Source organism: Gymnodraco acuticeps, unplaced genomic scaffold (genome assembly GCF_902827175.1).
Source record: "Gymnodraco acuticeps unplaced genomic scaffold, fGymAcu1.1, whole genome shotgun sequence".
Classification (NCBI taxonomy): Eukaryota; Metazoa; Chordata; class Actinopteri; order Perciformes; family Bathydraconidae; genus Gymnodraco; species Gymnodraco acuticeps.
In genome coordinates, this window is record NW_022991484.1 from 6147 (window position 1) to 78235 (window position 72089).

The 72089-nt window shown below is 41.7% G+C and overlaps 1 protein-coding gene across 2 annotated transcripts; it reads left to right on the top strand.

The window, feature by feature from the left end:
• The first annotated feature begins 2877 nt into the window (after positions 1–2877).
• tnfsf11 (TNF superfamily member 11) lies at positions 2878–27354 on the top strand. 2 transcript variants are annotated; one of them, XM_034196719.1, is made up of 5 exons: positions 2878–2969; positions 12302–12502; positions 14778–14813; positions 19740–19866; positions 24510–27354. In XM_034196719.1, the coding sequence occupies exons 2-5, from the start codon at positions 12311–12313 to the stop codon at positions 24932–24934; spliced, it is 780 nt and encodes a 259-aa protein (XP_034052610.1). In that variant the 5' UTR covers positions 2878–2969; positions 12302–12310; the 3' UTR covers positions 24935–27354. The 2 variants fall into 2 exon arrangements, with proteins under 2 accessions (XP_034052610.1, XP_034052611.1); XM_034196720.1 differs by having other exon boundaries at positions 2928–2969; positions 12318–12502.
• The last annotated feature ends 44735 nt before the right edge of the window (positions 27355–72089 follow it).

Consider the following 72089-nt stretch of genomic DNA (forward strand, 5'->3'; position numbering starts at 1 on the left):
CAACACTCTTTCTGCTACTTCAGTACTTTTAAACATTCACTTAGACTTTTATAATAATTCTGCTATTTATATATGCCATACTGTAGATGTGTACTTGTTTCATTTAATTGTATGTAATTGTATTTAATTCAATATTATTTGATTCTATTTATTCATTTCCTTTTTTTCATTTGATTTAATTTGTTTATTTACCTATATTTTATTTGCTTGCAATTTCGTTCAATATGTTACTCTACCCGTTTGTTAATTTACACTTTAACACCTTTCTGTAACAATGTCCATTTCCTCGGGACGACACATTTTTCTGATTAATTAATTTGATGAATACACTTTTCTTAGCAGTCTTGCTTCAGTACTCAATTGAATCTGCACCCCAGAGGGCTTCCTCTTCCTCCCTTTGAAGGCGTGTCATGTGACCCCTCCCATAGTTTGTCTCCACGTGCCGCCGCCGCCGCCGCTCTGTCGGAAACCCAAGAATCAGCATTAATAAGATGAACCATAACAGGCAGATAATTACTTAAATGTCTTGCAGTGAAAGCGACTTTGCTGCTGGTGGTGTCATTGTAATTCATGTCCCCGCACACACACACACACACACACACACACACACACACACACACACACACACACACACACACACACACACACACACACACACACACACACACACACACACACACCATGTATACATCACTTAAGGGGACATTACATTGACTTACATGCATTTCCTGGAGACTTATCCTAACCTTAACCATAACCAACACATGCCTAACCCTTACCAAGTCTTCACCCTAAAATTAATGATTCCCCTCATGGGGACCTCCATTTTGTCCCCATAAGGGAGGCGAGTCCCCACACGTGACTGTGTAAACAGATGTAGGTCCCCACAAGTATAGTAATGCTAGACCACACACACACACACACACACACACACACACACACACACACACACACACACACACACACACACACACACACACACCAGCTGGAATATCCATGTTCACGCTGATCATCATTTCATTTTTATTACCCTATGTTTTCCTTTGCCTTGAATCATAGTTATCTGATTACATTCACTGTCACGCATGGTATTTTGTAGAGTCATAAGTAGTTGATTGCAGGAGGTGCAGCAGTTAGAGTATTCGTGGTATGTCACTTTGATCACTGCAGAATGTTATTTTTGGACTCTTTTATCATTCCTTAAGTAATCCTTTCTGATTTTATGAAGTCTTACTTTTATTCTCTCCCCGAGCTTTGTTTCATCACTGCTTCTTACACACTCTCAGAGATGTCAAAAGTACACACCTCCTTTACTCAAGTAGAAGTACAGATACTCGTGTTTAAAAATACTCTGGTGAAAGTAGAAGTACTGACTAAACTTCTTTACTCAAGTGAAAGTAAAGAGGCTTTGAAATGTACTTCAGTAAAAAGTACCCATAACTAGCAGCTGCTTTAAAGAGTACCTGACCTCCCTTTATATTAATAGAACAATAATTAGACCCTCCAGAAAAACGCGGGCAAAAATCCTTGAATTATGCGGGCTAAAATTGCGGAAAGTTGCGAAATATGCGGAAAATATAATTATTGGGCTGTCTTATTTATTTATTCTCTCTCACACACAACCTGCCACTAACGTTAAACCCCTTTACTATTCAATTAAACACATTCAATGTTTATTTATTGTAAAAGCAATTGGGCTATTTGAATCACACTCTCTCTCTATCACACACACACACACACACACACACACACACACACACACACACACACACACACACACACACACACACACACACACACACACACACACACACACACACACACACACACACACACACACACACACACACACACACACACACACACACACACACACACACACACACACACCATGTATACATCACTTCAGGGGACATTACATTGACTTACATGCATTTCCTGGAGACTTATCCTAACCTTAACCATAACCAACACATGCCTAACCCTTAACCTTACCCTTAACCTTAACCTTAACCTTAACCTTACCCTAATCCTAAACCTAACCAAGTCTTCACCCTAAAATTAATGATCCCCCTCATGGGGACCTCCATTTTGTCCCCATAAGGGAGGCAAGTCCCCACACGTGACTATGTAAACAGATTTAGGTCCCCACAAGTATAGTAATGCTAGACCACACACACACACACACACACACACACACACACACACACACACACACACACACACACACACACACACACACACACACACACACACACACACACCAGCTGGAATACCCATGTTCACGCTGATCATCACTTCAATTTTCTCTTCGAACGCGACGTTTTGATCAAACCACAGGCTGGTGTGATGTGACGGAGGTGAAGAGGAGGAAGAGGAGGAGGAAGAGAGGTGGTAAACATTAGGGTTGCTATGTAGTGTAAGAGCAAGTGTGTGTGTTTGCCTGCAGACTTTGAGTGACCCTCTCACCACAGAGGATGTGGGAGAGAGACAGTTCTCAGAAGCAGCCTCTCCATCAGATAAAAGAGCAACAATAAGCAGTGGAAAGATCCGGGTGTGTTATGTTATACTTTAGATGTCCTCCATGGCATGAGGAATCTGGAGAATTAGTGATTCACTTCATCAGATTCTACAGGAGCACGACTTTGTGCCAGGCAGCAACCATTTCCTCATATTTGGCACATTTATCCATCTCTGCCATTCTGGTTTCCAAACAGGCTGAATCCAGTGGAATCCTGGCTTGGTTTCTTTGAAGCTGAAATAGCAACGGGCAGAACCAAACTGACCGTGACTCGTCTGTCTGTCTGTCTGATCCTCCACCTTTGACCCGACCGACCGATACCTCCGACTAAACTGCTGACGTCAGAGTTTATGTGAGTTCAGCGTCGGGGCGAGTGGTCCGGAATGCTCTTAAAAACCAGAGAGAATCGAATGGTTTTAACGATGCAAGAGCTGCTCACTTGCAAAAGGTAAACACACTGGCTCAAGTTGGATCTTTGCATGCAGTTAAAGAGACACTTTTGCATGTCTCTTTTTACTTTTCTTAGCTTTACTCGTTCTCTCCTGCTTCGCCTCCTTTCTTCCTCTCTCTGCAGCTTCAGGGCTTTTGGCAGTGTGTCATCTTCCGACACAGCATCAGGTTCCACTCCCTGGCGGCACAGAGCAAAACACGAGGGCATGGAGACCGTCTAAAGTTCAGACGGTCTCCACACACGTTTAGACTCTAAACACTCTCTCACTCTCTAATATCTCTGCACCTACATGCACGGTTGAGAGAGGAGTGTGATACATCCTGAACAATCACGTGTTCATCTGAAATATCACCCAAAAACCTGGCCTTCACTCTCTTTCCTGCTGCAGCCGCTGACTCCTTGAGGAAATTGCTGAGGGCACAGGAAACCCACAGCCAAACACAGTTTTCTCATGGTGTATTAGCAACCTTTGAGCACTTCTTCGAACCACATCAAGAGCCGAGGCCAAGACCGCGACACGGCCAGCCAAGTGCACGAGTTCAGAAGGTCACCTGGGGAAGAAACGCTCCAAAACATGGACAGCACAAACTCCTGGCTAAGCATTAACTCTGGTTATAAATCAGAATAATACACCAACAGAGGCAGTTCTATACAAGCGTGGTAAAAACAAGAGTAATAGTAAGGAGGGGAATGTGGTCGTACTACAACATAACCGAAATCATGTGTGTGGCTTTATGAATGCCCATAATGACGGAGTATTAAATGATTGTAGCGCCATGAGGTTTGATGGTTTAAAGGGGGGAGAGGGTACAAATAAAAAGCCAGCTTTCTCCCATGAACTCCTCTGGCAACCAGAAATGTTTTGCTCGGATTTCGCAAAATCACTGACCTACTACAGCCGCCCCCTCCTCTCCATTGTCACTGCTGCTGCCTGAAATATCTGGTGAAGTATGGGCTTTATTTCTGCTAGCAGAGAGGGAAAATGAGAGGTGAGGGGGGTCACTCTGCCATGTTTAGATGCAACAGCCACGATGTGTGACCACTGCACGTCTGTGGGCACTTACTGTAAACCTTGCAATGCACGTTATTTTGTAGGCAAAATATAGATGCGAAGGAATTAATAGCATCATGTTGTGTTGGTTTATTTTAGGGACTTAGCTGAAGCATACAAACACAGAGTTATTTAAAGCTGCATTTAGACATTGTATTCAAAGTTGGATACAATTGTTGTGAAAGGTGAAACTCGATGAGAAGGATCTTCCCATTAAAGGGGCCCTACTCTGCTGATGTTCAGGTGTATCAGTATGTAGTGTCTCTACTTTAAAGAGTCCTCTCCTGCTGATGTTCAGGTGTATATCAGTATGTAGTGTCTCTACTTTAAAGAGTCCTCTCCTGCTGATGTTCAGGTGTATCAGTATGTAGTGTCTCTACTTTAAAGAGTCCTCTCCTGCTGATGTTCAGGTGTATATCAGTATGTAGTGTCTCTACTTTAAAGAGTCCTCTCCTGCTGATGTTCAGGTGTATATCAGTATGCAGTGTCTCTACTTTAAAGAGTCCTCTCCTGCTGATGTTTAGGTGTATATCAGTATGTAGTGTCTCTACTTTAAAGAGTCCTCTCCTGCTGATGTTCAGGTGTATATCAGTATGCAGTGTCTCTACTTTAAAGAGTCCTCTCCTGCTGATGTTCAGGTGTATATCAGTATGCAGTGTCTCTACTTTAAAGAGTCCTCTCCTGCTGATGTTTAGGTGTATATCAGTATGTAGTGTCTCTACTTTAAAGAGTCCTCTCCTGCTGATGTTCAGGTGTATATCAGTATGTAGTGTCTCTACTTTAAAGAGTCCTCTCCTGCTGATGTTCAGGTGTATATCAGTATGTAGTGTCTCTACTTTAAAGAGTCCTCTCCTGCTGATGTTCAGGTGTATATCAGTATGTAGTGTCTCTACTTTAAAGAGTCCTCTCCTGCTGATGTTCAGGTGTATATCAGTATGTAGTGTCTCTACTTTAAAGAGTCCTCTCCTGCTGATGTTCAGGTGTATATCAGTATGTAGTGTCTCTACTTTAAAGAGTCCTCTCCTGCTGATGTTCAGGTGTATATCAGTATTTAGTGTCTCTACTTTAAAGAGTCCTCTCCTGCTGATGTTCAGGTGTATATCAGTATGTAGTGTCTCTACTTTAAAGAGTCCTCTCCTGCTGATGTTCAGGTGTATATCAGTATGTAGTGTCTCTACTTTAAAGAGTCCTCTCCTGCTGATGTTCAGGTGTATATCAGTGTGTAGTGTCTCTACTTTAAAGAGTCCTCTCCTGCTGATGTTCAGGTGTATATCAGTATGTAGTGTCTCTACTTTAAAGAGTCCTCTCCTGCTGATGTTCAGGTGTATATCAGTATGTAGTGTCTCTACTTTAAAGAGTCCTCTCCTGCTGATGTTCAGGTGTATATCAGTGTGTAGTGTCTCTACTTTAAAGAGTCCTCTCCTGCTGATGTTCAGGTGTATATCAGTATTTAGTGTCTCTACTTTAAAGAGTCCTCTCCTGCTGATGTTCAGGTGTATATCAGTATGTAGTGTCTCTACTTTAAAGAGTCCTCTGCTGCTGATGTTCAGGTGTATATCAGTATGTAGTGTCTCTACTTTAAAGAGTCCTCTCCTGCCGATGTTCAGGTGTATATCAGTATGTAGTGTCTCTACTTTAAAGAGTCCTCTCCTGCTGATGTTCAGGTGTATATCAGTATGTAGTGTCTCTACTTTAAAGAGTCCTCTCCTGCTGATGTTCAGGTGTTTATCAGTATGTAGTGTCTCTACTTTAAAGAGTCCTCTCCTGCTGATGTTCAGGTGTATATCAGTATGTAGTGTCTCTACTTTAAAGAGTCCTCTCCTGCTGATGTTCAGGTGTATATCAGTATGTAGTGTCTCTACTTTAAAGAGTCCTCCTGCTGATGTTCAGGTGTATATCAGTATGTAGTGTCTCTACTTTAAAGAGTCCTTTCCTGCTGATGTTCAGGTGTATATCAGTATGTAGTGTCTCTACTTTAAAGAGTCCTCTCCTGCTGATGTTCAGGTGTATATCAGTATGTAGTGTCTCTACTTTAAAGAGTCCTCTCCTGCTGATGTTCAGGTGTATATCAGTATGTAGTGTCTCTACTTTAAAGAGTCCTCTCCTGCTGATGTTCAGGTGTATATCAGTATGTAGTGTCTCTACTTTAAAGAGTCCTCCTGCTGATGTTCAGGTGTATATCAGTATGTAGTGTCTCTACTTTAAAGAGTCCTTTCCTGCTGATGTTCAGGTGTATATCAGTATGTAGTGTCTCTACTTTAAAGAGTCCTCTCCTGCTGATGTTCAGGTGTATATCAGTATGTAGTGTCTCTACTTTAAAGAGTCCTCTCCTGCTGATGTTCAGGTGTATATCAGTATGTAGTGTCTCTACTTTAAAGAGTCCTCTCCTGCTGATGTTCAGGTGTATATCAGTATGTAGTGTCTCTACTTTAAAGAGTCCTCTCCTGCTGATGTTCAGGTGTATATCAGTATTTAGTGTCTCTACTTTAAAGAGTCCTCTCCTGCTGATGTTCAGGTGTATATCAGTATGTAGTGTCTCTACTTTAAAGAGTCCTCTCCTGCTGATGTTCAGGTGTATATCAGTATGTAGTGTCTCTACTTTAAAGAGTCCTCTCCTGCTGATGTTCAGGTGTATATCAGCATGTAGTGTCTCTACTTTAAAGAGTCCTCTCCTGCTGATGTTCAGGTGTATATCAGTATGTAGTGTCTCTACTTTAAAGAGTCCTCTCCTGCTGATGTTCAGGTGTATATCAGTATGTAGTGTCTCTACTTTAAAGAGTCCTCTCCTGCTGATGTTCAGGTGTATATCAGTATGTAGTGTCTCTACTTTAAAGAGTCCTCTCCTGCCGATGTTCAGGTGTATATCAGTATGTAGTGTCTCTACTTTAAAGAGTCCTCTCCTGCTGATGTTCAGGTGTATATCAGTATGTAGTGTTTCTACTTTAAAGAGTCCTCTCCTGCTGATGTTCAGGTGTATATCAGTATGTAGTGTCTCTACTTTAAAGAGTCCTCTCCTGCTGATGTTCAGGTGTATATCAGTATGTAGTGTCTCTACTGTGACATGTCTCCATGCTTTAATGTTCAAAAAGCTCTTTATTTTCCAGTCCGCGCTGATTGGTCAACCGCTTAGAGATGTCCCGCCCCTTAACCTATCACGTACAATGTGTTGGAGCGCTAGCCAATAGAAGCGTGAATGTTAAAACCTTTGAAACACACAGGAATTCTTACTTGTATGTAAAAGCGCTTTGATGGGTCGTATTGACAGGAAAAGAGTTGTAAAAATGTTGGTCAATCTACCATTTACTGAACTGGGTTTTCGATCCCTCTCACACAGATATGTTGACGATGGGAGGATTTTCAGAAGGATTTAGGAATAGTTGAAGTAACAGCTATCTGTAGTAATAAAACTAAATTAAAAAAGGAACCTGGTACCAGAATTAAGTCGAGTTGAGTCTAGTTGAGTTAAACCGAACCAGGCAGGTGAACTGAGGCGTTAGAGTCAGACATTAGTGAGGTAACTGTCTTTTCATTTAACTCCTGGCAAGAAAAGGGTATTTTCTAAAGTGTTGAAGGGTTGCCTTAAAGCAAGAAAAGACTTGTGGCTGCAAACAAGTAAAGATAATTATTCAAGGAGGAAGAAAAAACGATTATTTCCAGATGAACAGATGAGACATAACGACTGATTAATTCATCAAACAAATATGCATCAGGATCATCGTTACAGCTCAGACTGCCATCGTGACAGAAGAAAGTCTCTGTTCATTGTTCACACTGCGGGTAATCTCCGTTGATACTGAATAACGCAATTTAAAGGTGTAACCTCATGAAAACAATGCTCTCATTTGAACTAATGCCATCCTAACACTGTGGTAACACGCAGTTTCAACGCAGGAGAGGATAACTCAAGGTGAGAGGAAGTGACATCATTGTGTTCACGTAGGAAGGCCTGTTTGGTGGTCAGACACACACACACACACACACACACACACACACACACACACACACACACACACACACACACACACACACACACACACACACACACAGAATTGACTCACAATGACGGTCGTGTTTTAAGGCTTTGCGTTAGTTTCTGAGATTGCTGTAATAGTGGAAATCCAGGTTTGTTGTCAGCTGTGTTCAGTGTCTCATACACAACAAGACAACCACAAATTAAGTTATAGCATCTGTTGTTTTGGAATAAAACCAAAGCTATTTCTTGGAGTTTTAGGAAGTTTATGCAAGAGAACAAGTTCAATGTGTCCAATGTGTGTCAGAATCCTTTAGATTGGCTTAAATCTTGTAAAAGGTGATTTCCGCTTTTTAGAGCATCACTGATGTGCAAAGACTGTCGAATAGGACGGTTTCATATTGTCCAAATCCCATCATGTAGATACGTATATCACATTTTTGTTCAGACTTCTTTGGTTTTCCCAATGACTTTTTTTACGTTTCTAAAAACAGTACAAAGACAATTTTATGACATGCCACCAAATCAGTGATCAGACGTTTTGAAGCAGACAATTATCTCTTTGTAGTGCAGACTACTGAAGCCATATTTTAACTTAGGTCAAGTTTTGAATAGATTTTTTGACACTTTGAACGTTGTCCTCCATTCCTTACATTGGAAGATATCAGGAAGGGATAATTCATGGTAAGCATGAACATGAATAGTGATCACAGAAAGCACAAGTTGTATAAATGTTTTATTTATTATTTGTTTGAAGGTCCTTCTCGAGGAGACTGCAGCTCGCTCTACTTCTGCATTTCATTTCTTGTGGAGAAAATGTAAAGTTATGTACGGGTTGTTTTCTCTTTCCTGCCACATTAGATTAAGTAAACACACTGAGGGTCAACTTAAAGGGGACCTATCATGCAAAATGCACTTTTTGATGTATTTTCTACATCAATGTGTCCCCGGTGCGTCGGGGAACTCACGCAGCGTCAGAAAATAAAACCCTATTTTCCTCCGTACCCAAATCTTTTAAAAACAGAGGAACAACGAGCGGATACAGATTTGCTGCCGAAATGACGTCAAATCGGCAGCGGACCCACAGAGAGTTGCTATCAGAAACAATGCCTGACGTGTTTTGGAGCTACTCTCGTCTTTGTTTACATTAGCCTCGCTAACACTCAGAGCTAACCTGTACTGGAGAGCACGTGTTTAAAAAGCAGGAAATAAAGAAAGGAACTCACCTTGTGATAAACCTGCAAGAGAAAAAGCATTTGAGCTCCATACTGTTCCAGAGATAATCCTTGATGTGGTTTAGAACAGGATGGCGTTTTATCACAGCAGAATTTAACTTTCTCTCCGGTAGAATTCTGATCAGGCATTAGCTCCGCCTCCTTTTTTCTCTTTTTTTTTAAGCTAAGGACCCAAAATCCGCGTTTCTCTAACAGGGCTGGAATAGAGGGGTTTGAGCAGAATGAGGCACGGCTACAACGGGGGATCTGTTTGGTATTTTAAGCAAAAAACCTCACAGACATGTTTTGTAGGTATGGCCCTACAATATATGTTTCCAATATAGCATGATAGGTCCACTTTAAATGTCCATTAGACGCAAGAAGGGAAGATTATAAGGTAGCTTTCTTATCGACTGTCAGACTATCCAAGTTTCAGGAGTTTGCTCTACTTTTGCGTATTCTTGCTCTGCTGTTAGTTAGTAGTTGGCTGCTTTTAAAAAACGGTATGAACCCAGTAGTAGAGATGAAATGCTGCCCCCTATTTCCATGGTGCCTTACACATTACTCCTTTAAAGGATGTGGGAGATATTGAAGGATTACTTCAACATTTTTGGGAAACAGGCTTACTGTCTATCTTGTGAAGAGTTAGATGATAAGATTGAGTGGCACACATTTAACTTAAAACTACCTAAATTCGGCGTGGAGTAAAGACCGCACTATATTTAAGGTCAGCACAGCGTATTGAGTCATGAAAAGGGCTGATAAATGTTCAAATGCGTGACTTAAAATGACTTTCATCATAGCAGCTACTAGCAGTGTGAGGTATTAGATGATCTTCCAGGAGTCTTAAAACCAACAAATAAGTTTAAAGATGTAATCTATCTCCAAAGGAATGAGGGAAGGAGTTCAAAGCTGAACGCCTGCCAGGGACTTTTAAGCAAGTTCCAGTTTAGAAAACATTTTGATAGGATGTTGACATCATGCATGGATAACTCTTTACAAACAGCCGAGAGGAATGTGTTTAATCTGAGGCTGCTGTCAAACAACATATTTTGGCATCACATCAATAAAGATTGGTGAATTATTTGATTGAATTGATGCCCCTGTTCTCAAGCTTCCTATATTTTATTGGGGTGTCCTATTCCATATGTCTCCACCACGTCTCATGATTGTATCTGTATTTTCATTTAACTTGTGAATAAATGAAATGAAACGAAAGTTAATTTTTGCATCATTGAAAAAGTTGTTTTTCAACAGTTGAGTAACTTCTTGCATTTAAATTTAAATGCAGTTCTAAATTGGTTTGAATCCTACTTAAAGGACAGAAACACTTTGTTTCTATAGGTAAATACACATCTGAGTTGACAAATATGACATGTGGGGTACCTCAAGGCTCCATCTTGGGGCCTCTTCTCTTTAACGTCTACATGCTACCACTGGCTCAGATAATGAAGAACAACAAAATAAGTTACCATAGCTATGCAGATGACACACACATTTACATAACCATTTCACCAGGAGACTATGCTCCAGTTAAAACACTGAGTAAGTGCATTGAACAAATCAATGACTGGATGTGTCAGAACTTTCTCCAATTAAACAAAGACAAAACTGAGGTAATGGTTTTTGGAGCCAAGTCAGAACGTATAAAAGTTAGCGCTGAGCTTCAGCCTGCAATGTTCAAAACAACAGATAAAGCCAGAAATCTAGGTGTAGTCATGGACTCTGACCTGAGTTTCAACAGTCACATTAAAACAGTTACTAAATCAGCCTACTATCACCTAAAGAATATATCTAGGATTAAAAGACTAATGTCACAGCAGGATTTGGAAAAACGTGTCCATGCCTTTATCTTCAGTAGACTGGACTACTGTAATGGTGTCTTCACAGGTCTCACTAAAAAATCTATTAGGAAGCTGCAGCTGATTCAGAACGCCGCTGCTCGAGTCCTCACTGACACTAAGAAAGTGGATCACATCACTCCTGTTCTGAAGTCTTTACACTGGCTCCCTGTGTGTCAAAGAATATATTTCAAAAATACTGCTGCTGGTTTATAAAGCTTTGAATGGTTTAGGTCCAAAATACATTTCTGACCTCCTGCTAAATGATGAACCATCCAGGTCTCTCAGGTCTTCAGGGACTGGTCAGCTTTCTGTCCCCAGAGTCAGAACTAAACATGGAGAAGCAGCGTTCAGTTATTATGCTCCAAATATCTGGAACAAACTCCCAGAAACCTGCAGGTCCGCTGCAACTCTGACTACTTTTAAATCCAGGCTGAAGACTTTTCTTTTTGTCGCTGCTTTTAATTGAACAATTATTATCTTAGACTGCACTGTAACTTTTATCCATGTATTTTTTCTTTTAATGTTTATTTTATTAACTTTTCTTTTTAATGACTGATTTTAAATAACATTTTCTTAATGTCTTTCATTTTTTGTAAAGCACTTTGAATTGCCTTGTGTTGAAAAGTGCTATATAAATAAACTTGCCTTGCCTTGCACATCAGTTATTTTGCATTCCAGTGTGTGAAGCAGTGTGTCTGCGGGGGTGTGTACGGGCAGAAGAGGTGGGTCTGAGTTTTGTCATTAAACCAACATTAACACGAGTTAATTAGAGTTAGAGTGTAATTCTAATATATGATCATTTGGACTTCAATCCCATTATTTGTTCTCTCTACAGTCTGTAAACTGATGACTGATTGGTATTAATTAAGACACTAGATATATACTATAACATGATAATTTGGACTTTACAGGCTGTAAAATGGTGACCGATTGGTAAGTACATTTTTGGCTCATCAGTTATGTTGCATTCCAATCTGTGCAGAAGTGTGTCACCGGGGGTGTGTGGACGCGCACGGGGGGTGTGTTCGCGCACAAAGGGGTGGATCACGTGTCAGTGAGTTTCTGTTCTGTTCTGCCCGTTCTGCCCCGCTTGGAGCCATAAAGGTTCTCTCCACCTGTGCATGCGCTCATCCGAAACCGGTCCAGTCTGACCAACGAGCCTGCCTCTGATTGGCTGCAGAGAAACGCGCTCTCAGCCCACCCACCGCTCGTTATACTCCCTGCTCTCTCTCTCTTTTCCTCGCATTGAGTCTGGGATCATGGCAGCTACGCACAGCGAGTACCGAGGAGGCTACCTGCGGAGCGACATGGAGGCCGGGCAGCACCGCTTCCACCCGGGATCCGAGCCCACTTACCGGCCGCTGCTCTTCGGGACCCTCGCTGTTATGGGATTGCTTCAAGTGGCCTCCAGCGTGGCGATCCTATTACACCTGACGGGATATCTGCAGGAGGTAGGCTCAACATGACTCGTGTGCTCGGGAGGTTCATTTCCACAACACTTTCAACTCACACACACTTTGGTTTGACGCGTAAATATTTATCTGCACACACTGTCAACACTTCTCTGTCCGAGACACTTTTGCGCAACTTTATAACGCCATAAAGTGCCAGATAAGTTTTCCTGCTCTGTGTAAAGTAGGCGGTGTGAGCTCTTAGAAGTATGCAGAGGTGAAGTACTTACTTGGGTAAAAGTAGAAGTACTCAGATCTTGTACTTTAGTAAAAGTAGAAGTACTCAGATCTTGTACTTGAGTAAAAGTAGAAGTACCAGAGTGTAGGAATACTCTGTTACAGTAAAAGTCCTGCATTCAAAAATGTTCCTCAAGTGAAAGTAGAAAAGTATTCTCATCAAAATATAGTGAAAATAGCGACAGTGAAAGTAGTCGTTGTGCAGATTGGTCCATTTCAGAATAATATGATATGTTTTATAATGATTGATCATGAAAGTGTTCTCAAAGCTGGTAAAGGAGCAGCTAGTTTGAATGACTTTGTATACTGCAGGGTAGCTGGTGGATTTACTCCAGGTGGAACTAAAGTCTGATTCAACACTTGATTACATTTCACATCCTTCATCCACATCTGAGAAGTAACTAAAGGTATTAAATACATGTAGTGGAGGAAAAGTCCAAAGTAGCATAAAATGGAAATACTCAAGTAAAGTTCAAGTCTCTCAAATTGTCCTTAAGTACAGTACTTGAGTACTTAGTTACTTCCCTCCCCTGGAAGTATGTGTAATCTAGACAAGTGGAGAAAAAAATCGAGCCCGTTCTGCAGTTTTGTGCGCCAAGATTTCCTGCACTCTTGGTGTCTCTTTGAAGGCAGCAGGCAGTTAAACTCTGCTGTAAAACACCCAGACTTCCAGATAACATCTCTAAAAGACACTCTTTACATTTCCCACGCATTAGTTATTTCACAGAGATATTTCCTAGCTGCAGCGTGGTGATAGCATCTCCGTCTGCTGCGCAAAGATGCCTTACCAAATACAGATCACTTGAGGGCTGCCGTTTCTCTTGTGCATGTTTACATGGCTTATATCTGTAATTTATATGTGTCGTACATTGTAAACCTCTGAGCGTAAGCAAAGCTATTCTGGAGGAGTCTGGGTTTCATCAAGCAGTGAGAGATACTGTCGGAAAACGTCTTGCTTTGTGTCATGCCTCTTGCAGGGCTGCGTGTCTGAGATGTTGTAAAATAACATTTAGGTTCAGCGGTGATTGTTTTTTTTAACTTTTTGGCGGTTTTGGAGTTGAATAATTGTCGTGTTTCAACAAGCCAGGAGGGCAGACCATCTCCGCTCTGTCAGGATGCAGAGTTCACCTGGGGAGCGTCTCTCTATCTGTGTTTGTGTTTTACATTTCTTTGGCATAAACACATCGGAGTTTGTAAGCCAGAGGGAAATCAAATTTAAAAGAGGACGAGAGAAAAACACGTTGTTTAATTCTACGGCTGTAATTGTATTTGTGTTGCATGGATTTATCTGGTTATGTTATTGAAAGGCTTTCGTGTCATATGCACAGTAGCTACAGTGTAGTAATAACAGTGGCGAACCGTGTCTATCACAACTGGACAGTAGACACACACACCCCCGCCACAATGCAACATAAATATATTTAAGAACTAAAACACATTTTAAAAAACAATAAGATTAGTGCAAGAGGAGATGAGTGGGGTCCGTCTTTATGGTCAGAGTAAGAACGGACTCTTGGATAATTAACCACGCAGATTTTTTGTACTGAAATCAAAGTCATATGGTAGCACTTTTAGCATGAGTCAGTGTGTGTGTGTGTGTGTGTGTGTGTGTGTGTGTGTGTGTGTGTGTGTGTGTGTGTGTGTTTACTGGAGTTTGGCACTGTACTACTTCATCCCTCAACACCTGTACGACTTCCTGGAGATGCTCATCAGCGCGGTGTCCGCATAGGAATGTGCTGACGGGAGCTTTTTTTTTGTAATCATCCATCACTGACTCTGACACGACAGCCCTGGAAATAAGAACCAAATGCCCCAAATCGCTTTGAGTTTCTCGTGCTGCGGCGCATCGCAGAGTGACATGTGGAGAATAACTTCACATCGCACTCCCACAACTTGTCTTCCTGTAAGGTTTACAGAAATATTCCTCCCGCCCACACCTGTCAGCGAAACATCCTCATGACAAATTGAGCTTGTTAGGAATTGCATAAGTTTGCATTTCTGTGTACACTGACCCTCTAACCTGTGTTTCTGTCTGCAGGTAGATCTGTCCACGGCTCCTCACCGACCCATACAGGTGAGTTTGACCCCTGGTTAACCCCACACACACACACACACACACACACACACACACACACACACACACACACACACACACACACACACACACACACACACACACACACACACACACACACACACACACACACACACACACACACACACACACACACACTCCTCTCACACACAGATTGCATTTCAACAGGTTTTATTCCTGCCTGATAAACCCTGAAGCTGAATTTGCACATCAACACTTCTTGAAACTATCCATCAATTATCGACACTCAGATCTCACTGAAAACAGACTTTCATTGATGGGCTGATTGTGTTTGGCTCGTGACCAAAAGGAAGCTGTGGTGTAACAGAGCTGCCAAAAATAATATCTCCGAGGGCCAACAGTTGCGAGATTTAAGACTCTTTTGAAGCACAGCAGGTATTTCCTGCTGTCGAGGAGGAAGTACAGTGTGTGCAAAAAGAGTTATGTTTAAAAAGAAAAAGACACCCCAGGTGAACGTGATGCAATATGCAACCATTATATACACATTCCCTTGTTGATCACTCACATTGATACGGTTACTTTTTGTTCTTCTTATTTGTTTGTCTGAATATGCAGATAAGGAACTATCTTATTAAATATGTGCAAGTTTGCAGACATATTAGAGTCAACGTTTGTAAGGTTTGAGATATCTGTTGTTCTTACTGGGGAGAGTACTGTCAACAGCCATTCAAAAAAAAAAAAAAATTGATTTGACATGCTTTAGGCAATGAATGATGTATGAATTATCCCCTCTGTATAAACCTTTAGAAAGTAGATATTAAGATAAGTTTTAATGATGAAATATGCGACTGAGGCGTTATCTAAAGCTAACTTCTGATGGATTTATGACACGCCTGCAGACCCAGGTAGACAACATTAGAAACAAAAACACCCTTATGTGTGTTTTGCATGATTTATCTCCACTTTCCTGTAAGAAGACATGTTAAGGACCTGAATAACTCCAACATGTACCGTTGAATCAAACAATATTTACCCGGTTCCTCGCCTTAAAGTAGCAAAACCAAACCGACTATCATCTGCAACATTGCTCTGACAGAAATCCAGATTTTCCCATGGCTGTGTTTTCCTTCCACACCACAGCTCCTGCAGAGCACCAACCCACAGCTGGTCACAAAGGCCGCAGCAGCAAAAACACCTTTGATATTTTGATATGGGGTCAAGAAGCTTTTTCCTAAAGGAGCTGCTCTCTTCCTGTCACTGAGCGCAGAGTAGTTTACAGCATCAACTATTAATGAGTCGCTCTCTGGCGTCGGTGGTCGCAGAGAACTCCTCCAAAAGATCGCAGTAGCACGAGGGAGTTATAAAATATAAATTCTTAATTGTTGAAGTCATGTATTTTCTTTCTTATCCCTTTTTTGGAAGTCCCCACCAAGTCTTTCTTTGGCAAAGTTCTTGGCAACACCGTAGGAACCAGGAAGTAAAACAACACGGAATAAAAGGACTGCTTTGCTTCACTAGTGTTTGGTTTCCCATAACGCTTCAATTCCCTTTGAAATGATGTGTTTGTGTTTGCCTGGTGGGCTTCTTGCACAAACCACCCAGCCCGCGTTGGACTGAGGCTCTCATTGTGTCTCATTGTGTCTTCAGCCCCTCGGCCTTGGCTTTATGAGGTGTCAGGGTGACATGTCTCTCCTCCGCTCACAGGTCAGGGGATTTGTGAGCGAGCCGTCCTCCGTGGACGGCTGTCAGCGCTTTGATATGAGACAGGACCTGATCTGTGGTCAGTGTGAGAACATCATGAGTCACACACTCGGATCTGTATCACAAGAAGGTCTGAACACAGATCTGCTCCGGTGGCCTGAGCGTTGTGTGAGAGGAGCGCTCCTCAGCACAATGGGAATGTTGACTGATCTGAGTGCAGATCGCAGGCCTGCACGCACTGTGGTCTTCCAGCATGGGGAACCAGAGAGGGCAAATCCTGGAGTGAATGCTGTACGCTGAAAAACTGCAATTTGTGTGGCTGTGTCGAGGTGGGATTGAACCGAGACTTCTCGAGTGAAGTCTTTACGATTCACTGGAATTATGAAAGTAGTAATAATAATAATAATAATACACTTTTTGTTGTTGCTTTCACATACTAACCCTAACCCACAGAGAGCAAGCGAATGAAATGGCGTCTAAACATAAGAACATTAGTAACACATAGAACATAGAACATATAAATACATAGAATAAGACGCATAAAAGCAATTCTAAAAAAGTGAGTTTTTAAAAGATCTGACAGCCCTGATATCCTCAGGTAGGTCGCTCCAAAGGAGTAATGGAGGAGTAATAGCCATTGATTCCTAATTGAGCAAAACGCTTTGACGTTTGAACAAAATGTCTGCGTTGAGGAAGGAGCGGATCAAACTTCTTCAGTAGAACAACACCCTGTCTGCTTCTCATCTTCTCTGCCGCTTCTTCACGGCAGTCATTTCTAAATAATCTCTTCTCGCTGGTGAAAGAGGTCTCGCCACAAATCAAGATAGATCCCACAATGTCGGGTCCTTCTCAATCGCTGTGTTGGCAGAGCCGTGTTTACTCTCGCCTCGTTCCTATACACATGTTGTGGAAAGAAAGGAGAGTGCTAATCTTAGTCCGAGACGTGCAAATGTGTCTGGATTCTTTTGAGGTGTGTGTATAAATACTTCACGGTAATATTAGCACAGCGCAGGTGCACTATTGCAAAACCGTGCTAATTCAGAAGTGTTTGTGCTCCGAGGCGCTGTGTGGTGTGTCTCCATCATAATCAACACTTTCAGTTTCCCTGTCTGTGTGTTGTTGTAAGAGTTGGCTCAGAGTTAGGGTGCCATGACAGTGCAAGGAGATCATGGTTAATTACAGAGAGACCATAAAACAAGTTAAAACACCTTCGGGATATGATAAGAGCTTCATCAGTGGGGTGTACGTAATGATTTCCCTTCACTGCAATGAACCACATGCGTTTGTATATGTTGCAGAAACATGCACACTTGAAAGAAGATGTACTAATCTCTTCATTGTTGTGTGAAAGCCAAACTTAGATGTGTTGTGTGAGGGTTCGATGGTAGATGGAGGCGGCTGGTATTTTAATCTCTTGGGGCAGGAACTGTTTACGTGCTTGGAAACCATGTTTTCCCCGAGTGTATGTGCTCCGTCTTGCCTGAGGATGACAGCCCGGCTCAGACACTGCGTGGGGGCTGAACGCAATCCAGAGACTGCTTTTTGTGCCAAATTCGTGAGAAGTGTAATCTGTCTGAAAGGTCACACTCACCAGGAGGCCGAGAACAACCACAGCTGAAATAAGAAGAGAGCAGAGAGCCAAAGAGGACGAATACAAATCTGACCTGCTTTAAAGGTCCTTGGTTGCTGATTGGCTAATGGTTACACAAGCCAAAACATCGTTATGACATCATAAAGTGGCCAAAATCTGATCAGCTCATTTTCAGACAGGTTTTTATAGAAATGGATCAAAAAGAGAGAGAATCTTTGTTCCTGAAACTTTCAGAGTCTCTTTCCACAGAGGGGACACATGTTGATGTAGAAGAGACATGAAGAAGAGGGGACACATGTTGATGAAGAAGAGACATGAAGAAGAGGGGACACATGTTGATGTAGAAGAGACATGAAGAAGAGGGGACACATGTTGATGTAGAAGAGACATGGAGAAGAGGGGACACATGTTGATGTAGAAGAGACATGAAGAAGAGGGGACACATGTTGATGAAGAAGAGACATGAAGAAGAGGGGACACATGTTGATGTAGAAGAGACATGAAGAAGAGGGGACACATGTTGATGAAGAAGAGACATGAAGAAGAGGGGACACATGTTGATGGAGAAGAGACATGAAGAAGAGGGGACACATGTTGATGTAGAAGAGACATGAAGAAGAGGGGACACATGTTGATGTAGAAGAGACATGAAGAAGAGGGGACACATGTTGATGTAGAAGAGACATGAAGAAGAGGGGACACATGTTGATGTAGAAGAGACATGGAGAAGAGGGGACACATGTTGATGTAGAAGAGACATGGAGAAGAGGGGACACATGTTGATGTAGAAGAGACATGAAGAAGAGGGGACACATGTTGATGTAGAAGAGACATGAAGAAGAGGGGACACATGTTGATGTAGAAGAGACATGAAGAAGAGGGGACACATGTTGATGTAGAAGAGACATGGAGAAGAGGGGACACATGTTGATGTAGAAGAGACATGGAGAAGAGGGGACACATGTTGATGTAGAAGAGACATGAAGAAGAGGGGACACATGTTGATGAAGAAGAGGGGACACATGTTGATGAAGAAGAGACATGAAGAAGAGGATTTTGCATAATAGGTGACCTTTAAAAGAGACAACCGAACAGAGCTGTGGTGAAAAATATCACAAACCATATCGTTGCTCTGAGAAAAAATCTGTTGAGGGATAATCACTGATGTCTCTTTAGCCGTGTGTGTGTGTGTGTGTGTGTGTGTGTGTGTGTGTGTGTGTGTGTGTGTGTGTGTGTGTGTGTGTGTGTGTGTGTGTGTGTGTGTGTGTGTGTGTGTGTGTGTGTGTGTGTGTGTGTGTGTGTGTGTGTGGTGGTGTGTGTGTGGTGTGTGTGTGTGTGTGTGTGTGTGTGTGTGTGTGTGTGTGTGTGTGTGTGTGTGTGTGGTGTGTGTGTGTGTGTGTGTGTGTGTGTGTGTGGTGGTGTGTGTGTGTGTGTGTGTGTGTGTGTGTGTGTGTGTGTGTGTGTGTGTGTGTGTGTGTGTGTGTGTGTGTGTGTGTGTGTGTGTGTGTGTGTGTGTGTGTGTGTGTGTGTTGTGTGTCTCAAATTGTGCGACTCCTCACACACACAGTAAAGACACTAGTGATGTTTTTTGGCCTCCATGTGTCGATCAGTGTTTGTTAAATTAGGTTGTTTTCTTTCTATGTTTTCTGCAGGAAGTGCAGACGGAGCCGGTGCTGGACGCTCTGAGAGACACGAGGAAAAAAGGACGCTGCAAAAATCCAAAAGAGAGTCTGCCATCAGCGCATCTACCAATCAAAGCACACCAGGAGTTCTCCAAGAGTGAGTCTAATTAACATCCTGTAATTAATGCACGAGAAACACTTACCTGTCCATCACAATTAGCCATTTCTGTTTGGGGTTAGCTTTGTTAAAACAGAAGTGTTCTCTAAATGAAAACGATTTAATCACACACACTAGTTTTGCAGAGTTATTTCTAAATGTTTACAACTATTAACGGCCAGTTGAAGCTTCTATCTATATTTTGCTGACCAGAATTCCCGTTAGCCAGTAATTACTGGACTATGACCGGTAAAATATGCTGAAGACCGGCAAATCTAAATGTCTCCGGTCAAAATGTCCGGTCAAAATAATTTCCCCTTAGCGCAATAACACATCAGTTGCGCCATTTATGTGACAGACAAAAGAGTCCATTCTAATGTCTACTTAATGTGGAGAAAGAGATGTCCTGGATGGGTTGATTGTGCGTTGATCTGTTGGTAATGCCTCGGGGTTCCGGTGGGCATGTAAACAAATGCATAATGCTGCGCTATACTTTGTGGCCTCACCCAGTTGCATAGCGACGCTTATTGTTTAGGTGTCTTTTAATAAGCAGGTAGTCATATCATTAGCTAGAACTAGCTGGATCTGATCGATATGGACATAAACACGAGTAAAGTCTAATCTGATGGGAGAGAGAGATCAGCTGCTGCTGACGAGTCGACACGCAGCTCTGCATGATCACAGAACAAAACACACACCAGGTTAGAATATCACACGTAGCTATTTTAATGACCTCTCACTACCTAAACTAGTTATAGATAGGTTTAGTTTTACTGTCGGGTCACTCTGGATCCGCGAGCTGCATGAGACGGATACTGACGGGCTGTCAGGAGAGGGAGCTCCGTTTATTATTCCCGTGTTATTGTAAATTACTGAACACTTTTGAATAATGTAGTTAATCTACTATAATTAGTTTGTTTAATATCGAATCATATCGATTTGTTTTAAAGCTCAATAAATAACAAAGAAGACCTTTGACCGGCACTTTTCTCATTTTGTCCGGAAGATTTCAACTTTAACGGACATGTTGACCGGCGAAAAACTATTTTAACGGGAACTCTGATTTTGCTGACATATTACTTGTTTAAAAGTAGATTTTAAAGTAATAATATGGTATAAAGTCAAAATATCTAACTTAACAATGACAAAAAAGTTCAACTAAAGGACCATATAATGTCCGCTAGTTAGAATATGTGATACTTCCTCTAAACTGCATTATTACAACACATTTTTCCATGTATGCACTTTATTGTATTACTTATAGTAACAGTTTAATAGACCATTAACCCCTTCAAACTTTATATTTAGGAAGCTTGTGATGTAGAGCTGGGTTTCATTTGAAAAATGACTAAACTAGTGCCAATATTAGTGTACTAAAAGGTTATACAGATACCAATAGAGTTTTTCATCAGTTGTGTAAAATGCCAACTCCATCCACATTACTTTTACATGTAAACATGATGTTCAAAAGGGTCAAATATATATTAAATAACTGTACAAAAGTGATTAATATAGTAATATTTAGGCTGTGGAAATTAAAATATCTAAGTTAATATCTTAATCCAGTTTGTTTGTTCTGCATTGCTGCTAAAGTAGTGGATTAATCACATGGTGCATTAAAGAAAAGAACCCTTATTGTAAATGGCTGCAAAAAGGGGGTATACAAAGGACTGAATGCAGATATAATTTGACTGGAGAAGTTAACAAAGACACTAGAGATATGGAAACAACACCAGTTCAACCAGGAGAGACGGTTTTGATAAGAATACATATTTATTGCCAGGAATACACAAATGAATGTAATGGAGTTTTGGCGATTAGGCCCCGTTGTGCAGGAGTATCATTCGGGAGGGGAGAACCGATCCGATGAAACCCCCCGGGGTCTAGACCCTGGTGGTGGTGAATGGATGGTTGGGTTCGGTCTGAAGGGGAGGGGCTTAGCTTGACCCTGGTGGTGGTGAATGGATGGTTGGGTTCGGTCTGAAGGGGAGTGGCTTAGCTTGACCCTGGTGATGGTGAATGGATAGTTGGGTTTGGTCTGAAGGGGAGGGTCTTAGCTTGACCCTGGTGGTGGTGAATGGATAGTTGGGTTCGGTCTGAAGGGGAGGGGCTTAGCTTGACCCTGGTGGTGGTGAATGGATAGTTGGGATCGGTCTGAAGGGGAGGGTCTTAGCTTGACCCTGGTGGTGGTGAATGGATAGTTGGGTTTGGTCTGAAGGGGAGGGTCTTAGCTTGACCCTGGTGGTGGTGAATGGATAGTTGGGTTCGGTCTGAAGGGGAGGGGCTTAGCTTGACCCTGGTGGTGGTGAATGGATAGTTGGGATCGGTCTGAAGGGGAGGGTCTTAGCTTGACCCTGGTGGTGGTGAATGGATGGTTGGGGTCGGTCTGAAGGGGAGGGGCTTAGCTTGACCCTGGTGGTGGTGAATGGATAGTTGGGATCGGTCTGAAGGGGAGGGTCTTAGCTTGACCCTGGTGGTGGTGAATGGATGGTTGGGGTCGGTCTGAAGGGGAGGGGCTTAGCTTGACCCTGGTGGTGGTGAATGGATAGTTGGGATCAGTCTGAAGGGAAGGGGCTTAGCTTGACCCTGGTGGTGGTGAATGGATAGTTGGGATCGGTCTGAAGGGGAGGGTCTTAGCTTGACCCTGGTGGTGGTGAATGGATGGTTGGGGTCGGTCTGAAGGGGAGGGGCTTAGCTTGACCCTGGTGGTGGTGAATGGATAGTTGGGATCAGTCTGAAGGGGAGGGGCTTAGCTTGACCCTAGTGGTGGTGAATGGATAGTTGGGGTCGGTCTGAAGGGGAGGGGCTTAGCTTGACCCTGGTGGTGGTGAATGGATAGTTGGGATCGGTCTGAAGGGGAGGGTCTTAGCTTGACCCTGGTGGTGGTGAATGGATAGTTGGTGTCGGTCTGAAGGGGAGGGTCTTAGCTTGACCCTGGTGGTGGTGAATGGATAGTTGGTGTCGGTCTGAAGGGGAGGGGCTTAGCTTGACCCTGGTGGTGGTGAATGGATAGTTGGTGTCGGTCTGAAGGGGAGTGGCTTAGCTTGACCCTGGTGGTGGTGAATGGATGGTTGGGGTCGGTCTGAAGGGGAGGGGCTTAGCTTGACCCTGGTGGTGGTGAATGGATAGTTGGGATCAGTCTGAAGGGGAGGGGCTTAGCTTGACCCTGGTGGTGGTGAATGGATAGTTGGGATCAGTCTGAAGGGGAGGGGCTTAGCTTGACCCTGGTGGTGGTGAATGGATAGTTGGTGTCGGTCTGAAGGGGAGGGGCTTAGCTTGACCCTGGATTCAGAGGGACAGGAGGTGAAAGTGGGGGGAGGAGGGTTGCGTCGAGTCACCTGAAATGATAGCTGTCAGAGGGGAGAGCAGATTTAAAAAGGGTTAGCGGAGCGCTATGATAGGCTTGTGAGAATAGAGCGAAGTGATTGGTTAAGCTGGGGAATGATCACTTATTGAGAGGAGAGAGAGTAGTAACATGGACATAGTAAATGAATGAGTAAAGACGGTCTTCCTGGTTGAAGTTGCGCTGAGCTTCATTAGGGCTGCACAGTTAATTAAAAATGTTATCGAAATTGTAACATGAATGCAATATCCAAATTGCAGTAAGCTCAATATTTAGTAAAGTTAGTGTATATAAATATCTGAATTGAATTGAATTGTGGAGCTGCAGAGAAGTCCCGGCCTACAAAACGTATTCTACAGACTTAATAAAAACGTATTGTTGGGAACAGATCCTCTTAAATAATTACACCACAATTATAATGATCATTCCCTTTAATCACACTGTATCATCAATTGCAACATCACATCATTTGTATTAGTTATTTTACCTTAGTAACACAGCCCTTTATTGTATTATTAATAATACATCTTCATTTGTTTAGCAATTTTCATGTAAAAAAACAAACATTAAAAGACTGTTTAAAGGGGGGATGTCGCTTATTAAAGGGGACCTATCATGCAAAATGCACTGTTTGATGTCTTTCCTACATCAACATGTGTCCCCGGTGTCAGGAGCCTCACGCAGCGTCAGGAAATAAAACCCTCTCTCTTTTCCTCCGTACCCACATCTCTAAAAACGGGGGAACAACGGAGCTGATCCACATTTGAGTCCGATATAGACATGTTTTTTTATATTTTTTTATATATCTGAGACCCATAATATATGCCTAAAAATAGCATGATAGGAAACCTTTAAAAGCTTGTCCATTAAAATGTCCCCTTAGTTAGCCTCACTAATATGTAAGTGATAGACCAACACCTGAAAAACATGAAAAGATTAACCCTCTGAGACCCACATAGGACATTTCTGTTTTTGTATATTTTTGTGTTTTGCCTAATAAATTGTCATTTATTGCCGTAAAATCAAGTTTTACACATCCCAGAAATCAGCACAACCTCAGCTAATGATATGTGTCACTCATTAGAGACTTATATACACTATAATAGGGGATATATGCCCATAAATAAAAAATAATGTGTTTATTGCCGTTTCTGTAGTTTAAGAGGAATAACACGGCATGTCTCTCTGGCTGAAAGAGCTGAGAAGTTATGACGCTTTGAACACAACGTGATCTTTGGGATCGTATACGGCCCCGTGGGTCTCAGAGGGTTAACTAAAGTTTGCTCTTCTCTCCGTCTAGAAGGCGAGCCCAAAGCCGTCACCATCGACTGGGACGAGCTGCACGGATACCGCAACAAGATGGGCTACCAGAAGGGCAAGCTGCTGGTGGAGGAGGCGGGTTTCTACTACATCTACGCCAAAACCTGCTTCCGCTACTACAACCTTGAGCTGGAGGACGGCAGCCAGGTGGACGTCAGCAACCGGCAGCTCATCCAGTACGTGTACCACGAGAAGATCAAACAGAACAGCAAGTCAGCGCTTCTGATGAAGACGGGCAGCACCATGCGCTGGAACATCACCAGCTATAACATGTACTGCGCCCAGCAAGGAAGAGGGGTTCGTCTGGAGGAGGGGGACGCTTTGTACGTGACCGTGTCCAACGCCTGGGTGCTGGACCCCGAGGGAGAAGGGACGTATTTCGGGGCGATAAAGTTAGGTAATTGAGAGTTAAGTTACGAGAGGAGCGGACTTGCTACTGAACATTTGCCAAAGAACCACTGTTAGTGATTTATAAGTGTTGATAAAAAGTGTCTTGTTGTTTTTGTACTTCACCAAATAGCCTTGGAGCACTCGATGAGAGAAGACATGGTTCAGTCCCCGACACACAGCTCTTAAATTCATCTAAAATAGCACTGGACTCTTTTTTTAAAATTAAGTATTGTGACATTTCAATACATTTCAGCTCAGATTACGACTTAAGCACCGATGTGTTTATGGACCAACTAAACAAACCACAAGGGAGAAACTTGGGAAGTCGGTTTGCTGGCGAGACGCAAAGTGAGGAAGGATTTATCAATGTTGGAGAAAATGTCCGGTAGAAACACGGAGCATCTGCTTGTACTTAGCGGATTAGAACAGAATAAAAACAACAGGTTTGCACACGGCACTGATCACAAACGTCTTCCTGAAGAGTTCTGTACGTGTGAACGAGGAAGTAGTTAGTCTCTGATCGGAGTAACTATCACAACAGGGGATATATCCAGAGGTGGAAAAAGTATTCAGAGTCTTTACTGGGGTACTAACTCCAAAAGTACTACATCGACAATGGTACTTAAGCAAAAGTATTTAATACTACTCTGAAAATACTCAATTTGAGGCAAAAGTACTGCATCGACAATGGCACTTAAGCAAAAGTATTTAATACTACTCTAAAAATACTCAATTTGAAGTAAAAGTACTGCATCAACAATGGTACTCAAGCAGAAGTATTTGATACCACTCTAAAAATACTCAATTTGAGGCAAAAGTACTGCAGTGATGGTACTTAAGCAGAAGTATTTAATACTACTCTAAAAATACTCAATTTGAGGCAAAAGTACTGCATCGACAATGGTACTAAAGCAAAAGTATTTAATACTACTCTAAAAATACTCAATTTGAATTAAAGTACTGCATCGACAATGGTACTTAAGCAGAAGTATTTGATACCACTCTAAAAATACTCAATTTGAGGCAAAAGTACTGCAGTGATGGTACTTAAGCAGAAGTATTTAATACTACTCTAAAAATACTCAATTTGAATTAAAGTACTGCATTGACAATGGTACTTAAGCAGAAGTATTTGATACCACTCTAAAAATACTCAATTTGAGGCAAAAGTACTGCATCGACAATGGCACTTAAGCAAAAGTATTTAATACTACTCTAAAAATACTCAATTTGAGGCAAAAGTACTGCAGTGATGGTACTTAAGCAGAAGTATTTAATACTACTCTAAAAATACTCAATTTGAGGCAAAAGTACTGCATCGACAATGGCACTTAAGCAAAAGTATTTAATACTACTCTAAAAATACTCAATTTGAGGCAAAAGTACTGCAGTGATGGTACTTAAGCAGAAGTATTTAAGTATGATAAGGATGATGTGCTTAAAGTTTTAGAAGAAAAGTACTTGTTGCAGAAAAAACTCATTAAATATTTACAAACTCTAAAGCAGAAGCAGTAAATCTTCACAGTTAAGAAGCTGCCGATTCATTTTGTGTTAACCCACTCGTGCCAGTTTCCTAAATGTAATGTTGGATGGTTTAATCTTTACCAAAACATCATAAGAGTTTTTCCTAATTATTGTGTGTCAAAATCTACAAGTAAAAAGTACAATATTGGCTTCCAAAATGTAGTATATTAGAAGAATAGGTAAAGTACAAGTACCTCAAACGTGTACTTGAGTGAAAGTACTTTCCACCACTGGTTATATCACTCTGAGATTCACTGTTTTTTAGCAACAGATCAGATTTGTTTTGCTCCAAAAGCTCATTTTCTCTCCACGTCTCAGTCTAAAGAGCGGCCTGCTTGATTGAAGGCAATTACACGACAATGTCATTTTGAACTAAGGAGGAAACGACATGTGTTTGTGATGTTTATGACGATTGAAAAAAGAAAAAGGGATGCAGATAGCTGGCCTGTCTGACCATCAATGACATGAATAGACTGTTGTCTTCTTAAACTAGAGGAGCCAAATTGACTTTGGTTCATCTTTTAACTTAAATTTTGTTTTTCATTTGGCTCTTCACCGAGGCAAATGGGAATATGCACTAAATATTTATTTATTAGCTATAGAAGTACAGAGACGGGTCATTGTTAAAATGACCTCTCGTCTGTGTGACATCCATTATGCAGCACTTAGAGGAAATAGTAGACACGCTTTTTGTTATTAAAACACAGGGGCTTCATTTTAAATTCCATATTTATGTATCTTGATTTTTTTTTGACAATTCTGTGTGCACTTGCCTAGCCAAAAGTAATATGGACATCATGTTTCTTCTACAAGATTGTAGCATACCTGTCAAATCTTCATCTGATTTCCATTCAATGTTTTTTTTTATTTATGTAATGTATGTTTTAATAAAAAAAAGTACTTTTGTAACAGCGTTTCCTGTGTTTTGAACGGGCCACCCTGAGTGATGTGTTTGTGATGATGATCTGTACAATCTTTAATTTAACACCAGTATGTCATTACAGAGATAGATTGTATAGAAAAGCCGCCCACTGCTAACTCACAGCAGACTTTTGGACCGCCATCATGCAGAATAAACAGACTGCATGATGGGAATAACTAGCTTTAGGTAGATTAACGGTAACAGGAGAAAGTAATCAGGATACAAGTTACAGTTGTATCTGGATTACAGTGCTACTAAAAACCTAAAAAGAGCATATTTAGTTTGTTGTAAAAGGATCAGATGTAATGTATTCTTTGTTAGCTGTCCTGTAGCGGCCAGCATATTGACCACAGAAATGTTGAGTACCCCAACGTTTTATGTTAGAAATGTATAGCGGGGTCACATAGAAACTGCCGGATGCTAACTTGCATATGTTGGGCAACTTGCACAATTAGCATATGCAGACAATAGCTGGCTAATCCGATTTGGACAATTTCAGAGTGGTTTTGGAGGTATATTGAGGATGCTGAATCCATTTCTGATGTGTTTGTGTAAGGGTGTGGCTCACTGGTTCGAATCCCGCTGTAGTCAACATTCCACTGTGTCCTTGGACAAGACACTTCACCCCAAATTGTTCCTGTGGGGATTGCTTTGGATAAAAGCGTCTAACAAGTGACATGTAATGTTTAGGATACAAAATGGCAGCTTTGAGTCCCCTAAAACTTTAAAATCGACCCAAAATGCATCAAAAGCAGTCCAGATATGGCCACTTTATTTTAAAAACTGCAATTTTCGATCCTGAAAATCGTCCAAATCGACCAATGCTTTTCTATTGTCTGAATAGGCTATAATGCTAATTAACGCAACTTATGCTAATTGTGCAAATTGCCCAACATATGTGCTGGGAACCCGTATTATACATTTATATCATAACACTTTGGGGTACACCAACTGCCTGAATCTTTTCACTTTCTTTGGTTAATTTGTTCTTCTTTTAAAGTCACTAGCTGAACCTATATGTTCATGAAATAGTGTGTGAGCTTAGCTGTGTGTGTTCAACTAAAGCGGAGCATTTTCTGTCAGCTCAGATTTGATTCCCTGCTTTTGTTGGAGGCTGAATATGGCAAATGAAAGGCAGGTTTTTCAGAAAGTTATCAAGTTACATTACTTTGTTGTATTCCGATTGGGTTACCGATTGTTTCACAGGTAAGGTATTTCATTTATAACCTTCCTAACCCTGGGAACACACAGATCATTTCCTCGCTCTGCTGTAATGCATGTGAGTCGTTTTGATCACTGTGGCGGCGGGTCTCCCATGAAGCCCCATGGGGCGTGTTAGAGGAGTTTAAAGACCAAACAATTCCTCTATTGTCTGTGTTTGGGCGTTCACACGTCTGAGCCGGGACCTCACACAGCTGCAGATCATTGTTACGAGCTGTAACCAAATCTGAGCTTTATGGATTTAATCTATATACCTTCAAATTCCTTCACTCAAGGAATGAACTGATATACACCTGAACATCAGCAGGAGAGGACTCTTTAAAGTAGAGACACTAGATACTGATATACACCTGAACATCAGCAGGAGAGGACTCTTTAAAGTAGAGACACTAGATACTGATATACACCTGAACATCAGCAGGAGAGGACTCTTTAAAGTAGAGACACTACATGCTGATATACACCTGAACATCAGCAGGAGAGGACTCTTTAAAGTAGAGACACTACATACTGATATACACCTGAACATCAGCAGGAGAGGACTCTTTAAAGTAGAGACACTACATACTGATATACACCTGAACATCAGCAGGAGAGGACTCTTTAAAGTAGAGACACTAGATACTGATATACACCTGAACATCAGCAGGAGAGGACTCTTTAAAGTAGAGACACTAGATACTGATATACACCTGAACATCAGCAGGAGAGGACTCTTTAAAGTAGAGACACTACATACTGATATACACCTGAACATCAGCAGGAGAGGACTCTTTAAAGTAGAGACACTAGATACTGATATACACCTGAACATCAGCAGGAGAGGACTCTTTAAAGTAGAGACACTAGATACTGATATACACCTGAACATCAGCGGGAGAGGACTCTTTAAAGTAGAGACACTACATACTGATATACACCTGAACATCAGCAGGAGAGGACTCTTTAAAGTAGAGACACTACATACTGATATACACCTGAACATCAGCAGGAGAGGACTCTTTAAAGTAGAGACACTACATACTGATATACACCTGAACATCAGCAGGAGAGGACTCTTTAAAGTAGAGACACTACATACTGATATACACCTGAACATCAGCAGGAGAGGACTCTTTAAAGTAGAGACACTACATACTGATATACACCTGAACATCAGCAGGAGAGGACTCTTTAAAGTAGAGACACTACATACTGATATACACCTGAACATCAGCAGGAGAGGACTCTTTAAAGTAGAGACACTACATACTGATATACACCTGAACATCAGCAGGAGAGGACTCTTTAAAGTAGAGACACTACATACTAATATACACCTGAACATCAGCAGGAGAGGACTCTTTAAAGTAGAGACACTACATACTGATATACACCTGAACATCAGCAGGAGAGGACTCTTTAAAGTAGAGACACTACATACTGATATACACCTGAACATCAGCAGGAGAGGACTCTTTAAAGTAGAGACACTACATACTGATATACACCTGAACATCAGCAGGAGAGGACTCTTTAAAGTAGAGACACTACATACTGATATACACCTGAACATCAGCAGGAGAGGACTCTTTAAAGTAGAGACACTACATACTGATATACACCTGAACATCAGCAGGAGAGGACTCTTTAAAGTAGAGACACTACATACTGATATACACCTGAACATCAGCAGGAGAGGACTCTTTAAAGTAGAGACACTACATACTGATATACACCTGAACATCAGCAGGAGAGGACTCTTTAAAGTAGAGACACTACATACTAATATACACCTGAACATCAGCAGGAGAGGACTCTTTAAAGTAGAGACACTACATACTGATATACACCTGAACATCAGCAGGAGAGGACTCTTTAAAGTAGAGACACTACATACTGATATACACCTGAACATCAGCAGGAGAGGACTCTTTAAAGTAGAGACACTACATACTGATATACACCTGAACATCAGCAGGAGAGGACTCTTTAAAGTAGAGACACTACATACTGATATACACCTGAACATCAGCAGGAGAGGACTCTTTAAAGTAGAGACACTACATACTGATATACACCTGAACATCAGCAGGAGAGGACTCTTTAAAGTAGAGACACTACATACTGATATACACCTGAACATCAGCAGGAGAGGACTCTTTAAAGTAGAGACACTACTGATATACACCTGAACATCAGCAGGAGAGGACTCTTTAAAGTAGAGACACTACATACTGATATACACCTGAACATCAGCAGGAGAGGACTCTTTAAAGTAGAGACACTACATACTGATATGCCTAAACCTACATTTAGCAGAATATGTCCTACTAAGTTCTTCTTCCACTACACTTCTGGAAAACAATAATACCTTTTGGGACCATTTGTACCAAGAAGAATGTTTCATGCAAATAAACAATACTTGCACTTGCAGTTTTGCAACGGCACAAACAGCTGTGGTGCCCAAAGGGCTCCTCAGTTTCAGATTGAAATAGCTGAAGCCATGAGTGTAAACAATGAACTTCCGCAGAGTGCCACCCTTCAGAAGTCACTTGGTTTCTCAATGCTTGGCGCTGAACAGAAACCATTAAAATGTGTTGTGTCAGTAAACCTTATGAGAAAGCTTGGCGTGCACTGGACCCCCACCCACGCCCCCCCCCCCACACACACGCATGCACGCACGCACACACACACACACACACACACACACACACACACATACCATGTATACATCACTTCAGGGGACATTACATTGACTTACATGCATTTCCTGGAGACTTATCCTAACCTTAACCATAACCAACACATGCCTAACCCTAACCCTTAACCTAAACCTAACCAAGTCTTCACCCTGAAATTAATTATTCCCCTCATGAGGACCTCCAATTTGTCCCCATGAGGGAAGCCAGTCCCCACACATGACTATGTAAACAGATGTAGGTCCCCACAAGTACAGTAATGCTAGACCACACACACACACACACACACACACACACACACACACACAACACACACACACACACACACACACACACACACACACACACACACACACACACACACACACACACACACCACACACACCACACACACACACACCACACACACACACACACACACACACACACACACACACACACACACACACACACACACACACACACACACACACAGAAAGAGGTTTCACTTGCTTGCCGCAGTCTAATAAAATAGGCCCATTTGGCAAAAGTGCAGAAGTTACCGGCTTGTTTTATTGCTCACACATGTACAAACACAGGGTGCTATGAAAAGCAATGGCCCAATCCATGTTGGAGCATGGGTTTAAACCATTACAGGGAATAAAATGAATTGCTGACTTGTGTTTTTGCTCCTGCCGGCATGCCTTCACATATTCCATGATGGTCTGTTAGAGCTTTAATAATGTCTTCTCCGCCGCATCAGACATTATTTCACTGCGAAGAGGTGGAGTTGTTGATTCAGAAAAACAAAGTCATGTGTTGGAAAATATATCAGGGTGTTTTCCCCCAATAAGCAGCACCAGAGGCATGACTATAGAATTGAATGCCATTAGCTTCACTATGGGTGCTTGGCTTTATGGGGCCCTGTGGTTTGGAGGAAATGGATGTTTTACAGAACAGCTGGAGGCTTTGTTATGTGCCGTCAGGTTGCTTAGCGTTTCGCACGCTTACACACATGTAAATCTACACATACCATCACACACACACACACACACACTCCTCTGCTGAGTCAGCAAGAGTAGCTATTTTCACAGGCTTGGTCCTCGCCCTTTTGTCTTCCCCCCCGATATAGCTCACATGTCTCCGTCTTTTGATGTCTGACGTTTTTACCACTTGGCTAATGCTAACATTAGTGTTATTAAAACAATAACAGTGTGAGATTTATAGGGGCTACGCTGCAGACGCATGGGCGTGAGATAGCAGGAGGTTATTACTGTAACCATGAGCTGTCATCAGAGTGTGTGTGCCAGACTGTCTGTGTGAAAGTGTGTAGGTCGACCAGCCATTAGAGGGTTATTCCATTAGAGGACACACCCATCTGCACATTCATAACTAATATAAAGGCCGTCGTAATGGGTCACTTTGCTCAAATCCATCTTTCATCCATGTTGTCTTTGTCATTAACTCATCAAATCCCAATTTTAAATACATCTCAATGATTAGGTTATCCTCCTTTGAATATCAGTGACCCTGCTGACCTTGTTCTTGTACCCATTTGACCTGGCTTCAGCACCATGGATAGCACATCCAAAATCTGACCTTCCATCTCTTCAAAAGTTATCTTAGACGCCTTAAATGGATAGTCTGGATGTATAACTAGTGTATAAGATATAATAAATGGTTGCAACAAGCCTAAGTTTTAGGAAACAAAGAAATGCTGCTGTATTTTAGCCACCAAAAATCAATAATTGCAATATTCACAATGTTTTCACAGCTTCACTTTGCTGTCAGACAGACTTTTTTGACGGGGAAAGCTCAGGGTTAGTTTGAATTAACCCGAGTCACAATTTCACAAACAAATAAGGAGGTTTGGTGGCTTTGAAGGGAGCATAGATTAAAAAGAAAATCAGATCCACGTTGGAAAGGGCTGTCTGATAGCGAGGTTAAATAGTGAACATATTCAAAATATAGAGTAAAATATTGCTGATATTTACTTTTTTAGGTTGCTAAAATATGTTTTGATGAAAGTTATTCATTGCTGAGCTTCTGTGCCAGTGCTTATATAATCGTTCTACTAATTGGGTTGAGAATGTTAATTAAATAGCATACACTTTACATGATATGGACTTGTTTAGACAATTAATAATAATTTCTTACATTTATTATAGCGCTTTTTCAATGACTCAAAGCGCTTTACATATACACACATTACACATATATCATACATGCAATGGTCAGATACTGTGGACAATACCCACAGGAGCAAGTTCAGGTGAATATTGGACTACCTATGTTGCAAATGTATTATCTTTTCAATTTACACACGGCATCTATTGCACGTCTGTCCGTCCTGGGAGAGGGATCCCTCCTCTGTTGCTCTCCCTGAGGTTTCTCCCATGTTCCCTTTAAACTGTGGGTTTTCTCCGGAAGTTTTTCCTTGTATGATGTGAGGGTCTAAGGATAGAGGGTCTGAGGACAGAGGGTCTAAGGACAGAGGGTCTAAGGACAGAGGATCTAAGGACAGAGGGTGTCGTATTGTCATACTGATATTCTGTACAAACTGTGAAGTCCACTGAGACAAATGTAACATTTGTGATATTGGGCTATAAATAAACATTGATTGATTGATTGAGGTGAAGTGTCTTGCCCAAGGACACACCGGCTTTACAGACGCAGCAGCGGCGGGTTTCACCCCTTGATCTGATGATCATTGCACAGCGCACTGCGCCACACCGTCCATCTTCACGCCTCGAGGTCATCGAGGCGCTTTTACAGGTACACATTAGTATTATACATGTACCGTGGACATTACCCACAGGAGCAAATCCGGGTGAAGTGTCTTACCCAAGGACACAACGGCCTGACGCAGTGGCGGCAGGAGCGGGTTTCGAACTGGAGTTCCCCAGCACTCCCCCTTGATCTGATGATCGGATGCACAGACCACTGCGCCACCCGTCCCATCGAGACGGGCGCTGTTTTAGATATGAGTTATTGCTGCTTTTACTTTGATCTGTTTCGCCAAACCTGGGGTGCGCTGACCTCCATCTAGATCAGTGTTTCTCAAACTTTTTCATACCAAGGACCACTTAACCAATAAAAAAACACTCGCGGACCACCTAACTCCACAAATATCCCAAAACACATTGTTTTTCTAGAACAGATTATAAATCGCCTGAAAATGGTACAAACAAGTGTTAACATGTGTGACGATGGTGTTGCGCTGGGCTTTATCATGCAATAGAAAGTGAAACTTAAGCTTGTTCCATTAGGGAGATATTCCCGCGAGAGTGCGGAAAACTTAAATTTATTTATTTATTTCAAATGTGAAATGTTACCAATATACTCACGGACCACTAGGGGGCGCTCACGGACCACCAGTGGTCCGCGGACCACACTTTGAGAAGCACTGATCTAGATAAATCACTGTCTATAGATACTGCAAATATCCGATGCAAATCCCTAAAATCCAAGTGAAATAGAAATGGTGTGATACAGTTGAAAGCTGCAGAAGGGATGCTAAATGGACCTTGTGCTGAGATTGCTTTTTATAAAACCTTATGAAGGTTAATTCACAATATTCCTTTCATCTTAGGCCAATCTTGAATCTTATACGTCCATTAAAGGAGCAAAAACATGACCAATAATGGGATGAGAAAGTGATGTTTTTCTGCTTACAATTAATCACTGACTATGTTACAATACCCAGCGGTGTGCTCACATTGAGTTGGGGTTATGTGGACTGGAACAAGCGTTTAGGTGCTGAGAAAATGAACCTCTAACATCCAGGCTATGGTTTTACTGGGCAGCTTCCAGGTGTGAATGTGTGTGTGACCATGTGTGTGTAACCGTGTGTGTGTTTGTGGCTGCGGTCAGTGAAAAGATGAGTGTGTCTTGATATGAGCCGCCATTCGAAGCCAACATGTATCCGTCTTAAGCACAGTAAAAAAGGCATTTCATTGTGTGTATAAGTTCATCATGTTAAGAAATACCCAGTCGTCAGTTGCTCTGCTTTTGGGAAACTAACGAGCCAAGCGGCGCTGAAACCTGAGCTGTGATTTCACAAAGATTTGGAAATATTTGAAGGAAATTCACACTGACAGTGTTCTACTCTTATTGATGACTTTACAACATGTTGTTGAATCCATGTTGAATTTATTCAAGCCTGTGGTTGTCCTTCATTCCCTGAAAAATGCCCCCTTTGGAGACCACTTTACTGCCCATTTATAGACTGGAGAGCCATAACAATGTGATCAAAAGCCAGCGCTGATAAAAACTATATTTTTTACGTTACATTAAATAACTAGGTTCAATTATTCTGTATGAAATGTGATGAAATGGGGATTTTTAAGCAGTTTTCCCACAAAGCCTGAACTATAGCTTGATTAAAACAAAATGGTGGATCAGTAATGACAAAAATAAACACTTAAAAACGTCATGTATAGTGGGAGAACATTTTTGAAACACGTTCACTGCAAGAATATGCATATTACTGTACCTCCTTCCTCCACAAAAGGGGTTAAATTACTCCTAATATGAATTACATTTAAAACTGGTTTATTCTACGTTTTGCAAATATTCTAAACACAAGCTCCACTAAATAATGCTTCCTCTAACTGGCACTACAAACTATACAAAATGTTGTTTCCTGCAGACTCAACATTTTAAACATTCTTGCAATGTGTCTCAATTAAAAAAAGAAAGAAGGTTTTTCACACTTTGCACCAGATTCTTCCCAGTATTGATTTGTTGGAAAACTGCTTGTGAAAACCATTGAGACCAACATTTGAATAAGTGCAGGACTTTACTGTGTTCCTTACAAAGGGTTTTGAGTTATATTTTAGGTCCCAACACTACATTGTGAGTGACAGGTGAGTGTGCATGCGGGCACACAGACAAAAGAGCATGAGGCAATACGGCAGATTATTTATTGAGTTATTTATGTTTGAAAATGTGCAACGTATTCCATATATTTATGCTTTCCCCAACTTGCCTCATGGGGATTGTTAAAGTTGTATCTAATGCAGTATTGTTTATCCTTTGAATTCCTAAAAAAGAAATTCCCCTTTTCTTAAACTGAAATCCTTTTGCTGGTTCTGATCACGGCTTTATTCAGATTCAGATTACACCCTGAGGAAGAAGGGAGTTTTAATAAAGTCCAAAAGACAGGAAAGACTGTGGTTGAATTATGCTAACAGACACAGACAGACACACACACACACACACACACACACACACACACACACACACACACACACCACACACACACACACACACACACACACACACACACACACACACACACACACACACACACACACACACAGACACACACACACACACACACACACACACACACACACACACACTTAAACAATTACACACACACAGACACACACACACACACACACTCTCTCACACACACACACACACACTTAAACAATTACACACACACACACTCACACTTAAACAATTACACACACACACTCATACACAGACACACACACACACACACTCACACACGCACACACACGCACGCACACACACACACATTTGCGCACACGCACACACACACACTCACACACACCCACACACACACACACACACACACACACACACACACACACACTCACTTAAACAATTACACACACACACTCATACACAGACACACACACACACACAGGCACACACACGCACGCACACACACACACACTCACATTTGCGCACATGCACAACCACCCACTCGCACACGCACACACACACTCACTTTTGCACACACGCACAACCACCCACTCGCACTCACACACACTCACCCACACACACACACTTAAACAATTACACACACACTCATACACAGACACACACACACTCACACACACATACATACACACACACACGCACACATACAGACACTCACATTTGCGCACACGCACAACCACCCACTCGCACACACACACACACACTTAAACAATTACACACTCACACACACAGGCGCACACACGCACGCACACACACACACATACACTCACACTCACAACCACCCACACTTAAATAATTACACACACACTCATACTCACTCGCACACACACTCACCCTCATACTCACTTGCACTCACACACACACACTCACTCACACTCGCGCACACGCACAACCACCCACACTTAAATAATTACACACACACTCGCACTCTCACACACACACACACACACACACACACACACACACACACACACACACACACACACACACACACACACACACACACACACACACACCACACACACACACACACACACACACACACACACACACACACACACAGAGGGAATCCCCATCCATGATGCAGAAGCAATAATCCCTGGATCAAAAGGTCTCACATGGATCAGGTCTTCCATCAAGATGTGGTGACACCTGGACACCGTCATATGAACTCTGAGTAATCCTCCGGAGGACACCTGTATCTCCAAGCCCCCGCTGCTAATGAACCGTGAAAATGAGACGCAGACATTCTTAAGATGAATTAAGTGTCTAATAAAAAATGTGCGATCTGTAACAGCAGGAGGATGACTCAGTAAAAAAGGGGTTGTGCCAGGACAATGTCAACATGAGACCTAAATCAGCATAGGCTCCCAGACTTCCCAAACCACCGGCAACAACAAGCAACACACCCAGAACTGAGAGCAGCTGGAATGTCATTCATATGGTCTTCATTTCATCTGTCGCTCCCCTCCTCTCCGAGTTTTTCCGTCGGAGATGGATTGGCTGCTTGGCTGTTTTCTGGCTGAACCAAACATGTGTTGGATGGACTTGTTGCTGGTTGGCTAATTGGCTTGTCATAAGGTCAATGTCGGTTGACCCCTTTTGGCAAGTCAATGTTAGCTGATTGGCTTTTTGGTTCCAGGGCTTTATAGAAGTGAGGTCACGACTACGGATTTGAGGCCTTGAGTTGCCCTCTTGTTTTTCGGCAACTAAAAGTTACGCTTGAGATTGGAGCTCTGTAAAGACAGACTTTTCAAGGGGGCCAATATGTAGTAATTAACTTCCACGAACTGAAAACACAATGTGAAAGGGTTAAACACTTTGGGATAGCGACATGTCAATCATTAGGTGGCCCCGCCCCCCAAAATATATATTTTAATCTAAGCAGGACCCTGATTTACAAAAGGAACATCATGCTGCATTTACTGCGGCAACAAATGGGAAACACAGCCATTGTCCCATAAGGCGCATTCACACCGCAGCACTTTTCCCACAAAGGTTCATGAGAACTCTTTAGTTCTCATGAACTAAGTACAGATCGCGTTCACACCGGAATAAATTCCCTGAGGGTGGATAAGGCAAATGAAGCCGCTGATGTCACTTCTTCTTCTTCTGCTTTGGGTTTACTGGCAGGCCGCAAACCAATTCACGGCGTATACTGCCACCCGGAGTCCCCGGCCGGAAGTCCCCGGAGTTGGGGACTTTGCTTCAGTAGAAGCTGCTGGGACTCCCAGCAGCTTCTACTGAAGCCTTCCGAGTAAATCGCCAGAACGCCGACACCTCCTCATCTCCACCGCTCCCATGTTTTATGTTGTGTTGCCATAAGTTAGTCTCTCTGCGTTTCTGCGCTGGGCTAATGCTAATAATGCTAATGCGAGGATAATAAAATGACGGCTTCACAACACTTTTTGGGAGTTTTACGGGGCGTGGTTTGCAATCCGCCCAGCCAATCAGAAATAGGAACCTTTTTCTCCCACGAAAGTCCCTGCTCTCTAGCAAGGACGGAAAAGGGGGTAAAAAGGTTCTCATGGAATAATTTTAGTTCCGTCTCTTTTTGGTGTGAACGCGACACAAGAGTTCTCATGAACTAAGTTCTCATGAACCTTTGTGGGAAAAGTACTGCGGTGTGACTGCGCCTATAGACGTCTTCTATACAATCTTACTTCCTAACAACAATTGGAGTTTGAAAGCACTTCACTTTTCACTGGTTGAATTAAACAGATAAGAATATTTTTTTAATTCATGGTACAGTATATGAGTTACTTCTCCTGTAGATATTTCTTAATTATTTTATGCTTGTTTTAGTTCAAATGTATTCACGGATGCTCAAGCCTTAGTAAATTACAGCAGGCCCAAAACTGGCAACACCCCCCCTGTTTTCACCAAATGGTACGATCTCATAGACTGTATACGATCTTTACCCGTCATTATACGTCATAGGTCGCAACACGTGAGCATCATAACAACATTATGTAAATGGGAATGGCCGAATCGTGTGTCAATAACTTGGACAATTCAGCTGAACAAGAGAAAAACAGAAGGAGAGAAAGGTGCAGCGCATTGAAATGAGAAAAGCCCTACAGGAACATCAAGCTAATTGCTGCAAAACACAGATATGTTTACGAGTTACTGTTGCATGGTTGCCGCCCTCCGCACGTCATCACATCACAACTACACGTGATTCTGTTGGGAATAATGACAACTAAGAAATGGCACTTCTTGTTTCTGATGATCATCAACAGTCAGAGCTCTGAGGAAAAGTCAGGTACAAAACAAAAACACCATAATGCACATTATATTCATCAACATGGAGCCTTTTCTGGAGTTGTATTCATGGGAGTACAACTGGAGACACGTGGTGGTCGTTTCAAACGATGTTGGAAGTTTTGTTCGAGGTATATGACTGTTAATCGTGTGAACTAGCACGATGGATTGGAGTGTATTGGCAGGCCACTGCTGTTCTGACGTAATATTACGGCACCTACAATCAGTGTTGGGAAAGCTTCCAATTACTTCAAGGACACTTAGATCCTCCGATGCATTTCTTTTAGCAGTACCGACAGTATTACATAAGACATCTTGGGAGCCTGCTTTCTGTCTTCATGGCCCCAAAGTAAACTGGAACGACCCATTGGAGTTTTTAAAAGTAGATATCTATCCTGTCTTTCTAATTTGGGGTGGTCTTAGCTGTATCACTGTTCATGTTTTTCTTGTTATAACTTGTTTTAATTATGTTCCTCACTCTTTATGTTTGTATCTGGGCTGCATCTTGCTTGCTATCTAAATAAAGATTATTATTAATATTATCTTATTCATTATTATTCACACTGTAACGAGTGCAACAACAGACATGCAGTTCACTACTTCCCAACACTGCTTGTAAATGTTATGACAATATGTTCCACTGAGAGTAGAGCTAAAACAATGGTACTTTTATCTGTTTTATACCATTTTTAATTGCATAGTTATGCGTTTTAGAGTGTAGTTGGACAATACGAGCAATTTAAAGAAACATTATTGGTACTGGGAAAGTGTCAGAGGCATTATAAGACTATTAATTGACTTGATCCATTTGCCACAAACATTGATACCTCAGCAAGCTACAAATGTTGATTTGTTTTTTAGCTTTTAAAGCTCTGTCTTTCCTTTTGAGTGTAATACTGATTTGTTCCATAATAAAACAAAGTGAGCCAGACATTAGGAATATGTTTCTTTTGCAGCTGCAACTACAGATAAATGAAGACAAATTGAATGCGTATTGTTTGTATGTGTTTGTGTCAGTCCGCGGTTTGATTGATCGGTTGATAATGGGCTTATTTGCCCACTGTCCTCCCATTGGCCGGTTGTTTATCTGACTGGTCATCTGATTGTTTAATTGGCCTCTGGGTTGTGGTCAAACGCTCTGGACCTTCCCCGGCTGTTTATGTGGACTCTAAATATTATAATCTTGACAAGCCCTGCATTGTATAACAAGTTATCAAGAAAATAGGGCTGTTGGTCATAGTGTAGGTTGTAGTATGTCACGCTCTCTTAAGCATTGTAACATAATGAACAGTTGTCTTCTATCTCTGTCTACATCGAGCAGAGGAACGAGTCACTGACGTTGAAAGACGGCGTATTAAATTGAGCCCACAGGCCACAGGCAACTCACCGACATGTTTAACTTTCCAAAACTCAAACGGCAAAACTCCCTCTCACACTCAAATGCAAATCAATATCATTGTTGGAGATCTTGCTGACTTAATGTCAAACTAGGCTGAGTTGCAGTGCGTTGCCCCAGATTTGATATATGATCTTTATCTCACAACATTCTGATTGAAGCAGCAGTTTCTCATGAGTTCGGGCCTTGACACGACCACACAGAAGATCCTAACCACCGACGCACAGCATCTGTCAAATCCACGTCTTAATATCTATAATCTCACTTGATTTAAACGTCTCCCGCTGGTTTCCCCCCTGAGCAGCGGCCTGTCTGGACCTTTCTGTCTGACGGCTGTTTGGGCACATCAGGAGATGAATTCTCGTTTTACATTGTGGAAAATGAGATCTGTCTGTATGTGATGTTGGAGGAATGTAAAGAGACAGCCTGACAAAACACCCGTGGTAGAGAGTAATATATAGTTACACTTAAAGGTCCCATGTCATGGCCATTTCTACTGATCATAATTCCATTGTTGACGTCTACTAGAATATATTTACATTGTTCAATGTTCCAAACTCACATTGGTTTCTCACAGCATCTCTGTATAGTATGTGTATTCACTCTCTGTCCTAAACGGCTTGTTGGAGCTCCTGCCCCCCCCCCCCTCCCTGTGAGCCCAGTGTGCTCTGATTGGTCAGCTCGCCCACTCTGTTCTGATGAGTCCACCACCGTTACAGCGGAACATCAGTGATTATGTGTTACAATGGCGTTGGCTAGCAACCAGAAAATAACACCAGTGATGACAAACAGATGAGAATGCTGCGTGGGGTCTGGGTGCCGTGTTGGCGGGACGTTGCGGGGCTCGCTGCTCCGCCCTTTGAGGCTCGAGGAGCGGACAGTGTGAGCTCTATTACTGGTGTCGTTTCCTGGTTGCTGCGTGGGGTCTGCGGGACAGCGAGACACCGCGGAACTCAGCACACACACAGATCCGCGGAGCCTCGGCTGAGAAAAGATAACGCTGAGTGTGTACGTGTGAGACGTCACTATGACCAGGAAGCAAACAATGGAAAAAGAGAAATGTCCAACGAGGCGTTCTGGGGCAGCACAGACAGGTCTTCTCTGTGTTAGAGTTTTACTCGCTACAGGGTGTACTTTGAGGGTTTGTGACTCTGCAGACCGTTCACATGCAGACAAACCTTCATAACACACAAGGGGATGGGTGATAACCAGAAAAGCATGACATGGGACCTTTAAGTGCAATTTCCTCAAGTTAAAGAGGCCCTATTTAGCCTTTTTGGGGTTTTCCTGTAGTGTGTAAACATGCCACAGTGAACCTGAAAACATGCAGAATAGGGCCATTTCCATTTATACTTCTACTGCACTTCAATTCAGAGGCAAATAGAGTACTTTTTACTCCACTAAATGTATTTGATAACTTGAATTACTTTGGAGATTCAGCCTAAAAATACACAGTATGATCAACACACAATGAATCATGTTTTATTATAGGTTGAAATTAAACTTTAGTGATCGATTAGGGAAATTCATCCAGCATTAAATACTCTATAATGTCCTACTTAACCAGCTGCAAAATGAAAGCGATGAAACATGCATCAATAACTATAATCAAATAATTAAGATATTGTTCTGGGCTGGAATAATAAGGATGATTGCTTGTAACCGTTATGATAACTTTAAATGCAATTGAGAGATCTTCTGCATCCACCTGTGCTGATATTCATGTCACTTCAAGCTTGAATGTGAATTGGATCAATTGTCTAAACTTAATTATGAAGTCAGTTGAAAGAACAGGTCGATCAGGTTCATAAAGAAACAAAACGCTTTTATAATTGTAAGTGGGCTTGGAACAGGATCAGGAACATTGTGTTGGTTGACTCACTGTTACACAAAGCTTCATGTTTTCATTCATGGAGTTCATGTCTTGGCAAAGTGAGCACTTCAACACACCTTCCAGTCTTCATTTATTGTCACGAGTCACATACCGTTGAGGATTTAAAGTGGATGTTGTGGATGCGATTTAGAAAAGTCATTGACCCTATGATGGCATCTCACCAGTTAAAATGTTATGCAGTCAATGAAGAATCATAGTCTGGTAAATAAGATATGTCATACCCAACAAATAGGTTAGAAAACCCTTAGAAAGGGTGTGTGTGTGTGTGTGTGTGTGTGTGTGTGTGTGTGTGTGTGTGTGTGTGGGGGTGTGTGTGTGTGTGTGCAGTGCTTGAATTGGAATGAAAAAGGTGCCAGTACTCTAAAATCAGCAACTTTTTCAAGTCAATTTTATATATACAGCCCACAAACAAGAATTTGGCTACTATAATGCTGGTGGGTTTGTCTCTTTACTACTGTATATTTTAGAAAGGTTCACTGTACTTAACATTTTTTTATGATAGGCAGCGGATATGGCTAAAGCTCAGTAAGGTCAATATTAACTGAAAATATAGCAATCAAAGTCTAGATCTTCTGCTGAAGACACATGAAGCAGAGACCTTTCAGGTGAGAGCCCCTCTGGTGGTGTTCAACATTAATGACAAGGAAACAAAGCTCTGGTCAGAAGCATTTTTATAAAAAGCTTTAACAAAATTAAGTATTTCTGTACATTTTGAATGCAATCTAACTTTCCAACTCAGAAAACGAAAAACGAAAAAGTGCCAAAAGTCTTCTCACATGGCTGAGCTGCTTTGCAATATACTTCACCACTGAAGAATACAAATATGTATAAAGTAAACTATGATGCAATCTAACTTTCCAACTCAGAAAAATGATAAAGAGCATGAACAAAGAACATGTAAAAACAAATGCAAAATTTGCACAATCTAAAATGAGAAACTGTAACTGCAAGTAACAAAGTCTGAGCCATGGTAAAGAGTTACATTGAACACCAAGCTGATCAGATAACTCCCTGGTTGGTCTGAAGTCCTTCTATCTCCAGGATCTGTACAAATCGGCACATTATGCCAAAAGTCTTCTCACTGGGTGAGCTGCTTTGCAATATACTTCACATTGTTAGAAAAGGCTCCAGAAGGCCTTGGGGACATCAGTATCAGGGGCTGGAGCTGGACAGGCTCTTTCATCAGCACTTCTCCTTCCCTTTGCCAGCCAGGACCTCACATACTGTTCCGGATTGAACAGTCCTAGTGATGGTCCATTACATTTAATGAAAACCAGGCTGGACAGTCGGCTGACAGAGAGAGCATTCCTTTTTGCAGTAAGGATATCGTTCATGCAGCTGAATGACCGCTCACACTCACTAGTGGAGACAGCGATGGTTCGGACTGCTTTCAGTAGAGGCTCCATGGCAGCAGGTGTACAGGATGCCCTGGTTTCCTTGTATTCGCGAAAGCCCTGAACAGTCTCTCTTCTGTCCACTTTCAGCACTTCGCACAAACGTAGCACCTCTACGTCCCCATACTGTACGTCTAACTCCTCTTCAGGCCAACTTCCAGGATGGATAACTTTCATGTCCTGGATTAGCTGATTGTCCCGGGCCTCCCGGCCATGTAATGGGATTTCTCTTGTGCTGACATGAGAGGAGGTTGTGGAAGTCATTCTGTGTCTCAGATTCTCTACCATACTGCGGAAAAACTGACCTGCATGAATCTGTACAAGCCTGCCATTCTCACGCAGGGCAACACCCTTGAAGGACTTCTCAGCTAGAGCTGTATGAACTGTAGTCATGTGTGGGCCAGGCATGGTGACCATGGATTCAAAAACTCGTATTTCTCGAGTTAAGAGAAATTACTGCTGTAGGCAGTGTCATCTCTCTTTTTTGGAGTTGCCGAGAGAGGTCGCTGAGCTCTGTGAGCGCATCGTACATCAGTCCCAGATTGCTGACAAACGTTGCAGATGTGAGCACATCATCCAGGCCCTTGTACTTTGCTCTGTCTCTGGAATCCCTGCTCGTGTCGTTTGCAGCATTTGTGAAGTGATCATGAAGCACTCGGTAGTTTTCCCAGACTGCTCTCACGCTCCTTTCACTTGAAGCCACCCAGCGGATGGACAAAACACGCCCTATCACCAGGAGACGCTGTCCGACTGCTTGCGCACACTGCGCTAACTGCCTCTGATTTTTGGGGGAGGCATGGAACAAGGAATAGAGTTTGTCAAAAAAGATCTGGAAATGATTGAGCCCTGAGACCTCCTTGACCACATCCCCAACTGCCAGCTCTAGACGATGATTGGAGCAGTGCCACACAAACAGGCTTGGGAATTTACTACACAACTAGCAACGCCTGTTCTCTTCCCTAGCATGACTGAAGCCCCATCACATGCAAAATAAACGAAACACTGACCTAAAAAGTCCTCGTTAAAATCTCTTCCAAGACACTCCATTAACGCCTTTGTGATGTCATCAGCCGTTGTTCCATCCAACTCGATCAGCTCCCAAAAAAAACGTTTCGGGCTCAGCATCAGCTAATGCTGAGCGTAGACACACAACAAGCACCGTTTTACCACTAATAGTGGTAGATTCATCGACCAAAACACAGTTTTCTTTGGTTTTCTGTAATGTCTTTTGCCATTTTTTTCTTCAGCTCATGAGCTATGTGGTCGATGATTTCGCCACAGGTTTTATTGGAGTGCAAAACCCTGCCCACGTTCAGCCCATTCAGTTTCTGTACATTCAAATCAATTGGCATGTCTGTGAATGGCCGGCTATGTTTGCCAATTTTATATGCCGTTCGAAAAACTCTGATAGTGGTGTCTAATTCAGATTTATGCATAAACTGCACTTGATGTTGAATAGTTTCACATGAAGCAGATGTAAGGATGTCAGCAGCTTTTACATGGGCTTGTGATTCTTTATGTTCTTTGATTTTTCTTCTCAGGCTAGCTTGTTGTTTGCCCTTGTCAACACCGAAATGAGACACTGCACACTCACCCCATTCAGTTGACAGTTTCAGTCCTTGTCCAGTGTGTATTCCCAAAGATTTGACATCTTGACATATCCGACATCCTAGCTTCTTATCTTTAAGAAGGAGCCATGCATTGGTCTTGCAAAAATATTGCACCTGGTCCGTTGTCCAGCAGTCAGGTGCATCGCTTTGCCCGGTGTTGGTGGTGGCAGTTGCGCCAGCAGCAGCTAACGTTAGAGGCTCTGGAGGAGGCGGCGGGAGCTAGTGCTAATGCTAATGCACTAGAACTTGGAGCAGGAGGATCAACCAAAGAAAGCTCCCCATCAGACACAATTTCCAACACAGGCACAGCATTCTCTGTATTTGAAATGTCTTCCGGCGACAACCGCTGTCTTTTTGCACTTTTATTAATCCACGCTAACATTTTAGAAATGCTAATTTGTGACGTGACTTGCTTTCCTTCTCTCGGGGGCGTGCCTGCTCTGTTCTATCACTCTACATAGCCACCCACTGGGTGGGAGTTGCACTGCATAAACACAACACACGTGCATCTAGGTATGTAAATTGTAAAGCATTAAAACATGGTTTTACTAACAGTTTTCAGTATGTTGTTACTTCGGCATTATTATTATTATTATTATTTTGAAACGTGTATTACTATTAAATCACGGTCAAATAGGTTAATTTTGACATAGTCGTTTCCACCACAGTATTTACATGGAGAAGATAAGCCCCGCCCCCTCTCCAGCACGTTCTGTTTGAATGACAGGAGTAAACAGCTGACAGCCGCTGTGAAACTCCAGCGGTTAGAGCGATGAGAATGTCCGTTCGGCACCTCATGACGCATCTACTGAGTACCGGGCGGCTGTATATATATATATGGATGTATAATAAGAACGGCGGGAGAGTGTTGAGTACTGGCACGGTGCATGAGTACCGGAGTACCGCCAGCATGCCGGTACTGAGCAAGAAGTGCCGGTACTCCATGGGTCAGAACCAGAAGTGCCGGTACTGCGTACCGGTGAGTACCGGCCCAATTCCAGCACTGTGTGTGTGTGTGTGTGAATTCAACAAAAATACCCACATCATCTTCCATAGAGCATGCACACTTGTGTTTTCCTTAAGCTCCGCCTCCAATTTGCTTGGTTCTCAAAGGAGCACCTGGAGATGTTGCTTGGTGCGCATCCTTAAAATGAAATAAACCGGACCTTTTGAGGGGTACTTGACTTTATAAACGGGGGGGGGGGGGGGGGGGGGGGAGTTGCGCTAGTGAGCACGCTCATGGACTGTTCACCGGAGCCTCGCAGCAGGGTTACTGTGCGGAGTGCATAAAGCAGACCCTTCACACGATAGCGAGGGGGTAGAGCGAGGGATCGACAGATGCCGTCGTGCTCGCGGACGGATTAAAAAAATCAAACCTAAACGGCTTACGAATTATACTTTGGCGGCCGTTAATATACCTGGGTGGCCCGCCCAGGTAAAGTCTATGTGTGGGAAACCCTGCTATCTTACCAGTTAATATGCAACTCGCAAATATCTCTCTCTCTCAATGTTGGTGCGCAAATGCGCCTTTTTTCAAATGATCCGGCGCTCGTTTTTTCGCGGCGGGTGCGCATGCGCACCAGCGCACCAGTTATGTGCAGCCCTGCGTATAACTCTGGATTCAGCTTTTTAGAATTTGATAACTTTACGGATCTTGTATTTTAAATAAGGGCTATTCAAGTATTTGTCCCAGGTAGCTGATTCACATATATAAAAACAAAAAACAAGTCTCTTTCCCAATGTCAGTCAATGGGAAAAGTCTTTTTAAGCCCAAATGACCTCGAACTGACACAGACATAAGTGTAGTACCACCGTTTGACCACTATGAAGATTTGCTTCAACTCCCTGGGGGCTTGGTAAACTCCCACACATCCAAAACATTTGACTGAGCTGTTAACATTAGCCAAAAGTGCATGCTATCTTAGGGTGACCAGACGTCCCCGTTTTCCGGGGACAGTCCCCGTTTGTATTGCCCTGTCCCCGGTTGAAACTGTCCCCGGAAATGTCCCCGTTTTTTAATATACATTAAAAACACATAGCAAGGTGAAATAAAACGTTTCATGTCAGGAAACACTGGGTAAACAGACTGTGGTCAAGCCAGCCCCCACTTCGGAAAACACAGTCAAGCCAGCCCGCACGTTGTATTGCGGTGCACGAATATCCTATGCATTACGGTAGAGGTCTGTAAAAACTGCCTTCAAAATAAAAGCGTTTACTCGGTCAATAACAAATATACCTAAAAAACACAACATATTCATATATACTGGAGCTTGAATTAAGAAATATGTACTATATAATGTGATCAATAATAATTTAAAACATACTACGTATAACTACCACATTATAACTGAGTGAATGTAAAATGTAAGTATACAGTTATGAAGACATATCTGACATTTCCACTGGGTGACTCATTTCAATTGATGTTGACACCATCTCACAACACTCCTCTCAACACAAATCTCAAATTAGATCTATTGTCCATCTATATTTTGATTATTATTTAATGGAAACTGTCCATAATCAAAGAGTCATTCGAAGTCAATCAAATACTTATTTCACGCCAGGGTGATAGCAGGAGACCCCATCTAGTCAATCAGAGAAAATCAGGACAATCTGATGTAGAGTTTCAAAATAAAATACTTTTGAAATCTCATATGGGCTATCGTCCTTCTGTTTTTATACAAGAATAAATACAAAACTGTCAAATTATCAAAGACTTATTTCACTTCAGGGTGATAGCAGGACACCCCATCTAGTCACTCAGAGAGAATCAGGACAATCTGATGTACAGTTTCAAAATAAAAGACCTGAAGTCTCATATATGAGCTCTCGTCCTTCTGTTTGTATCCAACAGTTAAAATGTTCGAATTACATTGAAGCAGAATTGTCCCCCTTTTTTCTTTAACAGTGAAGAAAAATGGATATGTTAATGAGATTTTGACCGCAAAACTAAAAATCCCCGGTTTTAATTTTGAAAATCTGGTCACCTTATGCTATCTACAAACACAAATAATTTACCATAATGAGGTTAACAGGTACAAGGTTTAAATGTGGGTTTATATGACTTTTCTGCCGTAGACTTATCGTCTCTGTGATGATTTGGACATGTTTGTTTGGGGGAAACCTCATTAGCTCAGATGACCCGGTTCACTTCCTGTTTCATGAGAAACATCCGGTTGCAGAGCGGCTGTTTCTCCATTTGCAGAAACCATCTTTTCAACCCACGCTTGTCCCTGAGCGGCAGATTATTCCAACATGTCATAAACACTGGAATGTTGCTCTCTAAAACTATTGTATATCCATCGTCTTCACAAATTTGACAGAACGAAGACTGTCATTTTTATTACCCTATGTTTTCCTTTGCCTTGAATCATAGTTATCTGATTACATTCACTGTCACGCATGGTATTTTGTAGAGTCATAAGTAGTTGATTGCAGGAGGTGCAGCAGTTAGAGTATTCGTGGTATGTCACTTTGATCACTGCAGAATGTTATTTTTGGACTCTTTTATCATTCCTTAAGTAATCCTTTCTGATTTTATGAAGTCTTACTTTCATTCTCTCCCCGAGCTTTGTTTCATCACTGCTTCTTACACACTCTCAGAGATGTCAAAAGTACACACCTCCTTTACTCAAGTAGAAGTACAGATACTCGTGTTTAAAAATACTCTGGTGAAAGTAGAAGTACTGACTAAACTTCTTTACTCAAGTGAAAGTAAAGAGGCTTTGAAGTGTACTTCAGTAAAAAGTACCCATAACTAGCAGCTGTTTTAAAGAGTACCTGACCTCCCTTTATATTAATAGAACAATAATTAGACCCTGGGCAAAAATCCTTGATTATGCGGGCTAAAATTGCGGGAAGTTGCGAAATATGCGGAAAAAAATCAATATTGGGCTGTCTTATTTATTTATTCTCTCTCACACACAACCTGCCACTAACGTTAAACCCCTTTACTATTCAATTAAACACATTCAATGTTTATTTATTGTAAAAGCAATTGGGCTATTTTAATCACACTCTCTCTCTCACACACACACACACACACACACACACACACACACACACACACACACACCACACACACACACACACACACACACACACACACACACACACACACACACACACACACACACACACACACACACACACTTCTCCGCCTCATTCTGTTTTCATTTACTCGTTCGTTATCTGACCAGCTTCTTCAGGCTTCTCACCTCGTTTCTTGTAGCCCTCGAAAGGGTTTTGGAGGTCGATGCCTCGGTGAACGTGAGTTGTTCTTGTCCGCAGCAGCAGAAAGCATTTTCGAATGTTTGAATAAATCAAAGCGGGTCGTCAGTCACCGTCGATGTTCTCTTATGCTCCAACACACAGTTGCACGGGGTGCAGAATAGTTTCCCCCACTTTCGTGCAAGACATCGGGGAACTGCTTTGCCCGGTCTTTAGCAGAAATGTTCGTCGGTAAATGAGATGGAATAGATTTTTTCATCTTGGTGTTTTCTCTCTCGTGTGAGCTCCACACGTTCACTCTACGGTGTTGTTTACCTTCTGTGATGCGCGAGCTGATGACGTCGCGTCATCATCATCATCACCACTTCACGTCAAGACGAGTTAACTTTTTGTGGAAAAATGCGGGGATTATGCGGCCTTTTGATAAATATCCGGCCTTTTAAAAATCTGCGCCATTTTGCTGATTATGCGTTAAATTCTGCGATCGCAGAATCGCGTTTTTCTGGAGGGTCTAAATAATGTCATTGTTAGCTAATGAATGTTTCCATGCTGAACAACGGCAACATGACAACGTTTCCATTGGTCCCTCTTCTTTAGAGAAGACCAGGAAATGATGGATACACGGATCGTGTTCAAATCAATAGGCACGCAATGACTCTAAAGAATAATGATCACGCACCAAACACACATTCAGACTAAAGGAACCAGCTGTTTGGAAAATGGGATGTAACGATACCAAAAACTCTCGGTACGATAATATCGCGATAAAAAGTCCACGGTACGATATTTATCGCGATTTTTTTTTTTACTTGAATTTGTTTTTCTTTATTAAATAATACATCTGATTTATACAGCATTTTAGTAGGATAGTAGTATTTGAAAGTGTCAACAATATAATAATCAGACCCTGCAATAGAATAAATCAAGTTTCACTTTAGTTTTTCAAGTAACTCAACTCTAACTCACTCACTCACTCACTCACTCACTCACTCACTCACTCACTCACTCACTCACTCACTCGCTCGCTCACTCGCTCGCTCACTCACTCACTCGCTCACTCACTCACTCGCTCACTCACTCACTCGCTCACTCAGCATCATCAAGGTTATCTTTCAGGAATATGAGCATGTCCACATTTCCAGGTAGAAGCTGGGATGTTTGGGCGTTTGCAAAATCCCCATCTGTGGAAAAAACTATCTTGCTTGATACTGATGTTGCTGGGACAGAGAGATATGCTTTGGCCATGGGTGACAGCAGTGGGTCAAACTGTGCATTGTCTCTCCACCACTTCAAAAACAATACAGTTGTTGCCAAGAAGGTGAGGCTTATTGACAGAGATATAAATATACTGTAGGTACTTGTCAGTGTCTCTAGGTATGTACATGTAGCTCTGTAAATACGATGTCCTTTTGTGTTATCTGTTGTTTTATGTTCATGTTGTAACCTACTTGCTGCCATGTTGGACAGGTCTCCCTTGAAAAAGAGATCGATTATCTCAATGGGACCATCTGGTTAAATAAAGGTTTAAAAAAACAAACGGTATTGAGACATTTATTTACCGCGATATTTGTTATATCGTTAGATCCCTAGAAAGTACAGGTATTTGGGTTCAAAATGTAAGAAGTCAAAGTAAAAAGTCGGCAGAAAAATAAGTAGTGCAGTAAAGTACTGATACCAGAAAAATGTACTTAATTACAGTAACGAAGTATTTGTACTCCACTACTTCCCACCTCTGTACACTCTTCATACTTTTAACCCTAAACAAATGGGCTTGAACTCTCCAGCGGAAGCAGTCCTGACATTTGTACAGAGAGCAAAATGTTCAAAGAAGCAAACACACACACAAATTTACCCAACAGGACACACACTGAGAGCTAGTAAAAACTTCCACCCACAGAGTTATTGACAGGAGATCGTGCACCTCTGCCAAACATGCTTTTACCGGAAAACCAGTCGACCTTGGGATGGGATCAAACTAAAACACTGTGCTTATTGCTGGATTAACCCGCAGCATGACCACATTTAAGAGTTGCAGGCAATGTGTGTGTGTTTGCCGGAGATGCATCACCTGAGAAGGACGGGGCCTATTTATTCGTTCTTAATCCCTCGATGGATTGGAAACAAACATGTCATGTAGAGCCATTTCCCTGCAGCGCCCCGTCAGTTTGTCTACCACAGCAGCGGTAGCAGATTAGAGAGAGGAATCCAGGAATCAACAAGCGTCTGTCTGTGTGCTGTGGTGTGTGTGGGGTTAACGTCAGTCTGGGAGAGGATCACACACACACACACACACACACACACACACACACCTACACACACACACACACACACACACACCCATACGCACCGCATATACACAGGATTACATGCGTAGACATCCACACACAAACAGCTGTTTAGAATTACATAGTCCGGGTGATGAACTCACTGACAGCGACTCATGCAACATTCAAAGACAGATGAGGACGTGGGAAAACTAAATATATTCATAGATTTCTTGTCATGTCTCTTTGATGTCTGCATGAGGAGTGTTGACTTCTGGCGCGCTGTTGAGAACCCTAATCCAACAAACAGGTATCCGTTTCCACAAATCCGCCCCTGAGGTATTCTTCAAGTTGCTAAATCAACAAAATCAAGACAGCTTACAGGAAGAATTAAGCCTCGGCAGGGAACGTGGTTTGAGGTAACATTTCATCTGAATCAGTGTTGCATCCAGCACCAGAACTTTCAGACTTTCAGAAATGTGCAAAATCTCAACACTTGCTGCTCCGACGCTGCAATGGTTGATCAATTTATCGAAAGGACTGATATCAATCGTCTTATTTCTTCGGATACGATTGGGTAATTACTTAATGGATGCTTCAGAAAGATGCATTTGCCACCACTTCCAAGCCAGGAACTCACGGTCACATGAAACTTCAGGTGGTTTAAGTGGAATGTGTTTAGATTTAGAGAGGATTAAGATTAAAAAACAACAGAACAAGTCACTTTTTCAATTCTAAACACAGTAATAATAATAATAATAATAATAATGCATTTTATTTATGGGCGCCTTTCAAAGCTCTCAAGGACACCTTACAGTGGAAGAGTTCATTGACCGGGAGTAGAGCTTTTGGGTTTTACAGACATGCTTTTGTACAAGTTCTTAATGAAAATGCAAAGAAACGTTTTAAGAAGTTATTGGAGCGAAACTATTAAGACTTAGTTTGGTAATCGTTTACCAATTTGGATATGAATCATCTCCCAAGCTCAAAACAGTGGAAGAGTTCATTGACCGGGAGAAGAACATATAGGTTTAACAGAAAAGCTTTAATACACGTTCTTAATGTTCAAGTAATGGATAACGCAGCATCCACACGGCGGCGTGCGTTGAAGTTTGCTGGTGAGCTTGTCTGAAACTCGACCAACAACCAATCACATGGATCTCCCGCCCCAGACACACAAGCACGCGGTTTGATTGGCTAGAGCTTGTACTGGCATATGATTCAATTGGCTGACGCTTCCGTCGAAGCTTCAAAAGTTTAACTTTTCTCAACTTTTGAAGCGAGCAAAGCGAAGCGACGGAACCACAATGCAGTTCGGCAAAGCGTGACGTCACCCCATTCAAAGTGAATGGGGAGACGCGTTGAAGCTTCAACGCACGCCGCTGTGTGGACGGGCCGTAAGAAAGGAAAAGAAAGCATGTACAGTAAAGACTGGAGTTAATCTGCAATCTACACAGTTTCATATTTCCAATTGGATATTAATGATATATGAAGACTTTCCACATTTGGTGACGAAGTTGAAGTCAAAGCGAATATCAGTTCTGAGTTATATCAATCATCTAGATCACTTTTAATCTGGTTGTCTTTGTTTTGGATGGACTGACATCACATCTCCTTGGATGGCATGGTGGAATAACCTGAGGGATGCTTCAAAAAGTAGTACAAATAATAAGTAAGTCAAATTGATTTGTGCCCCCTGAAAAGTAACTGATGGTCTCATGCACAGGTCGCGTTAACCGAATATTTTCCGTCAATGACGGATTTTTTCTAACAATAACGGAAAAATCTGAAAGCAGTCCGTCATTTTGACAGATTAGAACACAACTCGGAACAGTCCACCAGCGGCCCACATTATATTTCATCCTTAGTGGCCAGGTCGACTGAGGGCGATCTACCCTACTGTAGTCTGTAACTATTATTTAGTAATTCACACCCCTGTCCTGTTGGTGGCGAGTGTGTGCATATTAAGTAGCTATTGTCTAGTCTTGTTTTTGACCTCGTTGTTTAACCGGCTTTAGCAATCGCAAAATGTCACGGCAGCTGATCGTCCGAAGCTTTTATAATAAGCCCAGTAATTGTGATGGTGTGGATAAACGAGGTGAAAAGAGGGATTGATGGAGTGGAGGATGAAGGACAAGCCAGTAAGACTAAAACTGACAACGTTCAGCCAGCGGCAGAGGGGCAAGCAAGTGGCAAGGAGTTCAAGCGGGAGTACCGGGTTCAGTGGGAGCAAGAGTTTAAGTGGCTGAGGAGGCAAGATGGCAAAATGTTCTGCGACATCTGTAGAGAAGCTAAAATGAGTAACGGATTCGTCCGAGGGTGCCCGGCGATGCAGAAATCAGCGTTCAGGCTACAGCAGGTCAATGGAGTTGTTCTTGTAAATGTTTTGTTCATATTCTTATTGTAATTGTCTCGTTTAAAACGATGGCATGGTTCATATTTGCCTGTTTAGGCACAATGGTCGTGTGTTATTAGCGGCCTCTGCCCCCTCTGCTGTGCTGTCAGTGCAGGAACAAATAAATCATTCATGTTCGTGTTGACATGAAAAGTGACCACACTCTGTTCATCTTCTTTTTTCTACATGCCCTTAAAAGTTCTGTATGAATCATTACAAAAAATGAATGAATGAGCATTTGCTGCTCAGTACCCAAACATAAATATTAAATAGGTCTCATCTCATCATTAAAACATGAAAAATAAAATGACGGGTAACAATGGATTATGACGGAAATGTTACGATCCTGTCCGTCAAAATGACGGACAACGAAAAAGTCTAACGCCACCACTGGTCTCATGAAACTCCAGGTGGCTTAAGTGTTTGGATTGAGAGGATTAAGATAGGAAACCTGACAGGACAAGTGACTTTTTGCAATCCTCAAAACAGTGAAAGAGTTGTTTGACCGCGAGTAGAGCTTATGGGTTTTACAGACATGCTTTTATAAAAGTTCATAATGAAAATGCAAAGAAACGTTTTGATTGGAGCAAAACTATTAAGACATATTTTGGCAATCGTTTACCAATTTGGATATGAATCATATCTCAAGACTTTCCACATTTGGAGATGATTTAAGTTATGAGTTATATCAATCATGTAGATTAGCTGATATCTGATTGGTGGTCTTTGTTTTCGATGACATTTTACACACGGCATCTATTGCACGTCTGTCCGTCCTGGGAGAGGGATCCCTCCTCTGTTGCTCTCCCTGAGGTTTCTCCCATGTTCCCCTTAAACTGTGGGTTTTCTCTGGAAGTTTTTCCTTGTACGATGTGAGGGTCTAAGAACAGAGGGTCTAAGGACAGATGGTCTAAGGACAGAGGGTGTCGTATTGTTATACTGATATTCTGTACAAACTGTGAAGTCCACTGAGACAAATGTAACATTTGTGATATTGGGCTATAAATAAACATTGATTGATTGATTGATTGAAATGACATCATTCTTTTGATTCCTTTGAATAGGATAGTAGAGCCTTTTAAGGGCTAAAAAAAAAACCTTAAGCGTCTAAAAAAAAAATGCATGAAGTATGATAGTAGAACAACTTAGGCGATGCTTCAGAAAGACACTTCCTGCATTAAAACTGACATTTGCCTCGACTGCAGAAGAACTGACGGTCAGGAGAAACTTCAGTCGGCTGAAGTGTTTGGATCGAGAGGATTAAGATAGAAAACCTGACAGAACAAGTCACTTTTACAATGCTCAAAACACAGTGAGAGTTCATTGACCGGGAGTAGAGCTTTTGGGTTTTACAGACATGCTTTTATACAAGTTCTTAATGAAATGCAAAGAAACATTTTGATTGGAGCAAAACTATTAAGACTTAGTTTGACAATCGTTTACCAATTTGGATGTTAATAATCTCCCAACACTTTCCACTTTTTGAGATGATGTTTAAAGGCCCGGACACACCAAGCCGATTTTGGCCGTCGATGGGCGTCGACACGCCCTACTCAGATTGGTGTGTCTCGCACCGTTGTGTCTTTTCAGCCGTGCCGACACCTTTTCGGCCGAAAACCCACCGATTCAACATGTCGAATCGGTGGGCAGTTGGCCAAAGGCTGTCGGCAAAATAAATCACTCCGATTGGCTGTTCAGCTAGCGAATCAGTGCATGAGAAGCGAAACGGAAGTGAGGGACCCAAACAAACTATTAAGAAGGCAAATCTGAGATTTCATTTACCTCCAGCTCTCGACGCAGGTTCTGGAAAGCCCCGTGAGCTTCTCGCTGTAGAGTGAAAATGGAACACGCTATTTGTTGTTTGTTTATATCACGCAGTCTGTTCTTCTTCTCTCGGTTATCACGCAGTCTGTCTTCCGGTTGTTGCCTCTTTCGAATGACGAATACACACTACCGCCGCCTGCTGGTACGGAGAGTTATTGCCACTCACGCATGCGCAGCTCGTACATGCTTCTTGGCCGTCGACTGAAGTCTTTGCGGTGTGTTCCAGTGCGACTGTTGGCCAAGACGCAGGAGACGTGAGGCGACACAACAGTCGGGGGTCCGTCTGTGTCTTTGGTGTCAGCTTGGTGTGTCCGGGCCTTAAGTCAAAGCTAATTTAAGTTATGAGCTATATCAATCATGTAGATTAGCTGATATCTGATTGGCAATCTTTTTTTTGGATGGACTGACATTATTCTTTTGATTTCTTTATAGGATAGTAGATCTTTTTAAGGGCTAAAAAAAAAATGCATGAAGTATGAGAGTAGAATAACTTAAGCGATGCTTCAGAAAGACACTTCTTGCAGTCAAACTGACATTTGCCTCCGCTGCAGAGGAACTGACGGTCAGGAGAAACTTGAGTCGGCTGAAGTGTTTGGATTGAGAGGATTAAAGACTAAAGACCAGACAGAAGAAGTCACATTTACAATGCTTTACACAGAGAAAGAGGTCATTGATTTATACATTTTACATAAATGCTTTTATACACACATACAATCTTGTTTGAGCGATTTTCAAAAGAAACTCTGTGGAAGTCTGATCTGATCTTCTAAACACAGTTTCGTGTCATTGTTTGGATATGAGTCATAGGTCAGGACTTTCCATAATTGGTGAAGATATTTGGGTCAAAGCTTATTTCAGTTATGAGTCAAATTAACCCTCAGTACCTCACAGATCTCCTCCACCCATACATCCCGTCCCGCACCCTTCGATCCTCAGACTCCGGCCTGCTCTCCATTCCCCATTCACGCCTCCGCACCTTCCGTGCCTTCAGTGTCGCTGCCCCCACTCTCTGGAACTCCCTCCCTGCAGAAATCCGCAACGCCCCTTCTCTCAACATTTTCAAATCAACCCTTAAAACTCATCTGTTCAACATCGCCTTCCAACAATAACTCACTCCCCCCCCCCCCCCCCGTTACACTTCCATCTCTGCCCCCTGTTTTATGTTTATGTTTTTTATGTCTTGTCCTTGTATGTTTCTTTGTAAAGTGACCTTGAGGTTATGAAAGGCGCTATATACATTTAAGTTATTATTATTATTATTATTTAGATTAACAGATATTTACTGCTTTGAGGTTTTTTACCAAACATATAGCAATTATATTATCTATTAATCTTGTCTTTTACAATGGAACAGTTAACGTTGTCTTGGTTTGTGATTAATAGATGCTTGTTGGACTATTTTGATCTGTAACACATGGAGAGAGCAGCAGGTTATCTCTAAGATGTTGATAAAATGCATGATTTGCCAATAAAGACATGGACAGGAGCTTCATGGAGACGCACCATGTACATAAACCAATGTTCTTTTGGCCCTTTATGTTCTCATGGACTCACCTAAGTTCTGTTGTCTTGCACACACATACAAAAAATAATTCTTTAATCTTGACAAAGCTTCATTGTAATGTAAGAGAGTATTTTCCCAAAATATCCAAATGATGACTTTGTGTTGATAGAAAGAACATTGGGACAAAGCGTCATCTTCATCAACTTCATCAAGAATAATATGTTCTTGGTTTGGTTTGTCTGTCGGTTTATTTGAAAGAAAAGCCGGCCTGGTTTTCATGAAGGGCAGATCCGAATCAAAGAACAGATCATCTTTCATTTTCGTTAACAATGCGTAATAGGACATAGGGGTAATTTCCTACTCATTACATCGGGCGTGTCCTAACACTCTTTGGACTGAGGAAAAATTGTGTATATACATTTCAGGGTTAAGGTACAAAACAGAAATTAAGATTTCAACTTGACAACGTAAACTGGATTAGTGCTGAAGTGGTCTTTTTGTGTTTTCTTGATGCCCAAAATCACATTGTTTGAATCCCACACGGCAGCTCTTGGCCTCTGGCTTGATTCTGATCCAGTAAGTGTTTGTTCCACAGCCAGTCAGAAGTAGGCAGTAGCTTTACTGTAAACACAATTATGCTTACTGTGGCAACATTCAGCGACCACATGAAGGGAGATACACTCTCACGCAAAACACTCGCTCAGGCACTCTCACACACTATACTTACTCACACACTTACACACTCATAAACTAAAACATGGCATGCATCCACACCTGAATCTCACGATCAGACCCACCAGCGGCTCACATGGACGCACACCTACACACCATAAACAACTTCCTCTGTGGCCGGCCTGATTATAAAGCACCATGAGAGAGTACAGCAAGGGAGCCGGCCCCCTCAGTGCACACACACACACACACACACACACACACACACACACACACACACACACACACACACACACACACACACACACACACACACACACACACACACACACACAGGAACCGCAGCAGATAATGATGTATTTAGAGAGCAAACACTCCACAGGAGGCAGCACTGATGGTGTCCAGCGAATCTGCATGAACACACGCATGGCTAAATAATTCAGAAAAAATTATTTTCATGGCTGACTGTTGCACGCAAGGTGATTCACACATGCATGCAATTGCTGTGTCGCTCCTACACACACATGGAGACACACACACACACACACACACAATGCCCAGTGTCTCACCTCAGGCAAGCATCTTGTCGGTCAATAGTGTCATTTACAGAATAACACATCATTCTTTCCACTGTGGGAGTGGGCTGGGCTCTTTTTGGTTTCAGAGTCACTGTACTGCCTCCAGCCAACACACACACACACACACACACACACACACACACACACACACACACACACACACACACACACACACACACACACACACTTAGAGAACCATATTGAACCTTAAACAGACCCTTACACCACTCAAATGTTATTTCTCTTAACCGTGAATTGAAGGGAATCCTCGGGCGGCGTGTTCCAGCGGCATTAACACTCCGACCTCATTTCGCTGACCGCAGGCAGGCGAACTGACAGATTTATCTCCATCTCAATTAGTTTAAACAACGTGCAGATTAATCCTGCCAGGAGGGGGAAAGTTCAGATGCCCCGGCCTCGCTGTGTGTCGCTAAGCCTCCTGGTCTCGGCCCGTTGACGCTGAGCAGACTTCGATCCAGATTGGCTGGATGTTTATTGCGTCTTTGACGTTTCCCACAGAGCAGGGCACATTAGTTTCAGTAATCGCCACAGAGTCAAGAGAAAGGCTGCGTTCAATCAAACAAACCGCCATGAGGATTCTCCGTTACCCTGTTCATAAGAGAGCTCCACTTGAGCAGGAATGCAGCTGCAGACGTCACTGCTTTCCTCACTTCACTCCGTACGAAGACATGTAACATGCAGAGCTGACTGCACAGGTTTGGTCCTACTTTTAGCAAGTATAATTTGTAAAATGCACTAAATGAAAATGGTTACAGGAAGATGTATATGCACGATAACAAAACAGAAAATGCTATGTACTGTAGATTAAAGTTCTACGGTAATGAATGGCAAATATTTCATGTACTAATAAGTCACTTTAGACACTTCTTGCTTTTTCCAGATCTTAGTAATTCAACCAATTGAGTCCAGACTAGTCCAGAAGCCATCGGTGGAAACGTTGTCAGATATATTGTGTTTTTGAAAAGCACATTAAACTACGCTCCAGATATTCCATTTGACTCCCAGCTAACGCTATCAGATTGTCCATTATAAGCAGTGATCTTACGATGAGGGGGGGAGACACAGCTTATTTACTTCATACATCTGGACCCAGCCCTCCTCCTCCTTATTTGCTTTGGTTTACCCAGCATCCTCTGTGTATTCCTCCAGATTTCAGTGGGGATAGCCGTTGTTCTGAACATCATGTTAACCTGCTTTAGCGTGATTAGCTTCTCCCTGGTGTAAAGAAGGCAGTGTGCAATCAACGGCGAATAAAACCAGCAAAATATCTCTCTACAAGAAACGTTAGAGAGGGCACAGTTTGACTAATAAGAGTTATTAACAGAAAAATAACTAGTAGGCTCAAATAAGAAAGTACAAATCTAGCAGGAGCATCTGCAACCAGCTGCATGCATGGTTGGCACACATTACACCGCCTAAAAGTATGTTGAAGATCTAATGACCTTCTGAATGTCCCAACTGCACTTTTCAACACTGATGCCATTTCCTTAGATTGATTACATCTCATTGTGGTGTGGGCATTGTTTCAGCTGCAGAGTTGTTCGTGATATAAACGGCAAGAGACACGAGATAAAGCATTCAGTGCATCTGCAGCCAGAGGGTCGTGATACAAATCTGTGTCAGAGATAACCGCATAGCATTGTTTGACGTGAAACCACACATCTGCACCCTTTCTGTTCAGAAATGTCACTAAACGGAAACCACCCACAGATAAACAAGCAGTGTCCTAGCGTTTCCTCTCCTGCTTCCTGTGAAGCATGTGGCTTTTTGCACTGAGACGAGAGAGCTGCAGTCAATTTCCAGGGATGTGAAGTTACTGTGAAATTGTGTGACATACTGTATATAACACTTCATGGAAATCCACCACGCTGAAATGACATGTGGCAATCCGTGGTCTTTGAGAATTGATCAAAAACATTGTTAAAACCTTTTTATTGCTATTTTTGTATTGAGTATAAAGAATGTCATGCAGTAAAGCACAATTGTTTCATATTGAGATACTTAACGGGTACAATATGATGTCATTTACATCTGGAAGAAAAAACTAGATGATTAGCAGGAATAGTAAAATGCAGATGTGGTTTCGCTGTCCACTTCCACCATACTGTGAAAGCAACGATCACTAAGGGAGGAGTTGACTTTAAAATAGTCGAAGACGCTAATGTTTAACGGCAGTTGCCTCAGCGGACCAGAATGCAATAAAACCTCAACACACTTGAAATGGAGAGACCTTTTCAGCACCACTTGTTTAATGTTACAAGTTTCCATGTGTCGCCTTGAAGTTCTTGAAAGTCCCTCTCGGAAACGGAGTAATGGTTAAGGGAAGAAGAATAAAGGGAGAAGTGACAATGGTCACACCAAAGGAGAGAATTGGAAAGACTAACAATATTTCCTGGAATACTACAACTTGATCGTATCTTATATATATTTAAAGGGCATCCAAAGGGTTGATTTTTTTTATAGATAAAAGTGACAATTAGCAGTAAGTGTGTGTGAGACGTTTTTGACGTTTGCTTTAATCGCTGGTGTTCATTTCTCTTCTCTCACACTTGGCACAAGCGTTTGGATAAATGACCCCAAAAACCCAAAGTGCAGTCAAAACCTATTTTTCAACTGAAGCCTTGACAAGTCTTGCGCAACAGGTTGTCATAGCATACCCACATATCTGGCTTTTCAAGACACGTATCCCTTATGATTTGATTTGTCTTCCCAATAATTGCAACAATTACACAGCTTTAGTTATTCCCAGTCCACCCAATCAGGTCATGGCTGATTTGCACAAAATGTTGCGGAAGGATTGTCCTGTAGGAAATGACAGTGATGTTGCTCTACGTCTCCAGACAGATCTGGTGGATCATGGATAGACGTGATTTTGGTAAGACTCCCTGAGAGAAGAGCAAAGGGCCAGGAAACACTCGCTCATACACTGGTCATTTGTCTAGTGTGTGTGTGTGTGTGTGTGTGTGTGTGTGTGTGTGTGTGTGTGTGTGTGTGTGTGTGTGTGTGTGTGTGTGTGTGTGTGTGTGTGTGTTAAAGGGTTCAGCAGTGGTACAGATCTCATTTCTGAGAACAGTGGTCATTAATCTCTTTTGAGGATGTCACACTGTCTTTAATGCAGATGTATATTATAAATTCAATGGTGGACAGTAACTAAGTATATTACTCAAGTACTGTACTTAAATATAATGTTGTAGTACTTGATTACTAACATTGTCTGCCTCTTTATACTTCTACTGCACTACATCTTACTCCACTTGTTTTTATTTTTAAATTTGACTTACTAATTACTTTTCGTAACATGGTTTATATATTATTATATTGTATATACTGTATATTTCTAATCTACTCTCACAAAGTATCCAAACTTTACTCCACATTGACAAATAGTTAGAATAATAGAAACACCTCTATATGTATTCCTTAGTTATAAAAACTTAATATTAATACATTTTCTAAATATACAACACTTACTCACGTAAAATACTTTTACTTTTAATACTTTAAGTATATTTAGCTGATAATACGTCTATACTTCCTGAACATTTTGAACTCAGGACTTTTACTTGTAATGGAGAATTCTTAGACCATGGTATTACTACTTTTATACTCTGAATACTTCATCCACCTTTTGATTATATCTGTGTTACTCCACACACACGCACGCAGACAGACAGACAGACACACACACACACAGGCAGGCAGACAGACACACACACACACACACAGGCAGGCAGGCAGGCAGACAGACACACACACGCAGGCAGGCAGACAGACACACACACGCAGACAGACAGACAGACAGACACACACACACACACACACAATGAACAGGACAGATGGATATTAGGAGGGAGGATAAGAGCATCTCCATTCCTCAGCTGATTTTCCGAGGTGTGGTGCGAACACATCTCTGATTCATGCGCCGCACAGACATAAATCATCACAGAAATAGAATCTATACATGGAGCAGCGGTTACATTAATGATCCTCTGAATCAGGGTTTCTCAAACTCCGCTCCCCGCCCAGAGTGGGTCGCGGGCCCTACTGTACGTGGGCGGGCCTCATTGAAATATCTGTTTTTCATTCACAGATTTAATAACACTTAGTGGCTCTGCTTCACACTGTCTATTAGCATGCTCTACTTACCTGTATTACATCTGTTCGATAATTTTACAATAATAAGTGCGTATACTGGTTTTTAAAGTGGGTTGAACTGCAAAAAATAGACAACTTTTCCCGTCGCCAGAAGTAGACGAGTGGGACTTTTTTTCTGTCACTTTTTTTGCATTACAGACGTGCAGGAAATCAGGGTTAGACTGAAAAAACTGTAAGGTTGACTTTAATTAAATGCAATATGTCAAAAGGTATTTGGTTCAACTAAATATAATTGGTTTCAACTGACATAATACAGTGCATTTTTTGACATAATACATTTAATTAAAGTCCAGTTTTTAGTTTATTCCGCTTAGTAGACACTGAAAAAGTCAGCTGCTTTCAAACTCTCAAACTAAATGTGGTTATTTTAGATTCTTGGATAGTTTGAACATCAAAACACTTACCACACAAAGCACAGTAGTATAACGAAACCTCTCCGACTTAACGACATGTCTACAGCTTCTCCACAGATAATAAAAAGTATCCCTCCACGGTAAAAGCTGCTAAAATCTTATTATAAACACTACACAAGGGCATTCCCTGTGTCCATGTGAAGCTAAATATTTATACCAAATTGAAGTGGACTTGTTTGACTACCAACGAAGAAAGAACTTTCTGTGTTTAAACAAATGGACAAGCCACATTTGCAAATTCAGAAGGACAGGACATGTATGATAATCTTTACAAAGCTTTGTTGTTGTGGAAACTGTGGTCCGTAGAAGCACATGTTACCACAACTTAAATCCCCTTCTCTTCTTCTCTGCAGTGTTATGACTGACACTTCCTTAGGACGTTCTCTACAGCACAGATTACATAATGTCCCTTATGGAACAGATTATTCTACGACGTTTCCAAACCTAGAAAGGAACCATTTAAATACGCCGCCCTCATCCAAACACTGTCAGAACATGTCAAGTAACATTCTCATAACCTAATGTGATCGCACGACGCTCTTGAAAACCCAAAAATGCTCCCAGGGGACGACTTTGCTTGAAGGATTATGGAAAATGTTGTTTACCAGTATGCTTAAAATCTGTCTCCCTTTTTCCCTCACACACACACACACACACACACACACACACACACACACACACACACACACACACACACACACACACCATTTATACATCACTTCAGGGGACATTACATTGACTTACATGCATTTCCTGGAGACTTATCCTAACCTTAACCATAACCATCACATGCCTAACCCTAACCCTAACCACGTCTTCACCCTAAAATTAATGATTCCCCTTATGGGGACCTCCATTTTGTCCCCATACGGGAGGCGAGTCCCCACACGTGACTATGTAAACAGATTTAGGTCCCCACAAGTATAGTAATGCTAGTCTAGGCCACACACACACACACACACACAAACACACAGTCACACAACAGTCTGTTACCCTGGATATCAGATTCAGAAAGACAACAACCACAGTGTAAACACAACAAAGAGACAGAGGGGAGTGCAGACACAATGTCAAATCTCATCAACATTCTTGACAGAAAGTATTTGCATAATGTCTCCAATCCAGTACGCTACCATGCGACCACAAGCAAAACATACATCACAATTACTATAATTGCTTCGAATTGGCTCTTGTGCAAATGTCTCCTGCTACAGTGTGCTGAGAAAGCACTTGTGAATGTCTGTTTTTATACATGCATGTGAGGCCGTTCATGTTTTGTAATCTTGATGAAGTGGGTCCACGGAGCCAAAGCGTTTCTGAGAGTTCAGAGTCATCAGCGAGGCTCGTTGTGAGACAGCGAGCGACCACAGGTTTGGTCAGGATTTGGTCAAGCTGGGGTCAGGAGGGAACGGCTAAATTAAGTCCCTGAGCTTATTTCAGGGAATGTTTTTAGGGAAAGCAGCTGACCCGTGTTTTTGGGTTCACTGTACTGTAAGTTGTGTAGTGTTTTTCTTTTTCTGTTGCTCCTGAATCGAGACATTTTTGGGACGGCCGTGATGTTGCAAATCATTTTCTATTTCCACGTGAGCGATGTTTGGAAATGTTATCATGCTTCTGGACATGAACGTTTGTACAGCTCTAAATATTTCTCTTTAACCACAGAAACTGGGCAAATGTGTTTTCCCACAGAGGTTTGTCTCACTCCATTAATCCTCTGTAATTTAGCGAGACACCCCAGGTTAATAGGGTAATTTTAACTTAAAGATATCAGCTAGAAATGTCTCGTTAATTACTTACAATAAGGCAATTGTTTTTTGTATTACAAGTTTTCTGAAATAGCATGTTTAAATATGCAAATGATCCATTATACTCATTAAATATGCGCATATTTTAACACATTTCAGGAACTGAAATCTGAACTAAAGCCAGGTTCAAAATTCTTGTTTCAATTGGTGTTGTGTATTGAACCCTTTTTAAACTGGTCAGAGCACACATCAGATGTATTTAAAAGTATTTACTTGCACTAGCAAAGGTAGGCTGTACATAAATAAATGAATATGTTTCTGTAGTTAAGCAAAAGAAACAAGCATCAATGTGTGGGAATAATTACGGATGATCAGCATATTTAAGACATTAAAGGACTGTAAATTAAATATGCATTCTCTATATATTGCTCGAGCTACCTCGTATGTTGTAATCACAATTAAAATCAAATTAACTGTATCGAAACAGAGCTAGCAAGCATGGCTAGCGATTTAGCTTAGCGCGTTAGCTTTGCGAGTTAGTGACGCTCACGCTAGTTTCAGAAAAAGCTCACTACTAAGACATTAAAGGACTGTAAATTAAATATGCATTCTCAAAACATTGCTCTAGTAACGTTGTATGTTATAAACAAATTAAAAAAACTAAAACCAAATGAATTGTAGGTTAAACAACGATGGAGCAGAGTTAGCTTGCAAGGCTAGCGATTTATCTCAACGATTTAGCTTAGCCTGTTAGCTAGATCGTATCAGAATAAGCGAATTACTTAAACAGTAAGTTTAGCAGCATTGCCAACATAAAACAAATATTCGTAACATCACTCAAATAATTCAACGCCATAAAGGAGAGAGAGAAGTGAGCTATTGACCCAAATAAACAATACAACAGCAGCTTCACAGCTAACATCGTCAGTGACTTTTACACCGGACTTCTGCACTGTAGCGGCAGAAACATATCGGAGTGCAAACCGGAAACAGAAATGGTAGGTTATTGCAAAATAAGAGTCCCTGAACATGAAGAATTCTTCCTCTCTGGCGTGTTCTGTTATCTCAACCCAGTCTCACGGCATTTCGTGTTATAGTCACGAAATTAATTTAATCTATTGATTCGGGTTCACCAACACGATTTTTGCATTTTTTTTCGTGTCCCTCAGAACGATTTAAAAAGCCATGTATTTCTATTGGTAGTATGTTTCGTTCCTGCACCACGTCTTTCTGTCCGGCCGAGTCTTGGAAGACCGGAAGCTGTGTGGTTCATAAAAACATTTTCTTAGTCAAGATCTTACCCTAACCCTAACCCTTTTATTTAAAATTGTATAATGTCGGAGTTTTTTTGCCGTCCGCAAGGAAAAGAAATGGCGCTCAGAGCCTCAGAATACTGAAATCTGTATTTAAAAAAAATTAAATGTCCTAATTTGTTATTATTTGGTGCAGGCACAAAACACACTAAAATCTTTCTGTGTCAAAGAATATATTTCAAAATACTGCTGCTGGTTTATAAAGCACTGAATGGTTTAGGCCCAAAATACATTTCTGACCTCCTGCTAAATTATGAACCATCCAGATCTCTCAGGTCTTCAGGGACTGGTCAGCTTTCTGTCCCCAGAGTCAGAACTAAACATGGAGAAGCAGCGTCCAGTTATTATGCTCCAAATATCTGGAACAAACTCCCAGAAACCTGCAGGTCCGCTGCAACTCTGACTACTTTTAAATCCAGACTGAAGACTTTTCTTTTTGTCGCTGCTTTTAATTGAACTATTCATATCTTAGACTGCACTGTAACTTTTATCCATGTACTTTTTCTTTTAATGTTTATTTTATTAGCTTTTCTTTTTAATGACTGATTTTAAATGCCATTTTCTTAATGTCTTTCATTTTTTGTAAAGCACTTTGAATTGCCTTGTGTTGAAAAGTGCTATATAAATAAACTTGTCTTGCCTTGTGTCAGAATACTGAAATCTGTATTTTTTGTATCTCTTTTTCGTTCAAATGTGTTATTATTTACATAGCTTTTAAAATCGTTCTGTGTGACACGAATATTTTTTGAAAATCGTGTTGGTGAACACGAATTAATAGATTAATTTCGTGACTATAACACGAAATGCCGTGAGACTGTGTTGGTTATCTATATAAATACTCGATGTGTCAGTGCAACAGCCAGCTGTGTGCTTCATGTGCACATTTCTAGCCCCGTGGGATTTTCCCGAACTTCTTTCCCAGACTCGGAGGACATTTCTTTTGCAGCACAGAAGATAAAATGCCCATGATCCATTCATGAGGAGGACCTCCAGTGTTGTCCTAACCTCCCATTACACGCCATCAATCTGTCACCGTCACTGCCTTGTTACTGCAAGGTCTGTTCCACTTGAAACAAGCCTCTAATTATCCTCCCAGTCGACTCCCACTGGACCACATACTGTACGCTAACCAGCCACACCACTGCATCTCAAACGCTGTCGTCTCTCCATATTCCCAATACTCTGCGAGAAGTACTTTACTAGAAAAAAAGCTTAAATATTATCTTATATTAAAGTATTACTGTTACGAGAAAATACTGAAAAAGTTTCAAAAAGTATTTTCTGAGGATATAAAGTTTAACAGAAACAATTTAAATGTTATCTTTATTTCTTTAAGAAAAAAAATAATATGTATATATATGTTAATAATTTAGTTTTTGGGAGAAGGGGTGGGATTACATTAGGTAATCATTCGTTTATATATAATTTATAATCAGTAATATTTGTGTACATCAATTTGACACTGCTTAAGTTTGTATAGTATAATAATTCTCATGTTAAATTTAATTATAATTATATTTTTTTGTATATTTTTTTACACATTCGAAATAAATTAAATTAAATAAAAAATCTTTCTATAAAGTATTACTTAAAACATTTTTACATCGTTTTATTTGAACCCAGCTTTAATTCAAGGGAATTTCATTAGGATCACCATAGACGTTTTATCTTGTTCTCTATTTATTTTAATATTGTTGTTATGTTTTCTTCTTGTTCTGCAAAGCACTTTGGGCTGCTTTACAAATTAAGTTTATTATTACATTTACAAAAGAAACTTGAAAAGCTTTAATATGTTCTTAGTTTATATAGTTTAAAACAAACAACCCAAATATTCTCTTATTAAAGGTCACCTATTATGCAAAATCCTCTTCTTCATGTCTCTTCTACATCAACATGTGTCCCTTCTTCTCCATGTCTCTTCTACATCAACATGTGTCCCCTCTTCTTCATGTCTCTTCTACATCAACATGTGTCCCCTCTTCTTCATGTCTCCTCTATCAGTGCTTCTCAAAGTGTGGTCCGCGGACCACCGGTGGTCCGTGAGCACCCCCTAGTGGTCCGTGAGTATATTGGTAACATTGCACATTTTAAATAAATAAATACATTTAAGTTTTCCGCACTCTCGCGGGAATATCTCCGCAATGGAGCGAGCTTAAGTTTAACTTTCAATTGCATGATATAGCCCAGCGCAACACCTTCATCACACATGTTGCCACTTGTTTGTACCATTTCCAGGCGATTTGTAATCTGTTCTAGAAAAACGATGTGATTTTGGATATTTGTGGAGTTAGGTGGTCCGCGAGTGTTTTTTTATTGGTTAAGTGGTCCTTGGTGTGAAAAAGTTTGAGAAACACTGCTCTACATCAACATGTGTCCCCTCTTCTTCATGTCTCTTCTACATCAACATGTGTCCCCTCTTCTTCATGTCTCTTCAACATCAACATGTGTCCCCTCTTCTTCATGTCTCTTCTACATCAACATGTGTCCCCTCTTCTTCATGTCTCTTCTTCATCAACATGTGTCCCCACTTCTTCACGTCTCTTCTACATCAACATGTGTCCCCTCTTCTTCACGTCTCTTCTACATCAACATGTGTCCCCTCTTCTTCATGTCTCTTCTACATCAACATGTGTCCCCACTTCTTCACGTCTTTTCTACATCAACATGTGTCCCCTCTTCTTCATGTCTCTTCTACATCAACATGTGTCCCCTCTTCTTCATGTCTCTTCTACATCAACATGTGTCCCCTCTTCTTCATGTCTCTTCTACATCAACATGTGTCCCCTCTTCTTCATGTCTCTTCTACATCAACATGTGTCCCCTCTTATTCATGTCTCTTCTACATCAACATGTGTCCCCTCTTCTTCATGTCTCTTCTACATCAACATGTGTCCCCTCTTCTTCATGTCTCTTCTACATCAACATGTGTCCCCTCTTCTTCATGTCTCTTCTACATCAACATGTGTCCCCTCTTCTTCATGTCTCTTCAACATCAACATGTGTCCCCTCTTCTTCATGTCTCTTCAACATCAACATGTGTCCCCTCTTCTTCATGTCTCTTCTACATCAACATGTGTCCCCTCTTCTTCATGTCTCTTCTACATCAACATGTGTCCCCACTTCTTCACGTCTCTTCTACATCAACATGTGTCCCCTCTTCTTCACGTCTCTTCTACATCAACATGTGTCCCCTCTTCTTCATGTCTCTTCTACATCAACATGTGTCCCCTCTTCTTCACGTCTCTTCTACATCAACATGTGTCCCCTCTTCTTCATGTCTCTTCTTCTACATCAACATGTGTCCCCTCTTCTTCATGTCTCTTTCTACATCAACATGTAGTCCCCTCTTATTCATGTCTCTTCTACATCAACATGTAGTCCCCTCTTCTTCATGTCCTCTTCTACATCAACATGTGGTCCCCTCTTCTTCATGTCTCTTCTACATCAACATGTGTCCCCTCTTCTTCATGTCTCTTCTACATCAACATGTGTCCCCTCTTCTTCATGTCTCTTCTACATCAACATGTGTCCCCTCTTCTTCATGTCTCTTCTACATCAACATGTATCCCCTCTTATTCATGTCTCTTCTACATCAACATGTGTCCCCTCTTCTTCATGTCTCTTCTACATCAACATGTGTCCCCTCTTCTTCATGTCTCTTCAACATCAACATGTGTCCCCTCTTCTTCATGTCTCTTCAACATCAACATGTGTCCCCTCTTCTTCATGTCTCTTCTACATCAACATGTGTCCCCTCTTCTTCATGTCTCTTCTACATCAACATGTGTCCCCACTTCTTCACGTCTCTTCTACATCAACATGTGTCCCCTCTTCTTCACGTCTCTTCTACATCAACATGTGTCCCCTCTTCTTCATGTCTCTTCTACATCAACATGTGTCCCCACTTCTTCACGTCTCTTCTACATCAACATGTGTCCCCCACTTCTTCATGTCTCTTCTACATCAACATGTGTCCCTCTTCTTCATGTCTCTTCTACATCAACATGTGTCCCCTCTTCTTCATGTCTCTTCTAACATCAACATGTATCCCCTCTTATTCATGTCTCTTCTACATCAACATGTGTCCCCTCTTCTTCATGTCTCTTCTACATCAACATGTGTCCCCTCTTCTTCATGTCTCTTCTACATCAACATGTGTCCCCTCTTCTTCATGTCTCTTCTACATCAACATGTGTCCCTCTTCTTCATGTCTCTTCTACATCAACATGTGTCCCCTCTTCTTCATGTCTCTTCAACATCAACATGTGTCCCCTCTTCTTCATGTCTCTTCAACATCAACATGTGTCCCCTCTTCTTCATGTCTCTTCTACATCAACATGTGTCCCCTCTTCTTCATGTCTCTTCTACATCAACATGTGTCCCCACTTCTTCACGTCTCTTCTACATCAACATGTGTCCCCTCTCTCTCATGTGTCTTCTACATCAACATGTGTCCCCTCTTCTTCATGTCTCTTCTACATCAACATGTGTCCCCTTCTTCTTTCATGTATCTTCTACATCAACATGGTCCCCTCTTCTTCATGTCTCTTCTACATCAACATGTGTCCCCACTTCTTCTCACGTCTCTTCTACATCAACATGTGTCCCCCTCTTCTTCATGTCTCTTCTACATCAACATGTGTCCCCTCTTCTTCATGTCTTCTTCTACATCAACATGTGTCCCCACTTCTTCATGTCTCTTCTACATCAACACTGTGTCCCCTCTTCTTCATGTCTCTTCTACATCAACATGTGTCCCCTCTTCTTCATGTCCTCTTCTACATCAACATGTGTCCCCGATCTTCTTCATGTCTCTTCTACATCAACCTGTGTCCCCCTCTTCTTCATGTCTCTCTCTACATCAACATGTGTCCCCTCTTCTTCATGTCTCTTCTACATCAACATGTGTCCC

What these genes read in the sequence shown, in the direction of transcription:
- tnfsf11 (XM_034196719.1), top strand. Translation starts at nt 12,311, where the DNA reads ATGGCAGCTACGCACAGCGAGTACCGAGGAGGCTACCTGCGGAGCGAC. An exon ending in TGACGGGATATCTGCAGGAG is followed by an intron (nt 12,503 to 14,777) that starts GTAGGCTCAACA and finishes TTCTGTCTGCAG; the next exon opens with GTAGATCTGTCCACGGCTCC. An exon ending in ACACCAGGAGTTCTCCAAGA is followed by an intron (nt 19,867 to 24,509) that starts GTGAGTCTAATT and finishes CTCTCCGTCTAG; the next exon opens with AAGGCGAGCCCAAAGCCGTC.